The 72,089-nt window shown below is 34.0% G+C and overlaps 1 protein-coding gene and 1 pseudogene across 4 annotated transcripts; one reads left to right on the forward strand and one right to left on the reverse strand.

Moving 5' to 3' along the window:
• The first annotated feature begins 5,634 nt into the window (after positions 1 to 5,634).
• On the forward strand, positions 5,635 to 15,228 carry LOC112750874 (transcription repressor KAN1). 4 transcript variants are annotated; one of them, XM_025799779.3, is made up of 6 exons: positions 5,635 to 6,797; positions 6,891 to 6,967; positions 7,659 to 7,704; positions 8,041 to 8,224; positions 14,591 to 14,669; positions 14,772 to 15,228. In XM_025799779.3, the coding sequence occupies exons 1-6, from the start codon at positions 6,161 to 6,163 to the stop codon at positions 14,862 to 14,864; spliced, it is 1,116 nt and encodes a 371-aa protein (XP_025655564.1). In that variant the 5' UTR covers positions 5,635 to 6,160; the 3' UTR covers positions 14,865 to 15,228. The 4 variants fall into 4 exon arrangements, with proteins under 4 accessions (XP_025655564.1, XP_025655566.1, XP_025655565.1 ...); XM_025799781.3 differs by having other exon boundaries at positions 5,720 to 6,797; positions 8,041 to 8,208; XM_025799780.3 differs by having other exon boundaries at positions 5,768 to 6,797; positions 8,047 to 8,224.
• Positions 15,229 to 61,896: 46,668 nt separating this feature from the next.
• LOC112749032 (disease resistance protein Roq1-like) lies at positions 61,897 to 63,590 on the reverse strand (annotated as a pseudogene).
• Positions 63,591 to 72,089: the final 8,499 nt, after the last annotated feature.

The raw sequence follows: 72,089 nt of genomic DNA on the forward strand, positions 1-72,089 counted from the left end.
ATTTTTATTGTACACATTGTACACCAAATTTATTGACTCTTCGTACTTTTTTTTGTTGAATTGCAACAAAATTGAAGAAATTAAGAGCTAGGTAATCTTATATGCTAAAAATTATATTGCTAAATATTAATTACCATGATTACAAGCTGTAAAAAACATGTATGAATTTTATTTTAATGGGTTGATATGTACATATATTTTTGATATATTATATAAATTCATTGCCTTCTGTTTTACAATAAAATATATATAAAATTAGAATTATGTTACGTGTATTTTTCAATAGTTGTTTGGTACTATTAAGTGTTTCCGATATTTATTTAAGAGAAAAAGAAACTTCAAAAGATGGTGCGCAAAGATTTCTTGTGGATGTTGTTTATGTAGACTTGGAGAATTTTTTAGAAACTGGATTACGAATTTGTCTTCTTATTAGCATGTACCCCTATTAGCTAGACACCAACATGTTTGCAAACAAGTTTGACTAATAAGGCGTAAACAAATTAATTACTATGTATTGAGAATGACTGAATGACAGCTTCAATATTACAAATGAGACTGGTCCAATATATGAATGATTAAAGAAAAAATATAGGTAATCAATAATATTGTTGAAGAATGTGAATAATAAAATTAAAAAAATAAATTAATTTTAAATTTAATTAGTGATATAATTAATTAATAACTAATAATTTTTAAATTTTAAATTTAAAAAAATCAGAATTTTTACATTGGTGAATTGAGGCTTTATAACTAGCTTCTCATCTTATCTTTTTTTCGCTGAACTCTTTTCTTTTTTTTACTTTTAATTTAGCACTCTTTGAGACCAAACCCAGCCCCAACCCTTCATTCGATACCACCACCATTACTACTGGCGACTACCGTTGTCTATCTCCTCTCTTTTTTCTCTCTTTAGGATTGATAAAAATTGACATGATTAAAATTAGAATTTAGGGACAAAATTAAGGTGTAGTGTCTTTAATGGATCACTTTTAAAATTTGTTATTCATATTGGTCATATAAATCATTGGTTACTTAGCGTTGTCTATAATTAAAAGGCTAGGTATGGAAATTAATAACTGGTGTGTACTAAATTATGAGGGTATGAAAATATTAATTAGTATAATTGAAGATGTTATGCACTTAATTTAATCAGGGAAAGTATAATTGAAATTTCTGTCTTAAATTAGGAGAGAATAATTGAAGATGCGTGTACATATTAATTAGTATAGGTTTGTTTCAACAACTCATTAACAATGTTCTGTTAAAAGGATTCTATTAAAATATTATCAACAGAAACTTTTGATGGAATATATAACTTAATTTTTTGCAAATGTAATTAAAAATAAAATATTTTTATTATTAATTTTTAGTGACTTCAGATCAAATACATAAATAATTTGTCAAATTTAATTTATACATCATTTGCTACTTATAAAAAAAATTATATTTTTTGTTATTTTTATCTCTTTAAAAATATTTGAAGTGTATTTTTATTATTAATAATTAGTATTTGTAGAAAGATAATAATCTTAACCTTTATAATTTTAATATTTATAATTATACACTTATCACATGTTTGGGCTATTTTGAAAACGCAGGAGGGAAAAGAAGAAAATAAGTTCATCAAATTACCAAGAAAAGAACGCCAAAATAATTTGTTCTGTGTCAGAGGTGTATTTTCTATAGTGTCTGTAAATAGTTTTACAGTTTACATGTTTACAATCATTCAAATTTTTCTGTATGCAGAAACATTATGACACACTTTAATGTAATTGTATCAAAAATTGGTGTGGACCAAAATTAGCTTGCCCTACAATTTCTGTACAATAGTGCCAAAAATTATTGTTTCCTTAATTCTTAAATTGCAAACGGAATGATTGATCATCTTATATATGGAAAACACAAGCCCTTGTCTTAACTAAAACGTACTATTAAAACCGTCACCAAAGATAAAGAGAAAGAAAAAAAAAAGTAATACTGTTGAGCAGTTTAGATCTCGAGATTTAGATGATTAATATTTAAATTAAATATTCTTTTGAAGTTTTGACTATTTATTCGAAGCATAAAGTGTCTTATAATAACTCAAAAAATTTTAATTAGTATTTAATCATTAAAATAATTATTTTAAACAATTTTTATAAAGAGTAAAATACTAAATTTGTCCCTTATATTTGGGTCTAATCCTATTTTGATCTCTAAAGTTTAAAGTGTCTTATTTAAATTCAAAAAATTTTACAATTATATTACACATACAAGCCTTTTTGTCTTACAAGTGATACAAATTGGGTAAAGCCCAACAAAAAGCACACTCATCTATAAGAGCGTGTTAACACACGCGCTACTCAACAAATTTCATAGCGCGCTTCGCATTTTTCTTCTTCCTCCTTTTCTTCCTTCTTCTTCTCCTTCTTCTTTGTGTTTCTCCTCTGTTTTCTTCACGTGTTTCATCTTCATCGTCGTTTTTATATTACTGATGTTGTTGCTGTATTTTTTTTCCTCATCCTCTTTCTATTGATTTTGCAACATTATGTATTTTTGTTCTTTTTTGTTTGATTTTTTCTCCCAAGAAGAATTATAAGAAAACGAAATAAGAAGATAATGAAGAAGAAGAAGTAGTAGAAGATGAGGAGGAGGAAGAGGAAGGGTTTTGAATTATGCAGAACTTATCAGAATAAAAATATACCCAAAATTCTTAAAAATACACTCAAATATCTTCGTGTTACACCCAAATTTGTTACAAATACAGAAAAATATTTTCTCTAATGCTACATTTTTTTTCTTCTTTTTTTCCCTATTTCTTTCTTTCTTTTAGTTAAATGAATGTAAGTTCATCCTCTTCCAAGTAATTTTACAGCATTATATATTTCTTCTTTTTCTTTGTTTGATTTTTTTTATTTTTATTCTTGTTAAGAGAGTAAAACAAGAAGAAACTTGAGAAAGTAAAACCAGAAGGAAAAGATGAATAAAAGAAAAATCTTTTAGTTAAATGAATATAAGTTCATCTTCTTCCAAGTAATTTTACAGCATTATGTGTTTCTTCTTCTTCTTTGTTTGATTTTTTTATTTTTATTCTTGTTAAAAGAGTAAAACAAGAAGAAATTTGAGAAGGTAAAACAAAAAAAAAAGATGAATAAAAGTAAAAAGAAGAAGATGATGATGAAAAAAAAAGAAGAAGCAGCAGAAGATGAGGAGGAGAAAGAGGAAGAGTTTTGAATTATGCAAAATTTATCAGAATAAAAATACACCCAAATATCTTCGTGATACACCCAAATATCTTCGTGTTACACCCAAATTTGATGCAAATACAGAAAAATATTTCCTCTAATGCTGCATTTTTTTCTTCTTCTTTTTTTCCTTATTTCTTTCTTTCTTTTAGTTAAATAAATGAAGTTCATCATCTTCCAAGTAATTTTGCAGTATTATGTATTTTTTTCTTTTTCTTTGTTTGATTTTTTTTATTTTTATTCTTTTTAAGAGAGTAAACAAGAAAAAACTTGAGAAGGTAAAACAAAAAGAAAAAGATGAATAAAAGAAAAAAGAAGAAGAAGATGGTGATGATGATGAAAAAAAAAGAAGCAGCAGAAGATAAGGAGGAGGAAGAGGAAAAGTTTTGAATTATGCAGAACTTATCAGAATAAAAAAACACCCAAAATTCTTTAAAATACACCCAAATATTTTCGTTTTACATCCAAATTTACTGCAAATATAGAAAAATGTTTCCTCTAATGCTACATTTTTTTTTCTTCTGAATTGAATCACACCTCAGCCACTTGATTGGATTCAAAACAATAAAAAAAAGAGAAGACTTGTATGAGAAAAATGCTTGTATGTGGAGAACAAACTGCTCATCAACACCATAGAGGGGCTGCAAAATACACCTAAAATACACCATATTAAAACAAGCATAAACTATAGAATGCAAATACAACTATAAAACCATCATAAAAAATAACAAAAATCAGATTCATGAATCATCGTTAAGTAGAAAATAAAACAATTTAACTAAAAGAATAAGACAATTCACTCTTAGCGAGATGAAAAGTCATAAACTGTAAATACACCCAAACTTTCCTAAAATATACCCAAATATTCCTGATTTATACCCAAACATCTGATATAAAATGCAGAAAATTTATCAGAACTAGTACATTAGATTCAATTCAAACAAGGAATAATGAACAGCAAATTTCACAGGCAAGATTCACGCATTATTCAGCTACACAATCATAAACTACTAAATGGATTCAAATTCAGATTCAATTATTAACTGGAATTAAACCACACCTCAGGAACTTCATTGGATTTAAATTCAAAATTCACATTGCTCTAGTTCAATTGACAATCTGAATTTGAATAATCCATTATCTTCAAAACGGTTTCAGAGCTTGATTTCAGAAATAATGAAAAACGAGAAAAACGAAGAAAGAGAACAGAGAGAGAAACTTACATAAACGGTGAAGGAGAAGGCAGAGAGAAACGCACGAAAGAAATCGAAGAGAGAAGGCAAAGAAAACGTAGAAGAAATTCGAAAAAGGAAACGAAATCCTTTCGAAGAAGGAAGTTATATATTCGCGCATTGATTGATTGAAAAATCTGTTAAGGAGACGTGTGAAACATAAGTGCCATAAGAGGCGCGTTTTAGGGATAAGGGATATTGAAAACTTGTAAGATTTGTATAGTGAAAAGGCTTGTATGTGGAGATTAGTTGAAAGTTTTATTTAGTTTCAATGTAGTTTTGCTGTGAAGTCAATATTAAATAATTAATGAAATTCAGTTTTTAGATATAGAAAACTTATATAACCAAACTCTTTGGTTGCTAAGGGGAGTTCCTCGCGGTAGAGGTAACGATGGCTTTGTCCTCGTTATCACTGGCGAACTTTCTTGCGAAAAGTAAGTTCTGTTCTCCATGTGCTTGAACCAAGGCTAGTAGCTCGCGATGATGCATCCGCTGCTGATTTTGTGCCTCTCGAGTTTGTACATCTTCTTTAGGGAAGGACATAAGGTTTGGTGGAATGGTGACGTTAATTATTTAACATTGACTTTATGACAGAATTACATTGAAGTTAAATGAAACTCTTTTGATTCAAATAGGACACTTTAAACATTAAAAACAAAAACAGAATTAGACTCAAACATTAGAAACTAATTTAATATTTTACCCTTTTATAATGACTTGATAATATATTAAGAGTCATTTAGACTAATGACAGAGATCATTTAAACCAATTGCTTAAAGATAATTAGAGATTAATTAAAAATTTTTAAATTGTAAACATATTTTATTCTTTGGATAAATAGTTAGATATCGATAACGATATTTACTTTATTATTTACTTATTGTCAAACTTTTGATAAATAAATAAATAATAAATTTAGATATAGCAAAATTCAACCCGTCCTGTACGGGGCAAAGAAGTAAGGAAATGAGAGAAAAAATTGTACAAAACTTTGTAGGCAGCACCACGCCGTTGCATCAGTTGCAGTGTTTTGCGTGTATTGTATTGACTATGCAGATAAAAAAAAATGTGTTAAGTTACTAGTTACTAGTTAGAAAAGGAAAGAAAAGAATTGTTGGAGTGTCACTTTCCTACATATACTCTCTACTTAGTTACCACCACTCTCTCTCTCCTCCCATTCAATTATTTATTTTTAATTTTTTGTTTATTTATATTAATTAATATATATTATTATGAACCACCACCACACATCTTTCTTCTCTCTCTTCATTCCCCTTATTATTAGTCCTTATTGGAAGGATGTCTGTTTTGTGAACCTCATCATAAAAAAAAAGGGCCTTAGCTTAGCTTGTTGTTTCTTTTTATTCCATTAATAATACTTAGCCTTTAAATTTGTTTTCTAATACTTAGATATATGTATTTTGTTGATATCCCCCACTTATAATAATTAATATTCCATTATTATTCTCTATATATGTAGCTTTTGTGTTTGTTCGTTCTTTCTTTCTTTCTCTTATATATATACCCTCCTCAATAATCACAGTAACAGTAGAGAGAATAATATATAAACACCATCCACTAGCAGCACCAGCACCAGCAGCAGCAGATCGAAAGAATTGAATTGAATTGTTGTTTATTGTCCCTTAAATAAATTGATATATAGATATAAAAGCAGTATAGTGAGTGAGGAAAAGAAAGAAAGAATGGGTGAGAATGTGATTCCTGATCTATCACTGCAGATAAGCCTGCCAAAGAGTGCTCCACCATCAATATGCAATAATGAAGAAGAAGGAGATTGTGGAGGGTTTGATATATGGAGAAGTAGCACTACTACTAGTGATGGTGCTGAAAAATCACACAGTGATGGTTCCATTTCAATCCCTACTTTTCTTCATCATCATAAGAACATGGAGACACAACTCTCTTTAGCAGCACCTACAACCCCAACCCCTTCTGAAGCTGAAAGCCCTTGGAACAAATCATCATCATCAGAGCAAGTAGTAATTAGGCCTATCAATGGAATCCCTCTTTACAACAACAACAACAACAACACCAACACTCCTTCTTCGCCACTTTCAAGGTTTAATAATGCTATAACTATGGAGAGTCTAAGAACCCTTAATCACCATCACTTATTTGGGGTTATTGGGGGTGCTAACAACAACACTGACTTCACAAACGGGTTTGTGATGAGGTCTAGAATGTTCCCATCATCAACAACAACAACAAGGATGATGATTCATAGCAGCAAGAGGAACATGAGGGCTCCAAGAATGCGCTGGACTACCTCCCTCCATGCCCGATTTGTTCATGCTGTTCAACTCCTTGGCGGCCATGAAAGTATGTTACTCTCAAACCCCTCTTTAATTTCTCCTTCCATCAAACCCTTACTTACTTGATTAATAATTACTTACCTTCTCGATTCAATAATAGGAGCTACTCCAAAGTCAGTTCTGGAACTCATGGATGTCAAAGATCTAACACTCGCTCATGTCAAGAGTCACTTACAGGTACATACATCTTTATTAATATTAATTATTCTTTTTTCTCTACTTTTTCTCATACTAACACTTATCAAAAGAAGGTGTCTAATGTGTGGTGGCAGTGGAAACAGCTAATTTGATTGGTCTAGTAGCTAGTTCGCAAATTTATTTAAATAAGTGTCGAATTCTATTTTATACATGTAATAATTCATTAATCAATATGAAATTTAAAAAAAAAAAACTTCAAACCATAACATATTAGTCTTTAACCTATTAATTTGGGAATACCGGAAAAAGGGGCAGAGACTTCTAAGTATGCGGCACAAGAGCCGAGACATGCAGCAAATGAATGAAAGGGATGAACAGTTGAATCTCTTGTTTGAATTAGGGAACAGGACAAGTTCTACTTTTTTATCAAAGAGAAAAAAAAGAAACATAAAAAGTAGCCATCATTTCTCAATAATACAACCCAATTATATTACTTACCTGCTATGCACTATGCTTGCTTTCTTGTTACTTGTTAGTTGTTACTACTACTACTATTATTATTATTAAAAGATAAAATCAAACAAATTCCCAGAAAAATAAATAAATAATCCCAGAAACGAACTTATTTATTTACTTTTAATCTTTTTTAAATACTCATTGATATTATTGTTTATTGTTTCATTCCCCCCTATGTGTACTAATCTTTTTTGTCTTATTTTGGCTTCTGCAGATGTATAGAACTGTTAAGAATACTGACAAGCCAGCAGCTTCCTCAGGTAAAAAAAAAAAATTTAAAAAGTTTCATAATTTTATTATCATCATAACCTAATAAGCTAATAACACAACAATATATAATTAATTGAGTCCTTGATCTCCGGTCCAAATTTGAGTTTCTTCATTGCACTTTATTTAATTCATCTGAAGAAGATTCCCTAGCTCACTACTTTATGACTCGGACCCTATTCATTCATATTCATTTCAACCATTAAATAAAATAAATAATAATGTTCTGTCTTTAAAAGTTTATGCTAACAATGCAAGTATAGTAGTATTCCTCAATGTTTGTTTCAATGATTTCTGTAGTAATACTAAATATGGTGTTATATATGAAGCATCAGATGGAGATGAAGATTTCATGTCCCTAGCATCACCCATTAGTCAAAATAAGAACTTTTTACCAAATCAAAGAGGGCCCCCAAATAATAATAATGCATCTCTAGATCAAGATTTGGGATACAACACCACTACTGCTACTACTTGCAGCAATAAAAATCTATGGGGTAATTCTTCTTCCAGGTAATTAATTAATTAATTGATGTGATTCATTTCTTTCAATATTATTGTTGCATTGGTGTCAGTGTCGGTTATTATATCTTACAATATCTGCATGCTACATGGTATTGGATCCACTAGCTATATATGCCCCATATATGTATAATAATGCTATATTATAATAATTGATGCATGCATGGTGGAATTTAATAATTAAGTAGGGGAAAATCAGAACCCCAATTTCACCCTTTTTCTGAAGGAAAAAAAATTAAAAAAAAAAAAGTACTAGTTTTTCTCTGACAACTTTTGCTTTTCCTTTCTTTTCTCCACTTCTTCGCTGCTTTATTTCTGATGATAAAAATGGCCATGCATCATTTCGGATGATACTTCTTTTTGGTACACATTTTCAGCTTCTTTAAATGTGGTAGAAAGTGAAGGTTTTCTGAAACTAGATATATTTTTTATTCTTGTGATATAGTTGCAATTAAATATACAACTTTTGACAATCTATGTATATATATATTAGTACTTTCTTCAGATTAACATTCTACTTTTAGATGAATAATGTTCCATTTTCATGTTGATTTCTTTGTTTTTAACCTTTTTTGGCCACTTATAATTGTAAGTCTTAAATGGACTGGCTTGCCTTGAGTTTTGTTCAATAACTAACATTCTTAAAAGTATTCAATTTAAGGGCTTTCAAATCCATTTTTGATGTAATGTCACACTTTCGGTATTCTAGCTTTATCATGGGATTAATGCTCTTGGTACAAGTTTCTAACTCAAAGATTTATGTGGGTCAACTAATAGGACAAAATGGGGTACACACACCTTGGGTTGCAAAATCCAACTATGATTAACAATAACCATAAGAACAACATTTCTACATAGGAAAGGAAAAGCCAGCAAAGACAATTTCTAGTGGAAATTGAAGTTGCAAATAATGCACAGTGCTGCAAAAATTAGATGACCATTATATTATGAAAAAGTTTAGAGACTAACTACAGTATAAATTAATTAAATCAATTTTTTTAAATTTAAAAAATTAAAATAATAAAAGATTTTTTTTTATAATAAACTTATTTTTAACTAGTTAATTGAAGTTGGCTTCCTCTTGGACCTTAGTTTTCTAACATAGGGTAATATATATGTGACAAAATAATAATGTCCACTAAAACATGCATATGTACCTTGTCAGATTATGTTACAAGCTATCCCATTTTTGGAAATAATAATTTGACAACCAAACTAATTAACCTTATTAATATATATACTCATTGATATGTATTATGTATGTTAATTAGATAACTTGTTTTTATATTTGATTGGTAATTTGCACAAATAGTATATAATAATTTTAGTTTAAAATGCTGATAATTTTTTAAAATAAATTATATCTTTTATTTAAATAGAAAAATCAAGAATAAAAGATAAAGTTAGAAAAGAAAATAACTTGCATCATAGTAATTGTCTAAAAAACGTTGTTCATACTTAATATAAATAATGTTATGCCATTTTGCTTATTGAAGACATAAAACTGTATACATGGGTGACTGTGAAATCATATAATATTTGATAAAACAAGATATGATGACAATATAATTACTACACTTTTTAGGTTGCTCTATCTTGTAAATCCTAGCCTAGCTACAACTAACATACTAGTAATAATGCTAGTCCATAATAATTGAGTTGGATGGACTCAGATCAGCTTTGACTAAGTGGGGAAATTTCTTCGGTTCTCTAAATTTGTACTGCCTAAAACGTTCTTTCAAAGTCAGAAGACAGGTAGTAACCTTGAATGTAGTGTTTTTGTTTGGTACACAATTTATTTATTCAAACAAGACTATCACTTACTACAGATTTAAATTCACTTACCTCAATGGGGAGAGGCCTTTTTTATTATATATAATACTTTTTTTTATAGAAATATAGAAATTACCAAGACCCAACAATACAAATGCAAGATATATATTGTGGAAAAATATAGATGTTTTAAAATGTAGCACCATAATTAATTAGACTGTTGGTTTTTTTACAATGTAACTCAATATATAGTATATTTTTTGACCTTGACAAATAAAAAAAAATGGTTGTATTTTTAATTTATAGATAACAGAATTAAAGGTCCGTAATTCGTTACGTTTTTTTCTTAAATTAAAAACTTTAATTGACTCTCTCTCATGTATTCTTTGTAGTTAAAATGATATTATTATTATTATTATCTATTCAATTATTTTGGTTTTGTTTACAAGAGACAGGTGAATAAGAAAAAAAAAATGTACGCGCATATATATATATATATATATATATATATATATATAGTAATTACAATAATTATAATATTTTAAAAAGTGTTGTTAAAATTAAAATAATATTTTTTAATATATCTATATTATAATAGTTAAAAATATTTATATAATTACCATAGTCATAATAAATATAGTCATATTATAATTTAATATATATATATATATATAACTTATTTAATATATATATTAAAAAATTTTAAAATTATTTACCTTAATTTCCTGAATAGATATGTTATAAACAATGACAGATCTAAAAAAAAATTAACAGTAAAGACAAATTATATTTAATATGACAAGAAAATAATTTTTATAATAATTTAATCTAATGAAATCAAATTTACTAATATAATTATTATATACTATTGAAAGGAATTTTAAATTCTAGTGAAAATACTTGCTCCCATATATGAATTCGTCTGCGCTTATAAGTACTTAGTAAAAAAAATCCACAAGTAAATAAATAAATAAAATATATACAAAAACCTTAATAATAATAAAAATGTTAGCTAGAATAACAAGAAAACAAAGGACATAATTATTTTGTTAACAATGCATTCATTTTAGCCGCATTACAACTCTTCTGATTAAGCCAAAAATTCAAAAGATTATGAAATGAAATTTCCTAAAATTTTTAGACAACCTAAGTTGATTATTTATATGTAATATATATGTATATTGAAAGAAAAGCATGGTATATATGGTAGGTAGAAATGGTAGCTCCTCACAGTTTCTTCTCTTCATGAGACAAGCATATAGCTAAAGCTAAAGTGAGATCATCTTTTGTTTCACTTATATTCCAAAGGTTCTTTATTTTGTTTTTCTTTGAAGTTTGTTGTTTTAAACCATTAAGATAGCTTTAATTAATAGGACAATATAAGAATGAAAAGTAATAGGACAATATAAGAATGAAAATCTTTGAACATCTAATCGGAATTGATCATGATTCATGAGTCTCTTAAATTACATAAGAAGTTACTGATTCTACTTTTAGCATAGGTCAAGTGGTTGAGATATAGATAGGTTGATTAAAAAATAAAGGGTTCCAAATCATGGTAACAACTCTGATATAGAAGAAAAAAAACCACAAAAAAAAAGAAGAAAAAGAAAGAGTTTACTTCTCATCGATCTATCTTTGTACTAATTAACCTTGGTCTTGGATCCATCTTACTCTAATAAGTAGTGTTTGAAGCTGTTTTATAGAAAACAAAATACAGAAATAATGAATATATAACTTTATTTAAATACAGAACATTAAGACAAAAAACTTCACAATTTTATCTTTGTTCTTGCTGTTTGATCATTGTTTTTCTATTGTTATGATAGAGAATTTTGAATTTTCAAATATCATCATGAAATTGAGTTTTATGTACTTACTTTTTTCTTTATACATGAAATTAATAGGCAACTTATTCAGTACAATATAAATTGCACATCTAAGCAAATAATAGAATAACGATGTTAAGTGTATACTATAAAATAGTTATTATATCAATTATTTAAATAAAATATATTAAAATATAAAATATATATTAAAAATAAATTAAATAATATATTTATACATAAATATATAGTGATTATTTGTTCTGTGGACATAATTTTTTTTATAATCAGATGATTTATATGATTTTTTTTACTCCTCCTTATAAGAAAATGCTATTTTAATAACTCTATCTAACAACTATTTAAACAACTTTTTAAAATATGCTTCTTTCCTCATGTTTGTTTAAGTAGTTGTCAGAGTTTTTTATGAAGCATTTCCCTTCTTATAAGGAGAGTCAGAATCATGATCAAGCCAATTGAGCATTATGTCTGCCGGATTCTTGGTTTTCCACCCTACTCTATATATAGTGATTTATTTATATGTTACTCCCTAGGGTGCATTTCCAAATTATAAAAAAAAAAAAAAACCCCTTAATATCCTTATTATGCTTCCCTAATTACATAAAGATTAGGTAGCTAGCTTCGAATATATACACACACATAAGCAAAAGCTTTTCAAGAAAAATTAGTGAAGGAATAATAGGCAAATGAAATGAAACCAGTCATTATTGTGAAATGTGATCAGAAGAGTGATTCTTGATGCTTCAATTTCAGATAATGAAAATTTTAAACTTATTTAAAAGTTAATTGTACATATGTGAAAATGATTCATAATATTATTGTAACCCGGAAAAAAATATCGTATAAATTCAGAGAAACTATATATTACGATATTATATTTTTCAAAGGTTTAAATTTATAAAAAATATATATATAAATAATTATATCATTAACATTATACTTCTTTAAGTAGGAATTTTTTTTAAATTTGTTTAAATTTTTTATATTAACTTTTTTTCTTTTAATTTATTTTATACTAATTTTTTTTCTTTTACAATAAACACTAAACTTTTCGGTCATAAAAATTTTAATACAATGTCATGAAATTATTTTGATATATCTTTAGCCAGTAATTTGTCCACAATAAATATATATAACAAAGATTACATGGTTCATAATAATCACTACTGTTCTGCATGTAGAAGAACAATAATTTATAATTGAAGATATTGCAAGTGAAAAACAACTAATAACATTAATTAGCAGGTACACATAGTGGAAATTAAAAATTTTATTAAGTTAAATTCAAATATATATAATAAATATAAATAATATATCATAACTACTCTCTTAATAAATAATAAATATAAATAATATATTTATCTAATTAATATTGACCAATTGTTAATGTTCTATATGTATATAGGTGTGGACAGATAGTTGATCCACTCAGGGGGTGCCAGGATTTTGGCCTGAAACTATGTTCCCTGTAATTTATTACAAAACTAACATATTAATGATATATAAACTTCAATATGAAAACTCAGATGTAGTTAAATTCATGTGAAGTTGATAGATAAGAGTTGTTAAATGAGTTGATGAATTTGACTAAATTATCATCTAACGACTTTCAGTTATCAACTTTACATAAAATTGACTACACTTAAATTTTCACCAAACTTTAAACCTAAACATTATAGTACTGTAAGTAGTAGTTGGCATTGGGATAGGAACCCTTGATTGTTTATTCAGAATTGTGCACTGGATGGATTGATTTTTGTCTAACATGTATTTTTTTTTTAATTAAAATAAAACGAAATTAAGAGTTAAGAATCGATAAATGCTTTCCTGTACCAAAAAAAAGTCAAATAAAATAAAGACTTTTTATTAACGGGATTTAGTTAATTCCTTGCTGTTGTATTCCTTTATATGACACCCTCCTTATTGGAAAAACCCCATGATTAGTTACCAATCATGTTAAACAAACAAGCTAAGGTACTTAACGTAAAGTATTTGATAAAAAAGAATGTGTTCATGAAGTATAAAAAGGACGACTAAGGAATACAAGGTAAAGTTTTTTAACGAATATATATGTCCTTACATATTCCAAAAGAATTATATATATATATTCCAACGTAGAACTTTTAAGCATTTAATTAGACAAAGGCTAGGGGTTTATTAACAGCTAATTAAATGAAATTAAAAGATAATGAAGAAGGTATATATATATGATGAATGAAACAGAAGAGAAAAAAGTACAATTAAGTCTCTACCACAACCTGGGAATTGCATTGTGTGTATCATGTTATATATATATATATATACTTAATGACTTGATAATTCACCTGTTTTAGCACTTCCTTTCCAGTGTTTAACTTTGAACAACTAGACACTGGCCTAATATAGAGGAAATTACATTGAATATTCTGATGTTATATATTTGGGGATATTATTATACGTCATATCTTGTTATTTATGAAGATATATACATTTTTTTATGTTTGTGATAATTAATACTCAAGATTCCTATAATTTAAAAATATAATGTGACATTATATTTTTTTAAAGGGGTCAATATAATTAAGCCTGACAAATACACAAAAAATTATATAATATCGACTAATAATTTGCTGTTCAATTATTTGTATATATGATTAGTTACTGATCTAATTGATATATATGAATAGCAAAATTAAATGATTTATTTAACTACTTCATTCATTTACATGTTTTTGTCCCTTTAAATCATGAATGGCAGTAGAGAAGCATGGATACAAGCCAACGAGCTTAGTCCAGAAACCCTATCATCTCAACACATTATTGGGAAGCTCTCCGAGGTGGGTTGTCACCTAATTTGTTGAAAAAATTAATGGAAATTAAACCATGTTCTAAATTTGATTATGACATTGATAATTGCATATTACTTTAAATTTGTGCAGGGAAGCAACCATATACAATCAAGAAGCTTCAAGGATCAAAATAATTTAGATTGTCAGAATAATCCAAGCTTGGAATTCACCTTAGGGAGATGATCATATTCACAATGCAACAGAACGAAGAACATGTCTAGTTAATTTTAGTTTGGTATACATCATGATTCATGGATTGCTTCTAAAGAATATATACAGATTAATGCACAGCTATATATATATATAAAATTAGGTACTATATATATATAATTAATTAATATAAAAATAGTTAGTATGCTTTTCTCAAGGCGAATATGTCAGTTTCCACAAATCTAAAGCAACTATATGTATATTCTTTTTGAGCTAAAAAGCTTATTTAGGTGGTGTTAGTCATTACATATAAATCTTATAGACTTAAAAAGTAAAAGCTAATGAATTGAAGAAAAGAAAGGAAGAAGAATCAGATGTATTATAAGGCTTTTTTTAATGTCTTTTTTCTTTCCCTCTCCTTTTTTCTAGGTTCCTAAGGATATTTTTGTCCATATATTACTTTATTTTGTGGCTCATGCTGTGATTAGTGTGTGAAAGCTTTGATAGTAGTTGTTATCTGTCTATCACTAATATGCATCAAAAGTTAATTAAAAAGCAGTGATGGGTGTGAAAGATTTGGAGAATATATTATTAAGATTTCATTCATATGAAAAAAATCCAACTTTTTTGTAAAATTATTCATGCAAAAAGCTTTGATTGATGTTGTGATTGTGGGTTGCATTATTATGCCCCACTTATTGGAACTAACCCTACTTTTGGTTGATATGATGCCTAATCCGATGACTTGAATGTAATAATGATATTCTTGATGGGCCAAAAAGAAAATAAATAAATAAACAAATCATCTCTTTGTAACAGCTGTAACCTTAAGTGAAGCATATTCAACTGCTATTTATGCATGGAAACCATACATTGGAAAAAGGTTTCTGTTATAGACTTAGGCCCGTTTGGAAACTCTAGAAGTAGTTTTTTTTAACTTTTGACTTATGAAAAGTAGTAGTATTAATATTTGGTGTAATTTTTAAAACCAAATTACAACTTTTTAAGAAGTTATTTTGGAGCTTATAGAGAAGTTAAAAAAAAATGACTTCTCTCATAATACTTCTACTTTTCATTACATTTTTATAAAATAAGCACTTTTAGAGTTAAAAATCCAAACACAAAATAACTTATTTATAAGTTACTTTTAACAGAGTCATTTATTGTTTAAGTTATTTTATTAAAAGGAGTTTAATTAAGTTAGTTACCCAAACTGAGCTACAGGGATAGATAGTAATGAGAATATAGAAGATTGGAAATGGAGACTCTACAATCCATTCTCATTTCTTATAATAATAGAAAGATGAAAAAATCTTTTGAGTGAATATTATATAGTCAATTTTACGGCTAACATTCAACGTAAATTTAGCAAAAGTTTATTTTTAGAAATAAAAACACCCGAAATTCAATTAAAAATATATTCAAAATTTAAATTTAGCGAAAGTTTATTTTTATTGAACTATATATTGAATTTATTTAGTAATTTATTATATATAGTATTGACTGAAATTTGGGGGTTATAATTGTTCTCTTATATTACTGTAAAAAATATTTGTTTTCATCTCCATTTTTCATCAGAAAATATTTTCTTTTTACTAATTAATTAGTAAGTATATATATTGATTAAATTAAACAATATATATTTTCATGGCAAGAATTTTCATTGAGTCGGGACTATATTCTTCATCTCCATTTTTAAATTCCTCACATAGAGATCTTTAAAATCTCTATTAATTCCCATCCCATATAATGATTTGTGTCTCATTTCCATCCATATCTTCAGGTATTTCTACAGATACTTATGCTTACATATCTGTATTATTATTCCTAAACGTAAATATGGTCTAATTAATTAATTAGCATATCCATTTATTTCATCCACCCAAATGACAAAAAAAAAAAAAAAAAAAAGAGGGCCTTTCTGATGATTATTACATTATTACATTATGACAAAAAAAAAAAGATTATTACATTATTCTTACATTGTTTAATGATGATAGTCGATGATACAAAGGCCTAATAATTGCCGATAAAACTGATGAATAAATAAGACAATGGCGATGATAGTTAGTTGTCCATGAAAGAAATGGGCATTTAAGAGAAAGCGTAAGAGGCTAAGAGCCAACTATGACATAAGCTAATTTGATTAATTTTTTTTAATCTTAATTTTAAAATATAAAAAATTAAAAAAATTATTTTTGTGCCTGTTCTATATTCGAGTTTGTACAATTCTAAGCTACAAACTATTTTTACACGCATTTTCATGTTCTCTTTTGCTCTTCCTCCTCCCGTCCGCAATACCTTTGACGTCGTATGCCTCCTCCTGCACCGTCGAGCCGCCGTTGTATCTCCGTTATGTCACCCTCGTCGCACGAATTGTCTCCCGCTCCGACCATTGCGGCTCCCTCTTTCGCGTCGGGCAGCCCAAACAACCACCGTAGTTTTCTCCTTGCATCGTGCAGCCCCGCTCTCTATCGCAGGGATGGTTCAAGTATATATACTTTTGTAAGGGTAAATATCCCATTATAATTTAAAATCTTTTTGAGTAGTACATGATAATAATATTTATTTGTCTCTATTAAATTATTAAATTTGACTCCACAATAATTTGTTATTCAACTTTTGCTACTTAATAGTCAATTTAAAAGTTTTATATTAGATATTCGTCGTAACGATCAATTCTCAAATTTAAATGAGATTATTGTTATTTCTTAAAAATTAACTCGAAAGAGTACTATTTATCTTTTTTTTAAAATTAACTTTAATTTTTTCATAGCAACTACATTAATTGAAAAGACTTTTCTAATTATGAATATCAATAAGAGTCAACTACTTCTAATTATATTAGGAAGTAAATTTCAAATAATTATTTGATGATATATATAGAAAGAGAAAAAGTTTGATTATACTATTAAAAAAAAGATTACTTAATTTTTTTAAATATAAAATCTAAAGAAATAAAATTTTAAATTATTATTTTAGTACGTATTTTAATTTGTAAATTAGATATTTTAAAGACTAATGGTATTTTACAATAACAAAATATAATCATAACAACAATCATGTTACATGCACATATTAAAAAATAACTATCCATACAAAATACATATTAAAATATAAAATACACATTAAAAATGAGTTAAACAATGCATATATTTATATACAAATACATAATGATTAATAGATTATTTGACAGCTAATTTTTTATATACACAAAATATTTTTATTATAAAATTTATTGTCATATTATATAAACTTTGTCTCTACTATCAGAATTTTCTAAATCCGTCACTAATCCATCGCAACGTGCAGAGCACTCCCTCTTTCGCTGCTCCGTCGCGACATGTAGAGCCCTTCGATCCCTCCTTCGCTTCTTCTTTTGTTTGAATGTTTTTTCTCATAAGTTTTGGATGTCTTTTTTTATATTTTGAATATTTTTATTTTAAATTTTGGATGCTTTTTTAATAACTTTAGATGTTACTTAGTTTTCGGATGTTTCTTTTTCAATTTTTTAGATGTTTTATTTTATTATATTTTAAAATTTTTAAAATAATTTTGAATATATTGTTTTTGTTACGTTTTGAATGTTTTTTTTTTTTTACTTTTTAGATGTTTAATTTTGTTAAAAAATTTTAAAATCTTTTAGAATTTTTAAAATAAATTTTAGAATTTTTAAAATGGTTTTATAATAAATTTGGATGTTTGTTATTATTTAGTTTTAGAATTTTTTTATTGAATTTTGAATGTTTCTCATGATAATTTGAATTAATGCTCTCTAATTTTTTTTTAAAAGGTTTTAGATATCTCATTTCTTAATTTGTTAGGTCTTATTATGTTTCAGATATTTCTTTTTCTTCTCTTTGAATTTAGATGAATTTTTATTGGTTTTGCATGCTTCTTTTTCTTAAATTTTGGATGTTTTTTTCTTATATTTTAGATATTTCTTTAATTTGGGTTTTGAATGTTTCTTAGTTTTTAGAATATTAGTTTTTAGAATATTTGAAATGATTTTGAATATCTCTTTTTTATTAGGTTTTGGATGTTTCTTTTTGTTATGTTTTGGATTTTTTTATTAGAAATTTTGAAAATAATTTTAACATTTTAAAAATAAATTTTAAAATTTTTAAGATGATTTTGAATTTTTTAAATTATTTTTAAATTTTTAAGATAATTTTAGAAATAATTATGGAATTTTTAAATGAATTTTAGAATTTCTAAAATAATTTTGAATGTTTAAAATAAATTTTAAAAATTTGAAATGATTTTACAATCATTTTAGGTGTTTGTTATTATTGGGTTAAATTTTTTTTTTAGATTTTAATTTTTCATTAAATTTTGGATATTTTTTACGATAATTTAAATTCATATTTACTCTAAAGAAAATGAATTAATTATAGTTAGTTACACTCTTTGTTAGTTTCTTAGCAGGATTTGGGCATTTAATTCAGTTGTACATAGTATCACTAGTTACTATCAAGAATTAGAATAATTTTTTATAATAATGTTAGACAAAAAAAAAATTACAATTTATTTTATTTAATATTCATTAAATATTATAATAATTAATAAATATTAAATAAAATAAATTTAAACTTTTTTTTTATTAATTCATTTTGTTACTAAATATTTTCGAATTTTTTAAATATTAAATTTATTAGTACATTTTTGGATTTCAAAAATACTGTCAGCTAGTATGCTAGAAATTCGAAATACAATATTGTTATTAATAAATTATGTATTTAGATTTTTTAATTCACAAAATAGAAAGAGAACACGTGTTACATGTTATTAGATCTGGATTAAATAATGAATTAGGTGAATTATGATGAAGAATAGCAACTTAATTTTGAATGATACAAATCGTTGATGTATGATTAAATGTATTTGATTTTAGCGATACGACACAAATAAAATACCAGGCAAAAATAAAATAAAATAAAAATATTTGTATTCCTCCTGCGTCAAATGTAAAGTATAAAATATATATTCTAAGTAATCAGTACCCCGCTATAAATTCTCATGTATTATTTCTTGACCCAAGTACATTTATCATTTATATAATTTTTTTTAATGTTATAGGACTATCATTTTTGGTAAAAAAATAAAAAAATAACTAATATTAATTCAAATACAAAATAAATACATAAAAAATGTTAGTTTTTAATTTAACATTTCTACAATTTTTTCAGCTTTATATTTAAGTTGTATCTCTAAATTGATTTTGATGCTTTGTTCATGTTGATTACATACACTAATTTTGGTAGAATTCTTCCTTCTTTAGTTTGATAGCTATGTGCAGCAGCTTTCCAAATATATATGATGACCTGATTCTTATTGGAGTATATCGCTCAATTACTTGCTGATTTGCTTGAATCATGGATTGCTATGATAGAAAATAAGTTATAATAAAATATTATTAGTTATGTTTATCATTATAAAGTTAATATACAATTCTTGACTCAATAATCTATCCCTCGATGATAAACATGATTAAACTAAATTTAAAGAGAGAATAATGAGTAAATTCCTTGAATTTCCAATAAGCTCTCCCTATATATGAGGATGCATCCAATGAAGAGCAAAAGTGCAAGCTGTGGTACCAGAACATATACTAACAGCATGCATGTAACAAAGATATGTTAGACAAGTCAGAGTGCATATGAGAGATACCAAAAGCTAAAACTAAGTTTATGCATAATATAAGTCGATAAAGCATAAATCCATAAAATTTTAATCTCTTTAATTTCATCTGTTTTTGTCATCAAGGAGGAAAATCAAAAGTACTTACAACAAGATATAAGTTCTAGCAATTCATAATAAAAGATAGTTTTTTTTTTTTTTTTAAAGATAATAGGTTATTTTATTTCAAATGAAAGAAAATATTTTGTCCAAAATTTAGGACTACACAAAAGAAAGTGAGGTTCTCTTATCTTTCGCTTAAACATTAACGAGGCACAGTAAAAAGAATGAAACTAAGAAAAAAGCAAAGTTAGAATTAAGTTGAGACTTCAGTGGGTAAGTTTACAAGTTCCTGATTTTGTTTTGTTTGGTAGCAATTGCCAGAAGTTCTTCAAAATTCATATTTTGGTATTCGAACATCCTCCTACACCTTTCTTTCCATATATGCCAGGCAATAATCAAAGCAAAACGAGCCGAGTTCTTACTCATAGATCTGTAATCTAGGGCAACAATTTGGAGTTTCCATCAATCGAAAAAGGAGATGCAGTTCGGATTTGGGGTCAGGTGCACTATTCGACTCTTGCTCCAAGTTTCTGAAGCATCTAGACAGTTGAAGATGCAATGTAACAAGGATTCTGGTTCAACATTGTAAATGGGACAAGTTGGTGAAGTACTTGGGAATCGCTGATTTATGAGCTGCATGACGGGGAGTTTTCCATGGAGGGACTTCCACCCGAATACTTGAATCTTGTGTGGGGCTGTCAGACTCCAAAGAAAATTCTAGATTTTTGGTTGTTACATGATATTTGGACAAAATTCTAGAGAAACATGGTGGAAAAGGTAAGCAACTCTATATCATGAAACTATATCATATATCTTGGATCTGTTGAGTGTCCATTGAATTTCGTCCTCCCCTTCTCCTGATATTGTAGATAGAATTCTCTGGGCAATATCTTGAGAGAATATTGAATTAATTAGGGACTGATTTCATTGTTTATGTGTAGAAAACAGATCACGAACTAAGAATATTGAATGTCCAGCTTGAGACTGACTTGTGAGAGCTGGTACTGAGAATGGATACGGAGGTGGGAGCCATGGATCTCTAAAGATTCGGATTGCTGATCCAGAACCAACTCTCTAATTTAACCCCTTTTCAACGACGCTTCTACCTGCAAGGATACTCCTCCATCCCCAAAAAGGTAAGGACCCCAACTCTGTATCAATAATAGAATTATATCTGAAATATTTTTCTTTTAAGATTCTAGATAATAAAGCATCAGAATTAGTGGCAATTCTTCAATATTGTTTACCTAGGAGAGCCAAATTTTGTGCACGTAGGTCTTTAAAGCCAAGTCCTCCTTCTTTCTTAGCCCTTATCATTGTATCCCAACTAATCCAAACGACACGATGTTCAACAACTTGTTGACCCCACCAGAATTGATTAAGAATGCCATAAATTTTCTTGATTAGATTATCTGGAAGTTTGAAACAAGACAGGGTATATATCGGGATTGCTTTTCCTACCGCCCTTAGTAATACTTGTCTTCCTCTATTAGATAAAAGACATCATTTTCAGTCTTGGACTTTTTTATAACCCTTTCTTTGACAGCAGAAAAGGTGGCCTTTTTCTATTTATTTACTAAAGAAGGCAGTCCCAAATACTTGTCTTGAGCTCCAATGTGTGAAATATTCATGGTAATAGCAAGTGATGTGCGTATATAATGAGGAGTGTTATTGCTGAAGAAGATTGCAGATTTATTAAGGTTAACTTTTTGGCCACTGAAGCTTTCAAAGTTCCCTAATAAATCTAAGATCCTCCCACAATTATCTTCTGATGCCTTACAGAATAATATAGAATCATCTGCGAAAAGTAAATGATTAACCTTAGGACATCTTCTTGTAATCTAGATCCCTTGAATGTGCCGGTTTTTCTCTGCTTTGTGTAGCAAGAAGGAGAGATCTTCTGCACAAAATAGAAAAAGAAAAGGAGATAGAGGGTCACCCTGCTGACGGATGCCTTTATTTGGTTTAAAAAAATCGTATGGTTGGCCTTCCACAACCACAGAGTAAGAACCCGTCGTTATCAATTTATGAATCTAACCTATCCACATAGAATCGAATCTCATCTTCTTCATGATAAACCACAAAAACTACCACTCAACCCTGTCATATACTTTACTCATGTCAAGTTTAAGGGTGATCTCAAGCTCTAAACCTCTCTTTTTCTGCTTGAGGTAGTGCATACACTCATGTGCTATCAAGATATTATCTAAAATAAGTCTTCCCTTTAGGAATGCGCTCTAATTAGGGCTAATAAGTTTATTCATACACCCTTGTAATCTATGAACCAGTATCTTAGAGATGATTTTGTATAATACAGAGGATAAACTAATGGGTCGTACCTGGGACATGTCACAAGCATCAGGAATCTTAGGAATGAGGCAGATGTTAGTGTGGTTGAAACTCCTTAAAATGCACCCTCCTTGAAAGAAACTTCTAACTGCCTTGAATACATCATTGTCCACAGTATCCCAGTAAAATTGAAAGAATTTAGCTGTTATCCTATCTTCCCCTGGAGCACTCTGTGGGTGTACACTAAAGGTAGCTTTCTTTACTTCCTCAAAAGAGACCGGACGTTGTAGCTTACGGTTCATGCTAGCTGTAACCTTAGGCTCAAAGTCTAAGAAAAAAGGCCCAGGATCTGCCTGATTGGTGAAAGTAAAGATTCCCTTGAAATACTCCTCTGCCACCCCTGCGATGGCTGCATTAAAAGTAGCCCACTCTCCATTCTCAGCCTTGAGTCTCCAAATCTTGTTCCTCCTAGATCTAGCCTTAAATTTTTTATGGAAGAAGCTAGTATTTTTGTCTCCTTCTTTTAGCCATTTAATTCTAGATTTATCCTTCCAATAGAGCTCTTCATTCAAGTAGGTCCTTTCTAATTTTTGCTCAACTTCCATGATTTCAAGACCTCCCATTAAACCTGATGCCCTCATTTCTTCTAGTTGCCCTATAATTTCATCAATCTATTTTTTAAAGTTTGAAAGACTACTCCTTTGCCATATGACCAGCCGATGTTGAACGAGTTTAAGCTTTTGAGCTAGTCGAAACATGGGGGAGCCTTCAATTTCTGTGTTCCAAACCTCACTAATTAAAATTTGGACTGAATCTTCCTCACACCATTAGGTATGAAATTTAAATCTTTTTTTGAACATTCAGTTTGTGGATTAGTGTCAAAAAGGAGAAGGGCATAGTCTGAACCCATCTCGGACAATCTAAGAACTGCTGGATTAGGGAACAATTGCAGCCATGTTTCTCCCACTAAGATTCTATCCAATCGTTCTTGAATCAATTCCCCTGCTCTCCGCCCATTACTCCGAGTGAAAGGTCTACCAATCATTCCCAAGTCAAGTAAAGTATTATCACCAATAAAATAATTAAAATCTGCTATAGAATACTGGACTACCTCCACTTTTTTTACTTTGATCAACAATAGCATTAAAGTCTCCCAAAATACATGAGTTACCTTGTTGCTGCTATAAGATTGCTGACACCTCTTGAAATTGTGTTAAACAGATCTATTCATGGCTGCTGAAATGAATACCAATGAGATTCCATTCCACATTAATGGATGTGTCTTTCACCAAAGCCAAGATGAAAAAATTTGAACTATCAATTATTTGCACTACCACATTGTCCCTCCAAGCTAGTGCCAAGCCTCCGGCGCTACCCACTAGATCAATAGTCTTCCAATTTGTAAAATCACATGACCTCAACTTCATTTCTACTTTTCGAGATTGGTTTTTAGTTTTGCATAGAAAAACCATCTCGGGGAAGTGAGATTGTGACATCCTTTTGAGATTGTGGATTGTCAGGGGTCTCTCCAAACCCTGACAATTCCACGTAATGAGCTTCATATCTCTTCGGGTGCCATTGAATGGCTGGCACCCTCCACCCTCATTTCAGCAATCATATCATCAACCATATAGATCTTCTTAGTCTCATTTTCATTTTCCTTCCCTTGATTTCTTCTTTTTATTCCTCCGAACAGCTTACTTGAATCAGTCCCTTGTCTAGCAAGTTGTTTCCACTTAGAACCCCTGCTGGTAATTCCTTCATTAGGTAAGTTCTGTGGGGCAGATCCATCAGTATTCATAGTACTAGTAATGTCTTGTAGAACTAATGCCTCACTAGTCTTCTCAACTGACTGCCAAACCACTTCCGAAAAATTATCATTCTCCTTATTACCTCCAGATGTCTCTATAGAGTTATTTTTTGTCCCTTTGATACTCAAGCTGGCAAAATTATCTATCAACCAGTTTGGGGTTGACTTTTTTCTCGGTTGAGGAGTGCTTGAGTTTGAGTTATTGAAGCTGAAGTTATAACCAGTTCCTCCACAATACGATCCTGTTTAATAGTGCCCGCTGATAAATCCTTCATAAATTTAGAATAGTGTTTGGAATCATGTCCTAAATGAGCATAGTAGTTACAGAAAATTCCAATCTTCTCGTATCGCAATCCAATTTCCAGCACCTTACCATTCAGTTCAGCCATACGACTACTGTCTTTCACCCTTTTATCACCATCCAGCCAGACTTTGGTCTTGAGAATTCGAGATTCTCGACCACAAACAGAGAAAAAATTGTTCCGAGGGTTACCTAAAACTGTAGGTCGATCTCGGATGAGATCTTCTGTACTGGTCGGAGATGACGTGTCCGGCTGGTGGGTGGCGACCGGAGCTATCGTGTCCGACTTGTGGGACTGGCCGCACTGCTGATCCTTCGTCACCGGAGGGTGGGGGGTACCTGCAAGAGACTCCGATGCTTAAGTTAGCATGGGTATTAAACATGTTTTTAGTAGAATCAGAGTATGAGTTATACCTGGGTGCTCCAGTGTATTTATAATGGTTGTAGATCGACCTTTTTAGATAAGATAAGTTAGTTATCTTATCTTATCTTATCTTTGAGTTGAGGTCAGCTTATCTTTTAAGGGAACCGCCCTTATCTCTATAGGCTTGGACTGCCTTTGGATTTAGGTCGTGTTCCTCTATTTGGGCCCCTTATGGGGCTTTCCTGTCGATTCGACCGACCTCTTTGAGAAGAGGTCGGATAGCCTGACCTAAAGAGGTTGGTCGCTTTATTACTGAACATCCCGGATCGGATAGCTCGACCCAGGGTATGAACAGTGCCCCTGCTTGAGCTCGGTCTTCTGCTTTGAGGTCGAATCTTTGACTTTGATCTTTCTCTAGTGAAGCCGAACTCGAGCATTTTGTCGATTCCTTTCTTTGTAGAGCCTTTTTTGAATGTGGAACATTTTCCTCTAAAAGCGCGCGCTTTTTATATCAGCGCTTTGTTCTTGGGAACGTGTGAGGGTTTAATACCTTCATTAATTGGTATTAATTGCCCCGTTTCCCTTGGCTTTTATTTTGAATTTCGCAATCAAAAATGGTTTCTCTCCTTCATTTTTCTTTGTAACTTCTCCCTTCGTTCTCTCGCTTTCTGTTTTTCGCCTATAGCTTGCCTTTTCTTGCGTTGCAGCGTCATTCAGCGATCCGGCGATTCCGTCTTTCCATCTTCAACTCTTCTGAAGCTTTCCGCTTTTTTCCAGGTTGGTTCTATTTACAGTTTCTTCACTTTTTTCGTTGCTTTGTATTTGGTTTTCTTTGATATTTGACTGCATGTCGAAAAAAGCTTGAACCTTTCTATGATCTTGTGTTTGCTTGTCGATGTAATGTGTTTTTTCTTTTTCATTTTTATGCATACTCCTGGTATTTCTGTTTGAGGCTTTCTAGGGCTTTGCATTTTCTACTGTCGCTTCTGGCTGTTTTTTTTGAAAAAACTGTATCTTGCTCACAATTTCAAAAGATTGCCCCTTGACTTCTGCTCTGTTTTGGTGGCTTTCCTTGTTGTTGTACCTTTGTAGGAGATACCGATACCCATAATTTAATTTTTGCCTTTTGTTTGGAGTGCGTTTTCTTGACTTCCTCTTGATGCTTTTGTTGCTTGTTAGTTCTGTCTGAGACTGTGAATTTTGGGAGGTAATTATTTTGATGATTTTTGATTTGTAACTCGTGGCTTTTCTTCTCGGAGTGTTATCTTCCTGTCAGGACGTGTAGAGATGTAAACTTGTAGGTTTCCTTGAGTCCTCGCTCCCTAACTTTCCCCCAAAAGGATGCCCCTGGATCTTTAGTGTGGGTCCCAGGGGTTTCCTTTTGTTTGTATTGCTCCGTGTCGCGCTTGTTCGAGCTGTTCTGAGATGTTTTATTTTTTATCCGAGATGTTTTTGGGTTAGTAATATGTTTTCTTCTCTTCTTGTTGTAGGACTAGTTGACCTCATGTCTTCTCGCAAGAACATTGTTGAGACATCTTCCCAGGTCCCTGAGGGCATGGCTGATTGGGTGGATTCAATGGTTCTTTTGTGTGTTTCTTTGGTTGATTCTGAATTTTGTCAACAGCTTAGGCAATTTCATAGGGTTTGTAGTAGCGTTGGTGAGGAAAAGAATTACGAACTTGTACCTCCCATTTCTGAAGAGAGAGTTTGTTTCTCTACTCGGGTTGCTGGAGATCGCCCTTTTTTCTATGCTTACGATTTCTTTTTTGGCCAGATGAGTATCACCCTTCCTTTTACTGATTTTGAGACCAACCTGTTGTGGTCCTGTAATATTGCTCCTTCCCAACTTCACCCCAATTCTTGGGGTTTCATAAAAATCTTTCAATTGTTTTGTCATGGATTCGGTATTCCTGCCTCGCAATCTCTTTTCTTCTATCTCTTTGTTTTGACGAAGCCTGGGGTAGTAAAGAAGAAAGTTGCTTGGGTTTCTTTCCGAGCTTCCCAGGGAAAGAAGGTCTTCTCCATGTTTGATGAATCTTTTCGTGATTTTAAAAATTACTTTTTAAAGTCCGAGCTGTTGAAGGAGCTCGGCCGTTTTTTCTGGATGAAAATGACGAGCCTGCCTTTCCCTTGGAATGGCAAAAGGACGTGAGGGTATCTAGATATTCATGGGAAATGTTGGATGAGGCTGAGCAAGCTTTCGTGATTGTTCTGGAAGAGACCTGGGGTCAGCCTCCCCATCTCGACACAAAGAAATTTTTAACCGATCCCTCTCTCCTCCGAACTGAGCTGGGTAGTTAATTTTTTTATTTTCCTCTTTTGTCTGCTCCTATATTGTTTGCAAGCTCTTTTCTAATTTGTTAATTGATTCCTTACTGTTGTGCTTTGCTTGCAGAGATGATTAAGGATAATGAATCTATGAAGGCCTTCAAAAGGGCGAGGAAAGCTACCGCAGCCAAAAACGTCTCGGCCAAGGCGGCCGGGGAGGGATCATCCCAGGCTCAGTCGAAGCCGGCCGTGCCAAGCTCACCTGGGGCGAGGAAGGTAATCCCGACTCCCCAGGTTCGTTTGATTGATCCTCTCCAAGCCTCTGTTGCTACTTCTGGTGCTCCTCCCAACAAAAAGCAAAAAACCATTGAGCCTTTCAACCTTGATGCCCCTGATTTTAACGCGGTCGAGTTCGTAGATCAGCAGATCGGTCCTTACGGTGTCCTCCCTATGAATGATGTATCACTCCTTCGCCATTTGGACTTTATAACTCAGAGTAGTGTTAAGATGGCGCACATAGGGCTGCCTTGTACCGAACTGCCCAAAATCTTCCTCTTCATGCCACCAAAGCCTTCATGGAGGAGGCTAAATAGGAGTTTGATCGGATGAAGGGCTTGAAGGAGGGGCTCGAAGTGAAAGTGACAAAACTGGAGAAGGAGCTGGAGAGTGAGAAGGCTAGCTCCCTTGCCTTGGCGGCTTCTGTGAGGTTGGCCAAGGACACGGCATTGAGGCATAAAGACAGCTATGTTACATCCTATCGGGAGGTAATGCATCTGAGGGAGGAGTTGGAGTCTGCCCGAGCTGATTACTCTGAGCTCCAAGGTCACCTTGTTGGCAGCGTGAATGCTGCTTATGAGAACCTGAAGGAGCAAGTTCGGATTCTAGCTCCCGAGGTCGACCTCTCTCTCTTTAGCCTGGACAATGTTGTGAGGGATGGTAAGATTGTCCCTGATGACCCAGATGATGATGATGTCGAACCTCCCCCTGCGCCTGCTGTCAAAGTGTCAACTTCTACAGTTCCTTCAGTTGAGGTCCGTCATCCCGTATCCGATCCGGACTGTCAAATCCTGAATCGGGATGATGGGACTGTGGATGCTGTGCCCATTCAGACTCGCCCTCCTTCTCCCTGTGCTGATGCTACCGGGAAGACTTTTGATGTTTAACTGAACTTTTTTATCTTGATTGTGTAGATAGCCCGGCTTGTGGGCTTTTAAATTCTTTATTTTGTAAATTTCATTTTGCTGACTGTTGACACTTGTTTAGTTTCTTGTTTAGCAACTTTAGGCTAAAGAACAAAAAATAGCTTCCATGTTCTTGGGGCTGATTTGGGTAGCCCCTTTGAATTTGTTTTTATCACAACTTCGCGCCTTTAGTATCATATCGATCTTTATCTCGTCTAGGCACTTTTTCTAGGCTTTTGGTAGTGCTTGGGGGCTTGTCGCTTGATCTCTTTGAGTGGCTTTTGTGCTTTTGGCTTTGATTCCTTTTGAGGCAAAAATCCTGTTATTTTGGACCTCTTGTGAGGTCTCTTGCAAGTATTACTTTTTGTAGCCTTTGCACTTTATGTGGATCGACTTCGTCATGTCGGGATAAGTTATTTTGTAATCCTCTTTCTTGGACTTTGTTCAAGTCTCTTTCAGGGATTACTTCTATAACTTTATGTTTTGGACCGACTTCGTCATGTCGGATCGAGTTATTTTGTAATCTTCTTTTTTGGACTTTGTTCAAGTCTCTTTCAGGGATTACTTCTATGACTTTGTGTTTTGGACCGACTTCGTCATGTCGGATCGAGTTATTTTGTAATCCTCTTTCCTGGACTTTGTTCAAGTCTCTTTCAGGGATTACTTCTATAACTTTGTGTTTTGGGCCGACTTTGTCATGTCGGGCCCTTTCAAGTTACTTTTGTAATCCTCTTTCTTGGACCTTCTTCAGGTCTCTTTCAGGGATTACTTCTATAACTTTGTGTTTTGGGCCGACTTCGTCATGTCGGGCCCTCTCAAGTTACTTTTGTAATCCTCTTTCTTGGACATTGTTCAGGTCTCTTTCAGGGATTACTTCTATAACTTTGTGTTTTGGGCCGACTTCGTCATGTCGAGCCCTTCTAAGTTAAAGTAATTCTCTTTTATAGGGTTGGCCGGACCTCTTTCCAGGGTTTACTTATAACTTGGTTTGACTTGGTCCGACTTCTTAACGCCGGCCAGTCTTTTAAGTTATTATTTAGCAATCCATCAGGACCTCGTCAGGTCCTTTCTCCGGATCACTTTCGATAACTTCTTGCATTATTCTGTTTTCATCTTTGCCGATTTGTAGAAAGTGGATTAAATCCTCGTTTAGTCGACCTTTAGATGAATTTGGTTTTCATCTTTGTTGGTCTTTATCGTGATCGTGCAGTGAATTTGTTTTTCACTTTCTGCCAATCTGTCGCTTTATAATCGGACGATGAATGTTTCAGATTAATGCGTCTTGAAAACTTTGTAGAACGTCTAAGATATTTTATTTAAAAGAAAATGAAAATATGTACATATAGAGTTTTCTGGATCTCAACTTGGTGCCTCATTAAAAAACCTTTTCAGGAAAAAGAGTGCATCCTATGTTGAGATCTTTTACCTTCTCTAGCTATAGTACCTTCTTAGGTTGCAGGCGTGCCACGACCTAGGAAGTTCTCGCCCGTCGAGTTTGGATAGTCTGTAGTAGCCCTTCCCAAGTACTTCTATGACTTGGTAGGGTCCTTTCCAGTTTGCTGCCAGCTTTCCTTCTTCGGGTCGAGTTGTTCCAATATCATTTCGGATTAGGATGAGATCATTCTCAGCGAAACCTCTTGGCACTACCTTTTGATTATATCTGGAAGCCATTCGACGTTTTAGTGCTTCTTCCCTGATCCGAGCCCTTTCTTGGATTTCAGGAAATAGGTCGAGCTCTTCCCTTTGAAGTTGGGAGTTGGCTTCTTCATTGTAATGGACCACTCTAGGCGACCCTTCCTCGATCTCTACCGGGATCATTGCCTCTGTTCTGTATGCTAATCAGAATGGTGATTCCTTTGTGGTGGAATGTGGTGTTGTTCGATATGCCCATAGGACTTGTGGAAGTTCTTCGGCCCAAGCTCCCTTTGCCTCTTGTAATCTCCGTTTTAGCCCGGCCAGTATGACTTTGTTAGCAGCTTCAGCTTGTCCATTGGCTTGGGGATGTTCGACGGAGGTGAACTGGTGCTTTATGTTCAAGTCGGCTACTAATTTTTTGAAGCCTGCATCTGTGAATTGGGTGCCATTGTCTGTGGTGATGGAGTATGGAACCCCGAACCTTGTGACAATGTTCCTATATAGGAATTTTTGACTTCTTTGAGCAGTGGCGTTAGCTAGGGGTTCTGACTCGATCCACTTTGTGAAATAGTCTACCCCTACTATGAGGAATTTAACTTGTCCCGATCCTTGGAGAAAGGGTCCGAGAAGGTCGAGTCCCCATTTCGCGAATGGCCAAGGTGAGGTTACGCTGATGAGCTCTTCTGGCGGGGCGATATGGAAGTTGGCATGTTTTTGACATGGTGGACATTTCTTTACAAACTCTGTAGCCTCCTTTTGTAGAGTTGGCCAATAAAATCCTGCTCGAAGTACTTTTTTGGTGAGTGCTTGTGCTCCGAGATGATTGCCACAGATGCCACTGTGTATTTCTTCTAGAACTTCCTTCGTGTTGGAAGTCGGTACACATTTTAGCAATGGTATTGAAATTTCTCTTTTGTATAGAGTATTGTTTATGATAGTGTAGTATTGTGCCTCCCATTTTAACCTCTTTGCCTCCTTTTCATCTGTAGGGAGTGTTTCTATTTTGAGGTAGTTAATTATGGGGGTCATCCATCCTTGATCCTGACCTGTTATGGCTAGGAATTTTTTCTCTTCTAAGATTGACGGGTTCTGTAGCATTTCATGGATGAGGCTTCTATTGTTGCCCCCTGGTTTGGTGCTGGCTAGTTTTGAGAGTGCATCAGCTCGGGCATTTTGTTCGCGGGGTATGTGGCGGATCTCATATTCCCCAAGTTGTCCGAACTGTTCCCTGGTTTTATCCAAATATTTTTTCATGGTGGGATCTTTGGCTTGGTAGCTCCCTGTTATTTGTGAGGTGACTACTTGTGAGTCGCTGAAGATGATGAGTTTTTTAGCTCCCATCTCCTTAGCCAGCTTCAAACCAGCTAGTAGTGCTTCATATTCCGCCTGGTTGTTTGAGGCAGGGAACCCGAATTTGAAGGAAAGCTCAATTTGGGTTCCTTGGTTGCTTTCAATTATCACACATGCACCGCTTCCAGTCTTATTCGAGGAACCGTCCACGTAAATATTCCATTCTATGGGGGTTTCCGGGGTGTCTGTAAATTCTGCAATGAAGTCGGCTAAGTATTGTGATTTAATGGTTGTCCGAGTTTCGTATTGAAGGTCAAATTCGGACAACTCGACTGCCCATTGTAGGATTCTGCCTGCTAGATCTGTTTTCTGCAATATCCCTTTTATGGGCTGGTTGGTCCAAACCTTAATGGTGTGAGCTTGGAAGTTCGGGTGGAGACGTCGAGATGTTAATATGAGCGCATAGGCTAATTTTTCTATTTTTTGGTAGTTCAGCTCGGATCCCTGTAGCGCTTTACTAATGAAGTATACAGGTTGTTGCCCTTTGTCGTCCTCTCGAACCAGTGATGAGGCTACTGCCTGACTTCCTACTGCGAGGTATAATATGAGTGGTTCTCCTTCTCGTGGCTGAGATAGGATAGGTGGCCGTCCCAGAAATATTTTGAAATCTTGGAAGGCTTGTTCGTATTCCTTTGTCCATTCGAACTTCTTTTCTTTCCTTAGAGTAGCATAGAAGGGAAGAGATCTTATCGCTGACCCCGCTAGGAATCTGGATAAGGCTGCCAGTCTCCCGTTGAGTTGTTGTACCCCTTTGACACAAGTTGGGCTCTTCATGTTGAGTATTGCCTGGCATTTATCCGGATTTGCCTCAATTCCTCTTTGTGTGAGCATAAAACCTAAGAAATTGCCTGCTTCTACTGCAAAGGTGAATTTTGTAGGAATGAGTCGCATGCCATGCTTCCTTATAGTGTCGAGCACTTGGACCAGGTCGAACAATAATGTCTCTTCATTTTGTGTTTTTATTAACATGTCGTCCACGTAGACTTCCATGACTTTTCCGATATGATCTGAAAAGACTTTATTCATTAGCCTTTGATAAGTAGCTCCCGCGTTCTTGAGACCAAAAGGCATCACAATGTAGCAGTAATTTGCTTTTGGTGTTAAAAACGAGGTTTTTTCTTGATCGGGTGGATACATGGGGATTTGATTGTATCCGGAATATGCATCCATAAACGATAGGTATTTATATCCGGAGGAGGCATTTACCAGAGCGTCGATACTTGGGAGTGGATAAGGGTCTTTTGGGCAGGCTTTGTTGAGATCTGTATAGTCGGTGCACATTCGCCACTTTCCGTTTGATTTTTTCACCAAGACGACATTAGCTAACCATAGTGGGTACTTGACTTCTCTTATGAGTCCTACCTCCAGTAGAGCTTGTACCTGCTCTTCCACAGTTTGGGATTTTTCGGGTCCGAGCTTTCTACGCCTCTGTTGTACTGGCCGAGATCCAGGGTAGACTGCTAGCTTATGACACATTAACTCGGGGTCTATGCCTGGCATGTCTACAGCCTTCCACGCAAAGAGGTCGACATTGTCTCGTAAGAACTGTACAAGTAATTCTTTTATTTCTCTTTTTAAAGTCGTGCCAATATTGGTTGTTTTGTCCGGGATGTCTTCGATCTGGACTTTCTCTATTTCGCCTTCAAGTTGTGGACGGAGTTCTTCTCGCCTCTGCACTCCACCGAGTTCGATTGTGTGGAATTCTTCTCCTCTGCCTCTGAGGTTTAGACTTTCGTTATAACAGCGACGCGCCATCTTCTGATCTGCTTTTATCGTAGCTATCCCTTCTGCAATTGGGAATTTCATGCATAGATGTGGAGTTGAGACTATGGCACTGAGTTGATTTAATGTTGTTCGACCTATTAGGGCGTTGTAGGCTGAACTCACGTCGACCACGATGTAGTCTATTTTGAGTGTTCTGGATTGGTTTCCTTTTCCGAAGGTTGTGTGTAGCGGGATGTATCCCAGTGGTTACACTTAAGTGTCTCCCAATCCGAACAGGCTGTTTGGATATGCTTTGAGTTCTTTATCTTCCAGGCCGAGCTTGTCGAAGGCAGTTTTGAATAAGATATTGGCAGAGCTCCCTTGGTCTATCAGTGTGCGATGGAGATTTGCATTAGCCAGTATAATGGTGATGACCATGGGATCGTCGTGTCCTGAGATGATGCTGATGAGAGGAACTTTTGCGTGGTCTAGAAGTTTGCGGATAAATCCTCGTTGCAAGTATAGTTTCTAAACCTTCAAAAGTCCTTTCATACAAACATTTTGGTTGTCACAAGTAACAAACCCCTAAATAAATTGATAACTAAGTATTTAAACCTCGGGTCGTCTTCTCAAGGAATTGCAGGGAGGTGTTCTTATTATTGGTTATGAGTTTGCAAATTGGGGTTTTGGAAGTAAGGAGGGAATATGTTGAATGACAAGTAAAATAAAATAATAATAATAAAATCTCTTGGTAAGGTATAAGAATTGGAATTCCTATCCTAGTTATCCTTATCAGGTGTGAAGAGAATTGGGTTTTAATCCCACTTGGTCAGCCTTTACTAAACAAAGGAGGGTTAAGTGGACTGATTAGCTTGATTCTCAAGTCCTAGTCAACTTCTGTGAAGAGACTAGCTTTTAGAGCAATCCTAGCCCAATCAGAATCTGCCAATTTCAATCACTTACTGAGTTTGATGACTCAAGTACTAACAATCACTTGACCAAAGCCAAAAGGGAGAAAAATATCTAAATTAAATTAAAAGCATCAATATAAATAAAACAAAGCAAAATTTAATCTGAAAATACCTCGAATTGCATTAACAAAAGAAATTAAATCTGACATAGACATTCATAAATTAAATTGAGAAAATAAATAAAAAGAACATTGAACCTGGGATTGATAGTCACTTCTAAAACTAAGAGAATCCTAAATCCTAATCCTAAGAGAGAGGAGAGAACCTCTCTCTCTAAAACTACATCTAAATTCTCAAATTGTGAATATGAAAGCCTCCTTATGAATGGATGCATTCCCCCACTTTATAGCCTCTAATCTGTGTTTTTTAGGCCGCAAACTGGGTCAAAAACAGTCCAGAAATCGCCCCCAGCGTATTCTGGTACGTTCAGGTCGCGGGCAAGTGACGCGGAGGCGTCGCCCACGCGGCCGCGCGGATTGAAGTTCGCAGATGCAACGCGTCCGCGTGGATCTCGCGTTCGTGTCGCCTAGCGTCAGAGCAACTATGATATATTATATATCAAATCGAAGCCCCGGACGTTAGCTTTCCAAAGCAACTAAAACCGCGTCATTTGGATCCTTGTAGCTAAAGTTATAGCCATTTGAGTGCGAAGAGGTCAGGCTGGACAGCTTAGCAATTTTTCCAACTTATTATATTCCTTCCACTTTTGCATGCTTCTTTTCCATCCTCTGAGCCATTCCTGCCCTGTAATCTCTGAAATCACTTAACACACATATCAAGGCATCTAATGGTAATAAGAGAGGATTAATATTAGCAATTATAAGTCCAAAGAAACATGTTTTCAATCAAAGCACATAATTAGGAAGGCAAATGTAAAACCATGCAAATAGTATGAATAAGTGGGTAAAGAGTAGATAAAAACCACTCAATTGAGCACAAGATAAACCATAAAATAGTGATTTATCAACCTCCCCACACTTAAACATTAGCATGTCCTCATGCTAAGCTCAAGAGAAGCTATAAGAGTGAATGGAAAAAGTAAGAAAGTATGAAATGCAACCTATCTATATGAATGCAACTACATACAAAATGTTTCTACCTACTTGGTTAAAAGTAAATAAATCTTTTAAGAACAAATATGAACTGGATTTCACTAATTCAAATCATGAAAATGAAGTTCAAATAGACTTGCAAGAAGAAAATAGCTCATGAAAGCAGGGAACAAGGAATTGAGCATCGAACCTTTACTGGTAGTGTATACACTCTAATCACTCAGGTGTTTAAGGTTCGATCTCTCAATTCTCTACTAACCTTGCTTTCTAAGGCTTGCTCTTCATCTAACAATCAACACAAATTTAATGCACAGATACACATATCAAGAGGTCTTTTAAGGGTTGTAATGGGGTTAGGGTCAAGGTAGGATTGTATTTAGCCAAGTGGACTAAAATCTGAATCCTTAATTAACTTAAACTTTCCACTAACTTAAACAATCCATGTAATCATAATACAAAACCTAACTGTCCATTAACCATGTTTTCCATGCATTCAAATTTCAAGTACAATACATATGCATTGCTTTCAACACTTAACTTTGGGGCATTTTGTCCCCTTTTATTTATTTGCTCTTCTTTCTTTTTTTTATATTATATATATTTTATTATTTTTTTCAATACATGTGATTAAATTATTGAATGCATGAACATGTCCTAAACATTTCTTTTCACATTTTCAGAAAATTCTAACATACTCAATTCTCAAACCAAATGTTTTCAATCCCAATTTCCCCACACTTAAATCATAAGCATCTCACTAGTCTAAGCTAACCAAGGATTCAAATTAAGGACATTATTGTTTTCCGCTTAGAGTTAATGATGTGCTAAAGTAAAGAACAAAGGGGTAAAATAGGCTCAAAATTAGTTTGCAAGGGATAATGAAAGGTAAGGCCATATGGGTATGTAAGCTCAGTGAAACAAAGGCCTCAATCATGTAAGTGTATGCATACATCAAATAATGGAAATATAGAATTAAGCAAGACAAAGATCACAATTTTAGAGAGAAAATACACACTAAAAGAGAAATTTGGTTGATAAAATGCAACCAATTCAAATAGGCTCAAAAGTCTCACAGGTTTTGTGTGTTCGAGTTCTAAACCATATTCCAGTATAATATCTCTTCAAACAAGTGTAATATTAAATTTTATTCAAATTAGTGAAATTCTCTAAAAAATTTCTTGAAAAAGAAAATATTACTTCAACCAAGTGGTAAAATATGCAAAAAAAAAAAATCAAACAAATATGCAATCAAACAGGCAAATACAACAATGAACAAATAAATAAAATAAAAAATTTGGTGCTGAGTCAAGAAATAACTAACCCATGGAGATCGGTATCGACCTCCCCACACTTAAAGATTGCACCGTCCTCGGTGCATGCTGAGATGTGCAAGTGGACGGGTTGCTTCAACTGACACTTTTCTCATCAAGGAATGTGCGTAGGAACTTGTGTGTCTCTCCCATGCAAACGTCTTCCGGTTCTCTTCCTGGTGGCCATCCTGAAAGAAAAAGGGAAGGAAAGTAACCCAAAGCAAAGATAGAAAATAAATAAAACATGGGTTGGTTAATGCCAAAAATGAGGGTCTCAATTACATGGTAGCTACAACATGCAAGTGAGAAAATAATAGAAGCACATGGCATACTAGTGGTGCAAAATCTTGCAACAATGAGGGAGAGTGTGGGTAAGGAGAGGTAATGTAAATTCATGTCAATGCAAAATTAATACAGGTATAAAAGATTGGCATAATATTACCTAACCAGAATAAAACAAGTCACCTAAAATAATTCAAGAGAAGATGCAACAGTGAAATAAGAAAATTCAACACCAAAGGAAAAATAATGAATTTAGAAAAGAAAATAAAAATATGCACTAAATTAAAATGTAAGGAATGAAAGTATGCAGATAAATTAAATAAAATAGAATGGAGGTGAAAAAAGATGAGAAGTCAAAGAAAATAAGAAAGGAAGGAGAAAGAAATAAGAAAAATAAGGATTTGGAGAAGAAAAGATAAGATATTTGGCAAATTAGGAAAAGTTGTGAGGCGCAAGCGACGCGGTCGCATGGGGCACGCGGTCGCGCGACTTGCGCTTAAACTGATTGACGCGGTCGCGTCGGTCACGCGGTCGCGTGACCCGTTTTAGGCTAATGGCGCGAGGGTAGCCTCGCACTCGCACAACTCTCTGTTCAAAATCATATTAATGCCAAATTTTGGGTGACGCGATCGCATGGGGCATGCGATCACGCGAGTGGTCACTTAGTAGGATGTGACACGGCCGCGTGGGGCAGGCGGTCGCGTGAGATGGACTGCGCGTCCAGCGCCAGTCCAGCACTACTCTAGCACAACTTTCGGCTGTGCACCTTTATTACGTTGAAATCCTGGTCACGCGGCCGCGTGGGGCACGCGGTCGCGTGGGAGGCCATTATCCCCATATGATGCGGTCGCGTCAGCGACGCGGTCACGTGGGACGATTTGTGCCATTGGCATGCCTCTAGCCACGCTCTCGCGTGACTCTCTGTTCATTTTATTATTCTCTCCCACACCTGCGACGCGGACGTGTCAATGAGGCGGTCGCGTTGCATGAAATTTTTTTTAATCTGAAAAGAAAATGCAGAATGCAGTGTTAATATGAATGTGATGCAAAACTCCAGGTTCAATAAAATAAAATAAAACTCGAAAACAAATAAAACTAAATAAAAATGAAAAAAGAACGATCATACCACGGTGGGTTGTCTCCCACCTAGCACTTTTAGTTAGAGTCCTTAAGTTGGACATTTGGTGAGCTCCCTGTTATGGTGGCTTATGCTTGTATTCATCCAGGAATCTCCACCAATGTTTGTAATTCCAATGGCCTCCGGGATCCCAAACTAGGCGCAGAAAGCCTTCGAGTAAGTTAAAGCAAGTGACAAGGCCCCAAGAGTGTTGATTTCTAGACTGGATTCTGGGGTCCCAAATCTTGCTTTTGCACCCGTCTTCTTGTTGATCATCATGATTCCATCCGGGTAGCAAGCAATCTGAATTCTCACTAAAGCGGCCAAACAACTTCCTAGACCCATTCAGTTGAGCTTTACACCAACTTTTGCGTTTAAACTTAAAGCTTCCAACCATAATGAACCTTGCAGGACAATTCTTACCACTGGCCATCTTCCTCTTACTCTTAATGCCACAAAGAGCTCTAAGTTGACCATCTGTCTCCAGTAGCCCATATTCATGTGGGATTAGAAAGCTAAGGGATATGAATTTTACCCACTTGAATGTTGTGAAGGATGATGGTAACTTAGGGGGAGGTATTGTTAACGAATTTGCAAGCTCCATTCCCTTGTGCTCTTCTCTGACAACTTCCACCTCTTTGCCAGTTTCTTTAATTTCGACCTCTTCCTCTTGGTAGCTTTCTTCCAATTCAATCTCTTCTTCATTACTTACCAAGGGCATGGGAGATAGTGCTTTTTCTTCTTTAATTTCCATCTCTTGGCCAACCTCTTCCAAGTCTTCAACCATGATATGCCTTGGAGGTTGTATACCCTCCAAAGCATCAATTTCAATTGCCTTGGAAGGAGGTTCCATAACCTGACTTTCCCATGGAGGGTCAGCATCTCCTAAGTCTGCAACCACTTCTTCCTCTTCAATAATTACAGCTTCCTCCACTTGTTCCAGTACAAAGTCATGCTCCGTACTGTCCACTGGAGTTTCTAATATCTCCTTCATGCTACGTTCTTCATTAGATTGCCCACATGAAGCCATGGGAGCACTTTGAATGTCCGAGCGTCGGGAACCTAATTGACTTATCGCTTGATTTAGTTGATATAGAGTTGCATGAAATCGATCCGCTGCTTCCTTGAGATGATCCCTTGATTTTTCCTTCACTAATTTTTCAACCACTCCTTCGACTTCAAGGGTTTTTACTACCTTTACCCTTAGGGCCTCCTCTAGCTCCTTATGAAGTATGGATTCGCGAAGATGATCCATTCTCTCTTGTTCCATGTCAATAGCATCATTGGGATCATGTTGTTCCTGGATTGATGGATGTGGGTGCTCTTCCATGGATGGTGGTGATGGGATGGAGAGATCATTCTGTGGTTGAAAAGGAAGTGCACTAGAGCTTGAGGGTTGATTGTTGAAGGTATTTGGTGGTCTGATTTGGGCGACGAGAGCTTGTATAGTAGAGTTTAGATCAGTAAGTGCTTTCTCCATGGAGGTTTGGGGTGGATAGGAGGGTTCATTTGGCTCATAAGGTGGTTGGTATGGTGGATACGGGTTAGGGTCATATGGAGGTGAATGGTTGTAGTTGGCTTGTGAGTGTGGTGGTTCAAAGTCATGTTGAGGAAAGGGTTTATAGGCATATGGTGGTGGTTGTTGATAATCCATTGGAGGTGGTTGTTGCCAAGAGGGTTGATCAAATCCTTGTGGCTCCTCCCATCTTTGATTGTTCCAACCTTGATGCCTGTTCTCATTGTAATTTCTTCTTCTTGCAACATAATTGTAACCAGACTCATGGCGATGGGGTGAGAACTCATGATAGTAAATAAAAATTAAAAACGAAAATAAAATCAAATTTTAAATTAAAAGGTTATTTAAATTTTGAAATTGAAAATTAAATTTTTGAAATTTGAATTTTGAAATTTTGAAATTTGAATTCTGAAATTTAAATTTAAAATTTTTTTTTGAAATTTGAAATTTGAAATTTGAAAAATTTTTAAATTGAATTTTGAAAATTTTTAAATTTAAATTTTGAAATTTGATTTTTTGGAAATAAGATAAGATAACTAAATTTTTGAAAAAATTTTTTGAAATTTTTTTTAATAACTAAATAAAATCGAATAACCTCTTAATTTATGAAAAAAAAAAGCAAAAATAAAAACAAATAAACAAGTAAAAAGTAAATATTTACAATAACCAATAATAAGGCACACGTTTGCAATTCTCCGGCAACGGCGCCATTTTGATGAGAGAAACTTTTCCGTGGTCTAGAAGTTTGCGGATAAATCCTCGTTGCAAGTATAGTTTCTAAACCTTCAAAAGTCCTTTCATACAAATATTTTGGTTGTCACAAGTAACAAACCCCTAAATAAATTGATAACCGAGTATTTAAACCTCGGGTCGTCTTCTCAAGGAATTACAGGGAGGTGTTCTTATTATTGGTTATGAGTTTGCAAATTGGAGTTTTAGAAGTAAGGAGGGAATATGTTGAATGACAAGTAAAATAAAATAATAATAATAAAATCTCTTGGCAAGGAATAAGAATTGGAATTCCTATCCTAGTTATCCTTATCAGGTGTGAAGAGAATTGGGTTTTAATCCCACTTGGTCAGTCTTTACTAAACAAAGGAGGGTTAAGTGGACTGATTAGCTTGATTCTCAAGTCCTAGTCAACTCATGTGGAGAGACTAGCTTTTAGAGCAATCCTAGCCCAATCAGAATCTGCCAATTTCAATCACTTACTGAGTTTGATGACTCAAGTACTACCAATCACTTGACCAAAGCCAAAAGGGAGAAAAATATCTAAAATAAATTAAAAGCATCAATATAAATAAAGCAAAGCAAAATTTAATCTGAAAATACCTCGAATTGCATTAACAAAAGAAATTAAATCTGACATAGACATTCATAAATTAAATTGAGAAAATAAATAAAAAGAACATTGAACCTGGGATTGAGAGTCACTCCTAAAACTAAGAGAATCCTAAATCCTAATCCTAAGAGAGAGGAGAGAACCTCTCTCTCTAAAAACTACATCTGAATCCTCAAATTGTGAATATGAAAGCCTCCTTATGAATGGATGCATTCCCCCACTTTATAGCCTCTAATCTGTATTTTCTGGGCCGCAAAATGGGTCAAAAATAGCCCAGAAATCGTCTCCAGCGTATTTTGGTACGTTTAGGTTGCGGGCAAGTGACGCGGAGGCGTCACCCACGCGGCTGCATGGATTGAAGTTTGCAGATGCGACGCGTCCGCGTGGATCACGCGTTCGGGTCGCCTAGAGTTAGAGAAACTATGACATATTATATATCAAATCGAAGCCCCGAATGTTAGCTTTCCAAAGCAACTAGAACCGCGTCATTTGGACCTCTGTAGCTAAAGTTATAGCTGTTTGAGTGCGAAGAGGTCAGGATGGACAGCTTAGCAATTTCTCCAACTTATTGTATTCCTTCCACTTTTGCATGCTTCCTTTCCATCCTCTGAGCCATTCCTGCCCTGTAATCTCTGAAATCACTTAACACACATATCAAGGCATCTAATGGTAATAAGAGAGGATTAATATTAGCAATTATAAGTCCAAAGAAACATATTTTCAATCAAAGCACATAATTAGGAAGGCAAATGTAAAACCATGCAAATAGTATGAATAAGTGGGTAAAGAGTAGATAAAAACCACTCAATTGAGCACAAGATAAACCATAAAATAGTGGTTTATCAGATGCCGAATGCGTCTTCCTTGGTAAACATAATTGCGGGGATATCGGGTGCTTTCTCCTTTCCTTCGACATGATATACTTCTTTGAGATATCTTTTGCGAGATGATTTGGAGATTCCTCCTCCTGCGAATCCTCCGTGTATCATATGGACATGTATTTCTGGTGTTCGAGGTGATCGCTCGGTTCTTCCCACCTCCTCGTCTCTTCTCCTTTTTCTTTGCTCATCGTCTCGGGTGGCCAGAAACTGATCTAGTTTTCCTTCTCTCACTAATTTTTCTATGACATTTTTTAAGTCAAAGCATTCGTTGGTGGAGTGCCATGGACTCGATGGTATTCACAATATTCATTCCGGTTTCCTCCTCCTCTTTTGCCTTTGAGTGGTCGAGCTGGGGGTATTTTTTCTGTGTGGCAGACTTCTTTGTAAACATCCACCAGGGACACCCTAAGAGGGGTGTAATTATGGTATTTTTTAATTTTTTCCCTTGTCGATCTTCCTTCTTTTTGGACTCTTTGTCTTTGTCTCAGTAGGTGAATCCAGATTTTGAGGTTTCTCCTAGTTGAGAATTTTCTTCCATATTGATGTATTTCTCTGCTCGTTCCTGTACTTCGTCCAGAGATGTGGGGTACTTCTTTGATATGGATTGGCTAAAAGGTCCTTCTTGTAGGCCATTGATGAGGCCCATGATGGCGGCCTCTGTTGGTAAGCTTTGTATGTCTAGACATGTTTTGTTGAATCTTTCCATGTAGTTGCGAAGACTTTCCCGATCTCCTTGCTTGATTCCTAGTAGGCTGGGGGCGTACTTAGCCTTGTCTTTTTGGATGGAGAATCTGGCCAGAAACTTTTTGGCTAAGTCATCAAAGCTTGAGATGGACTTCGGAGGTAGGTTGTTGAACCATCTGATTGCTGTCTTTGTGAGAGTTGTTGGAAAAGCTTTGCAACAAACTGCATCTGAGGCGTCGGTAAGGTACATTCTACTTCTGAAATTGCTGAGGTGATGGTTGGGATCCGTAGTGCCATCGTACAAAGTCATATCCGGAAGTTTGAAGTCCTTAGGGATTTTGGTCTTCATAATTTCCCTAGTGAATGGATCTTGATCTTTGCGTGAGTTGTCCTCAGGGGTGGTCCGAGTAGCTCTTGCTTTGAGATCAGCTTCGAGTTTTAGAAGTTTATCTTCTAATTCTTGACGTCGTCTTACCTCTCTTTGTAGATCTTTCCCGACTTCTCGTTGATGATGGGTTTCTTTTTCAAGTTGTTTTAATCGATCTTGAAGCACTTCTATCACTCCCGGATTTGATGAATTTTTGTCCCCGTTGGATTTCGGAGTGTCTTTTAGCGTAGTATCCGCGTTTTTGTGCGCTGTTCTATCTTCTAGATCTAAATCGTGGTCATTGTCATGATTGCCCGCCATGGTGGTGGGATGACTTCCAGGTTCCCCGGCAACGGCGCCAATGTTATGAGGGTTATCTGAAACTGTAGGTCGATCTCGGACGAGATCTTTTGTACTGGTCGGAGATGACGTGTCCGACTGGTAGGTGGCGGCCGAAGCTGTCATGTCCGACTTGTGGGACTGGCCGCACTGCTGATCCTTCGTCACCGGAGGGTGGGGGGTACCTGCAAGAGACTCCGATGCTTAAGTTAGCATGGGTATTAAACAGGTTTTTAGTAGAATCAGAGTATGAGTTATACCTGGGTGCTCCAGTGTATTTATAATGGTTGTAGAGTGACCTTTTTAGATAAGATAAGTTAGTTATCTTATCTTATCTTTGAGTTGAGGTCAGCTTATCTTTTAAGGGAACCGCCCTTATCTCTATAGGCTTGGACTGCCTTTGGATTTGGGTCGTGTTCCTCTATTTGGGCCCCTTACTGGGCTTTTCTGTCGATTCGACCGACCTCTTTGAGAAGAGGTCGGATAGCCTGACCTGAAGAGGTCGGTCACTTTATTACTGAACATCCCGGATCGGATAGCTCGACCCAGGGTATGAACAAAACCAATGTCTATCACCTCTCCAATTTTCTCTCCAAGTCTTTTTCCAACTTGAATAGTTTTGAACTGCTCAGACAGACCCCAGAATTGGATCTAGATTGGAAAACAAGTAATGCTTTTCTGGTCCTATTCATCCGATTCAACCCATCTTCTCACATGCAAGATATAATCCTTAAAGAGCCAAGGAGATCCTTTTTCAATTTTGAGAACATCAAGATCATTCTCAAAGAAGAATTGGAATTCATTAGGACCTCTCTTAATCAATCGGAACCCCTCCGATTTACTCCATATCACCCTTAGGGCATTGTCAATTGTGCCAATCGAAAACACCTTATCTGCAAAGAGTCTCCCCGAGAGACTCTTAATACAAGCCTCCAACCCCTGAGAATAATCTTCCGTCTCCAATACCACAATATCCTCCTCACTACTTGGATCAATTTTAGAGTTCCTCCCTTCACCAAAATTCATATTGGATTGAGAGTGCTAATTGAGGAGAAGTTGATTATAAGGTAACGAGAACTAGGAGTACAAATTGTTGTGATCGAAGAAGAAGATAGAAATAGAAAAGTAGAAAAGAGGTGGAAAGATCAAAGCTCTAAACAGAGCACTGATAAAACCCTAACAAAGCACTGGTAAAACCCTAACAGAGCACTGATAAAATTACACTTTAATATATTATTTAGTATAAAAGACAGTTAAGAGTTATTACAGTTATCCATAAAATAGTACAGAAAAACAAGAGATAAAATTCAAAAAATTCTCACAAGTAGCAGTAGCAACATAGAGCTGTTATTTAAGAATTAGAGTAAGATCCTTTTGCTAAACCTTTTTCCTCTTCTTCCTTAGAGAAGTAGTACTTGTCATTGAGCTTATTGAAGTATTTCTTAACTATTCCCATCCTTTGCTTGAATTTTCTGATTTAATTTCTAACTCAAGGTCACCTTCATCTCTCATTTGCTTTTTGTTACTCATAATCATCAAATTAGCAAGATTGGATACTTCATGGACCTCGTCTTTGTCAATGCCTAAAAGAATATTAATCTTGGAACCTTTGATTTGCTTCTTCAGATAAGAGAAAGAGTCCGACATTTTGAAATATTTAGGAAGTTCAATGGTAGTATATTGTCTATAGTCTTTGTCACTACACCAACCCCTCAAAAAAATTAGTTATGCTCCTCGACAATTTCAACAGATAAATCAACATTATAATATGCAAACAATTTTATAAGGAATAGAGTATAAGGTAAGGTAGTATTTTTCTCACTCTTCACACATTCATACATATGCCTCATCATCAATTATGCAAAAGAGATATGAATCCCTTGAATAAGAGTATACAACACTAGTGTATTACAAAAAATAATTCGTTGAAAGGAACCACTTTTATGTAGGATAAAGTGAGTGATGATGCAATGTAGTTGAGTATTGTTGGGGTCAAGGGATTTGAGTGGTGTGAGGCCAGAACAAAGAGAAAATTGATTGCAGATAGTCATGAGGACAATGTTTAGGCTAACATGAAGGTCAAGGACCCACTTTTCAGAAATAAAAACATTGATTCTAATATCTTGATATCCTAATGCTTCACCAATTCGGTCCTCATCAAGGACATTGATTTTTCTTTTCATATAGGAAACCAGCCTGACATTTTGATAGGTCATATGAGTAAAATTGCCTAATCAAATCAGGATACATTTTGCCACAAATAGCAAACAAAGGCAACCATCATTGTCGGCTAAAAGTTTGAGTAAAGTGCAAACCTTTCTCAGCCAGGGTTTCGAGTGAAACCATTTTGGAGCAACAATAGGTCTATCAATGATATCATTTTGAAAGAAATACCAATTGCTCAAGTTTAAAAACTTTTAGAATCAAAATTTTCTTTTAGAAGCTTAGCATATTCAAATTTATAAGATATTGGGTCATGTAATCTTGGCTCAACAATAGGATGAAGAGAGAAACGAGAGTCTATACTACGGTTCTAGGAGGACGAGGTGGACAAGCTTCACGAGTGTCGTCTTCTTCAGTGACTGGCCTCTTTCCTCACGAAGAGCTTGGTTTAAAGGGCTCAGCTTAGTTCTCGTCATTGATTCAACAGTGGTTGGAGGTTGAGAGGTGTGGTGTAATGGTGATTGAGGAGTGGTGTCAATGAAGATGGTAGTAATTGAGGGGTGGTGTCAATGAAGATGGTAGTAATTGAGGGTTGAGAGTTTCGAGTGTGAGGGTATGGGTGATCTCCTGCCATTTTAGTAATTCTCTTCCTTCTTATCATCATAATCCCAACATTAGCGTAGTTATATAGAACGTGTGTGTGAGAGATACAGAGTGAGGAGTAGCAGTGATCAATACTGAGTAAAGAGCATTTATGAAAATGTTTATAGAATGGCAAAGATTTCATAACTGATGCAAAATAAAATCTTTTAAAATAGAAAAGATTTTGAAAGTGATTTGAAAAATAATTTTGAGAAAAATTTTCAAAATAAATAAAATGATTAATGCAAAAAAAAATTAATAAAATCTATTTTAATGTAGTAAGAAAATAAATTTAAATTTAATGTAGAGATCACATAATAATTTAAGAAAGATGTAGAGGTGGCAGCTTGAAAATTTGAATCTGCTTATCATCTGCATTGTGTAGAATATCTCCTCATATTTTGAGAGACAAAAACTCAAAACTTTTCACCAGTTTAGTTAAATCAGATGAACAACACTTTAAATTTCCAAGGCATGTTTTAATTTACAAAATCTTTCCTCAGCTAAGGGTTTAGTGAAAATATCAGCTAATTGATTATCCGATTTAACAAACTAAATATCAATATTTTTTTTGTACATGTTCATGTATTGAGTCATATTTTTCTAGTAATTTTACTATAGTGCCAACGCACATCTTCATTTGATTGTGTATTTGGGGTATTTATCAAAATTCTGGAAAGAAAGGAAATTTCTCGCTTTTATCCCAGTTGAGTTTCATTTGATAAACCTTACTTAATTTATTTTGATTTGACCCTGATTTAGCATACTACATGGTTTATGCCATTGTTGTTCTTTTGAAAATGTTGGACTCATAGCTTTCTTCTTATGAACAGACTCGTTCCTTCTTAAGCTTTTCACCTCTATGAATGTCATACGTGACCCCGTTTTTAACTAATCTTTTACATCTTGTGAACATTACCACTGATCTTGGGTTGTCCTCTCTTGTGAATCTCATCCTTATGTGGGTCAATTTAATTCGTTTCAAAATAGTGCATCGTTTATCCTCTCATTATCTCTACCAGAGTTTTTAGTCAAAGATGTATTCTTGAAAAAACTACTAATGATTGAGTTGCCTTTTCCTATAACTTTTGTATTCTTTTGGATCAATTGAAAGCTTGTTTGATTTCTCATACCTATTGGATCTTGCTTGAACTACATTGATTTAAGATTCTTTCTTGCATGGCTTGACTCCTTTTATGTATAATGCTAATTTTCTTGAATATTCTTCTGAGATGGTGATTTCAAGAACACTTTTGGAGTCTTGTTTTGAATCTTTTAAAGAAGTTTTGAATTCTCTTTGAAGAAATATTAAACGGAATTTACTTTCTGTTGCTTGATTGAGATTGGAACCATTGTTCAATTTTGATGAAGTTAATTTAAAAACCGGCATGCGCTATTTTAAATGAAGTTTTGAAAAGCTTCCTTGTTTAGTGGAAACCGGTTTGTTTGTAACGCACCACTTATTTCCTTACCAGATTGTAAGTAAATTTTTACCTCGGAATTTCTTTTCTAAAAAGAGTTTAACTTCCTCTTTCGTCCTTGCTATAAATGTTATACACGCTTGTTTGAATATGGACTTTGAGAATTTTTGAACAAGCATTTGATTTTCTTCCGAGTCTTCTGAACTACTTTTGGTTAAGATTGTGCACCTAACTATCTTTCTAAAATAGTTGAGGAAATATTTTTGCTCTTAGCCAAACCTGTGTGCATTTTGTTCTTAAAACTCTACATGATCTACTTCAACATGAAAACGTATTAAAAGCAAAACCACGTTTATGCTTTTATTTTGCTCTTGAAGGAGGCTTGTTGCTTAACTTTTCTTTTAAACTGCGAAGTGATTTTCCTGCAAGTTTTCGATTCTTTTAAGAACAATGTATTCAGAAGTACTTTTAATTATGCTCTTGAGTTTTGTGAGCTTTGCCTTGGGTTTGAGATATTCTCTTTTGTGAACCTCATACTTCTTCGACTCAGCTTGAATTTGTTCAAACTGATGCAATGATTTTCTTCTTATTGATCCTATTGAACTTCGATCCAAGGGTCATCTTTGAAGTTGCCAATTGAGTTGAGTCTAGCAAACTTCATTGCTTGAGAGTCCTTGTTTATCTGGACCTAGATACATTCTCCCAAATCTTTGAGTATTATCCTTGACATTTGACTCTCCTTTCTAAAGTCTTGTATCTTTCTGAGTAGACTCGAGAACTATTTTGATATCACGTGCGACTTGTAGACGTAGTAACGCGATGCGTTAGTTCTTTAAGGCGTGATATGTGAATACGGAAGTTGAAGCGGTAGGTGTGCAACGTTATGAGTTGTGGATGTTTTGTTCCTTGTGAACGGGTTTGCGGAGGTTAGGCCTATGATTGGCTATGAGGTTATAAATGATTGGTGGAGTTGGGAAATTGAAGTTCTGAAGTGGGAACGAGAATTGTCAGCGAACGTTATGCCGCTGTTTAAATACCAACATGCCTTGCAGCCTCTTACCACATTAATTACCACTTTGCTTTGTGAACGCCTATTTGGATTTGCACCCTATTTTGGCACCTCAAGTTTTGTAAAGCTTTGAGATCATATGACCTTGTGCATTGAGCCTACCTTGTAACGTTTGCTTTGCAATCACACTCCTACCTTCACATCCTTATGCTTATGACAATCAAAGTATTTGAAAATCGTATATATGATTATATTTTGAGATATTTTTGCTTCTTCCTTAAATGTGTTTAAGGATGAACTGTTATGAGATTTCTTTCGTTTTGTATCAATTTTCGAGGGCGAAAATTTTTATAAGGTGGGTAGGATGTAAGACCAGAACTTTTGAAAAGTCTTATTATGATCAAGTCTCAAATCCTACAGTAATTTATAGCCTTAATTTCAGAGATTATTTTATTAAAGATAATTAAGGCAAGTTTTGATTTATTGGATTTGAGATGAGTTATAATTATTATCCAATTTTATAATTATTGGATTATTTTCTATATTTAAAGTATAAGATTGATAGTTATGAAATAATAAGGATTTTATAAGATTTGGATTAGATAAGTAATATTTTAAATATTATTACTGCTATTTTGGAAAAATGAAGAAATTAAGTATATTATTTCTAATTTTTGGATTTGGGCATTTTATTGAAAATAAAGTGTGAAATTGATGAGCAAATAGTATTTTATGCACTATTATTGTTGAATTAGAATTTATTTCTAATTACTACATTATACCTATTTTTAAGTGAAATTACCGAATTACCCCTAACCCTAATTTTTGAAAATGAAACACGCTAACCCTGAAAACCCTAACCAGAACCCGTTTCCCCCACTGAGCCCATCAGCAGCAATACCCATGCTTTCCCTTTCCCAAATTAGTATGCAGTAGCCATGGAGAAAAGGAGGAAAGGGTTAGAAGGAAACGGGTAGAAACGGAAGAAGGGGAGGAGAGGAAGGACTTGACGCCGGCCAGGGGGAGGAAAGTGCTGCCGCAACTACGTCACGCCTTGCCGCCGTGCCTCACGCCGCGCCGCTGTCGTCCAGGGAGCCACCACCTCGGTTCGTCGCCGCCATTCGTCCTCAGTCTCATCGTGTTCTTGTTCGGCCGCCACTGCCTCCATGTCTTCCAACGGCGCCACCATCGCCGCCGTGGATCGCGACCAGAGGGGAGCACGAGATCGAGAGAGAGAGAGAGAGAGTGAGGCGTGGAGATGGCGTCGCGCGAAAAAGGAGCCGCCGCGGGGTTGCCGTCGCCGCCGCGAGGCTGGGCTCGCCGCTGTGGAGGGTCGCCGCCTTCCTCCACCATCACCGAATGTCCATCACCGGAGCTGCTGGGCTCGCCGTATGCCACTGTTGTGTCGCCGGAACTGTCCTGGGGTTTTGCCACTCATTCAGATTCTGCTCTGTTTTGGGTTAGTGATGTTGCTGTTGTTTTGGCCGCTGGAAACCTCGATGCCGCCACCTCTGCTGCCGGAAACAGCCACTGAGTCTTCTATGATGGTAAGCTTTAACCCTGCTTCAGCTTCTTTACCTGTTAATTTCTCCATGGGCCATGAGAGTTGTTGCTAAGGCTGGTTGTGTCAGGAGTTTACCGCGAGCTGCCGTCGTTATGGTCACCGGTTGTGGAGTTGGTGTTGCCGGAATCCACCACTGGTGCAGCCGCTACTTGGTTCCCTCGAGTTCGGTAAGCGTTCTGTTTGGAAGAGTCCTTTAATCGCTGTTTTATTATCATACACTAACGTTTTGTAGCGTTAATTGCTATACGATTGAGTTTCGGTTATTATATGCTGCGAATAGTGTTGCGATGGTTATTGCGAAAGTGACTGGGAGCTGAGGTTTTGGTTGCCGTCAGTTCGGGTTGAGGCGGAAAGGACTCTATGAGACGTTTGGATTATGGAATTGCGTTTTGAGGTAGGGGCGCTTTCCAAAAACTATAGTTTATTATTGGAATTATTACATATGGGTACTGATGTGAGATATTGTGTACTTGGTGATTGTATCTGCCTTATGTATCAATTGATTGACTCGAATGACTATGGATGTTGGTTTGGCTGAATTGTTGTGTGGCTTGTGAAATGTAATGTTTGAAGTTGATTCTTTAAATATTTGAAATGAGTTTAATCCGTTGAGGATTGGTTTGAATTGAGTCAATTATTTTGATGATGTGAAAGATAGAATGCTCTTGAAATTCAGCCTAGGTTGCTTTAATTGCTCTGGCTTTGATAAATGATTTATTGCTGAACCGATTCTTTAAAGCTTTATAAATGAGTTAAATCGGTTGATATTGAGTTGATTTTTGAAATGGCTTCCTTGAGATATGCCACTGAGGCGACTGTTGGATTTAGCTTGCTTTTGAATTGATTTCTGGTTTTGAGCTGTTGAAAAGGAATGAGAAACGGTTTAGTTGGGACCCGAACCGGGTGGCAAAAGTCCAAGTTTTAGGGGAGGTGCTGCCGAAATTTCTATAGAATCCGAGTCCTTATTTGAAATGTTAATTGGGGAATTTTAAGTTTAATGCCTTTCCTATCTATTTTGAGGATTGTGAAATTATGGCTTCTTTTATTACCTTTACTTAGAACAATTAAGAAAGCAATGAAGTTATGCGTTGAAAGAATTATTGAAAAGAGAATCATGATTTCTCCCTATTTTCCAAGAAGAACAGTATGTCTTTGGGTACAAGTCATTCGAAAGAGAATTTTGCTTTGAGGCTGTTTTAAAAGGTAAAACGGGTTTATGTTTTTTCTCTATTAAACACAAAGATTGTCCCTTGGGAGAGTTTTCGTGATTTTAAAAGGAATTGGATTTCGAGTGATGAGCCTCATTATTTTGACGTTTTAAATAAGATTCAAAGTATCTTTTGAACTCTAGTTTAACACAACAAAAAGGATTCTCTTATCAGTTTGAAACGCTTCAGATTTAATTATGGAATTGAAGCCGGTTTTGTTTAAGTAAAGGAAATGGTTTTGAAAGAAGTAAAGATTACGTGACTCGGTTTGGCTTAGATCCTATTTTCTTACTCAAATCAGAAAGCCAATGTTTTAATGATTTTAAATGAATTTGGCGAAATGAGATATGTTATTCTCCCCTAAAGACTTGGGACTCTGCCGAGAAACTTTGTTATAAAATCCCATTGTTGAATGGATGATTTTGAATGTTTCAAAATAAATCTTTAACTTGCCATGGTTATGGAAGTTTGGAAAGAGGATGCCGAGAGTGGCATTGTTTTCAAAGGGGAATTTACCTTGAGTAAAAGTGGCTTATGAGCCTGAGATGATTTGAGAAATGAGATCTTTAAAGCCAAGGCTGAAAAGAGTTGAAACTCGATTTCAAAGTGAAATGAATTGAGAAAATGATTTATGGCTTAAATGCCGACTTTATGAATTTAATGATGTTGAATGGTGGAAGTGCTGTTTTGTTGTGAGCCGGAATGGCTGTGTATGATTATACATATTGGTTGGTTCTGGATTGAACCGTGAGCCGGAATGGCTGTGTATGATATGAATATTGGCTGGTTCTGGACTGAACCATGAGCCGGATGGCTGAGATGGATGTTGATCCATGGATGAGATTGAATGCATGTTTATGCTGAATCATTGATAAATGTGAATGTTGCACTTCCACTATCTGAGATACGAGTTTCCCTGGGTAGTAGCAGTGGCTAGCCACCACGTGCTCCGGGTCGAGACTTGATACTCTGTTGACCCTATGTCGTAAGTGTGGCCGGGCACTGTGAAAGACCCGGATGAGCTCGCCCCCATAAATATTCACCAGTGATGGTGATGGATAAATATTCACCAGTGAGGGTGATGGATATGGATCATGATTATGATCAAGTTTATGATGAGTATAACTCGAGTTGGGGATGCACGACAGAGGGACAGTTCAATGGTTAGCTACCAGGACTTGTCGGGTTGGCTCTATAACCGACAGATGATATCATCAGCCACTAGGGACAGGCATGCATCATATGCATTTGTGTGACATTGGTTGGGTGTGCATATTATACTTGGTTTGCCTATGTGATTAATTGCTAACTGTTCTACTTGTAATAACTGTTTGTTTGTGCTTGAACTTCCTATCTGTGTTTGCATCTGGGACTCTGTTGGATTTGTGGTGACTGGTTGTTGGTTGGATTGTTTGGGCCTAGGGCCGTGGTTGGAAAGAGATGAACTGATGGTTGATTTCGGTTTTGTGTTTCTGGTTTGGAATAAAATTATGAAAGGCTATTTTGGTTCCGCATAGATAAACCGTTTTGAAAGGCTTTTGAGTTTTGAGAATTGAATGGTTCCTCTTTCGGTAAAGATTTTTGACTTTACTTTTATTGAAAACCGTGTTTTTGAAAAGAGGCATAAGAAGGTTATTAATCACTGGTACGGTTTATCTTCATGTATCCTATTACAGTAATTCCCAAAAACCCTCTACTGAGAACCCTTTCGAGGATGATGTTCTCACCCCCTACATTTTTCCCCTTTCAGGATATGGGCGCAGAAGTTACGAAGAGCTTATTTAATTGTTGTTATGATGCTCTATATTGTTTTAGTTATGGTTTATTGTACCCTCGCCTTTATCTCGATATAATCTGTAAGAGGGATAGGAATTGTATTGTATTATGTTTGTAATATTATTTATATATATTTATGTATATATATATATGGATGTACTCTTTATGAGTTGTTGTAAGTTGAATGGTATTTATGGATGTACGTTATCGAATGAAAGTATCTTTGGGAGCGGTATTGCGGTTTAAAATTTTAAACAGGCTCATATTTTAGTATTAAATAATATAAGTGTCGTCGTAATGTCCGAGCTATCAGAGTCGCACAGCCGGAAGTGCGAGCTTTGGTAGTTAGGGTGTTACAAAATATGTACTCAAAGACTCGTTAGTTGAACCACAAATAATATCATCAACATATACTTGAAAAATATAAATTGATCATTAGAATACTTAATAAATAGAGTTGTGTCTGTAATTTTTCTTTGAAAATTATTTTTCAAAAGAAAAGAACTAAGTCTTTCATACTAAACTCTAAGACTTGGAGCTTGTCTCAATCCATAAACGGCTTTAGTAAGTTTAAAAACAAAGTTGGAAAACTCTTTGTTTTCAAAATCAGGAGGTTGAGCTACATACATTTTTTTGTCTATTATACCATTAAGAAAATCACATTTTACATCCATTTAGTATAGCTTCAATCCTTGAAATGCAGCATATGCAAGCAATAGTCTTATTGCCTACATTTCAAGGAACTAGAGCAAATGATTCATCGAAGTCCATTTCTTCCTCTTGATCATTTCCTTGTGCTACAAGTCTTACTTTTTTTTCCTCACAATCTTGTCATCTTCTCAAACTTATTTCTAAATATCTATTTTGTACCAATGACCTTTTTTTATTTGAATCAAGAACCAAAGTTTAGACCTTGTTCTTTTTTAATTTCTTTAGCTCGTCTTTCGTAGCTTTACCTAAGATGGATCCTTAGGAGCCTCTTTAATATTTTGAGGTTCAATTTTTTAAGTGAATGCAAAATTGTTTGATTATAGCCTTCTCGCATAGGATCTGGTTGTACTGTCTTGTGAGGGGTCACCAATAATGACTTGATTAGGATAATTCTGCATGAATCTCCATTCTCTGGGTTTGGAAGCACTTGGAGCAAGTTTAGGTCCTGGCTTTACAATTTTTGGATTCTCTTTAGTTGCAGTGTCTCTTGCAGAATCATAAGATAATTATGTTTTGTCTCTTGAATTTTTGTTATTAGTAGCATCTGCAGAATCTGATTGCACTTCAGGAACAGTGCCTCGCTCAGAACTATTTCCAACCTCTATATCATTTGTAACATCATCTATAGGAACAATAGAAACATCATTAGTATTATAAAACGTGACATGTATGATTTTCTCAACAGTTTTAGAGTCTTTAAGATAAACTCTATAGGCTTTGCTAGTTATGAAATCATTAAATATCCCTTTGTAGCTTTTTGGATCAAACTTTTCAAGATTTTTGTGTGTGTACAGAATAAAGTATTTACATCCAAAGATATGAAAGCATTTCAGATTATGAGGGGTTCTTTTCCATAGCTCATAGGGAATTTTCTTTAAAAACTTATAAATGATGGTTCAGTTTAAAACATAGCATGCAGTGTTCACTGCCTCTGCCCAAAGAAAATTTGGAATGTCACTTTCACATAATATAGCTCTAGGTATCTCTTGAAGACTTATATTCTTTTTTTTCACTATTTTGTTAAGGTGTTTTTGGACAAGAGAAATTACGTATAATGTCATTCGCATCATAAAGATATTCAAAAATATAGTTTTCAAACTCTTTTCCATGATTATTTCTTATAGAAATAATTTTCAAATTTTTTCATTTTGAATTTTCTTGCTGTATTTTTTGAAAAGCTAAAAAAATATTATTTTTATGAGCAAGAAAAATTACCCAACCATATCTAGAATAGTCATCCACTATAACTATGCCATAAATTTTACCTCCAAGACTTTGAGTTCTAGTTGACCTAAATAGATCAATATGTAAAAGCTCTAAAGGGCATTTAGTAGAGACATCTTCCTTAGATTTAAAGAAGTTTTAGTTTGTTTGCCCATTTGACAAGCATCACAAGTAATATTTTTGTCAAACTTGATATTAGGAAGACCTCTCACTAAATTCTTTTTAATTAGCTTAGAGATTTAGAACATGCTTCTATGTCCACCCCTCTTATGCCAAATCTATTTTTCAGAATCAATTAAAAAAAAACATTTCACATTTTAACTCTTTAGTTTATCTAGACTTAAATTACAAATATTGTCACAGCATTTGACTATGAATAAAATAGAATTACAAATTTCATTGGTCACCTTGCATTCAGTTTTTCTAAAGATTACCATATAACCATTGTCACATAATTGACTTATGCTAATAAAGTTATGTATTAATCCTTTAATAAGGAATAACTTGCATGCCAATGCAAGTTGAAAAGTCCTTATCCACTTTCAATGGCTATAATCTTTCATTTATCATCATCTCCGAAAGTCACAAATCTACTATCATATTCATTTAGTTTGATAAAGAATATAGACTTTCCACCACATGTGCTTGCTCTGCTTTGATGTAAGATAACATAACAACAAAAATTATTTTTAGTGGCAATAACATAAGGTAATAACATAATGACCATTATATCTGTTATTTAACTTATGTTTTTGTGACAATTATATACTTGTCGTTATTACTATATGTTGAATAGTAATTATATATTTTTTGCGGCCATTAGAAAGGTCTCTACTGGCAATTATATAATTGCCGCTAAAACTCTTAGCGACAAATTATAAGACGGCTAATGTCTAATTATCATGTAAATATATTAATGGTTATTTTTATTTCTGCTATATACAAAATAAATTACCTCTAAAAGTAAATTTTTTAGTATTGTATACCTACAAAACTTTCAAGGAATTTTAGGTATTCGAACTAACTTGGATCCTTTGATGTTAGTTCTTCTTGGTTGCTCAAGAATATTATAATCACAAACATATTATAATTACCAACTTTCTTTTTCTAAATAAAGTATTGAGGAGAAGAATGTTCAGCTCTATCTCAATTTGTACAAATGTTACTTCCTGTTGGAATTTTAGAATTGTAAAGAGGATTTTTATTTTTGAAAGAAGTGGCCTTTTGATTTTTCTTGAGAACAGTTTCGATCTTTTTGGTTTTGGAAGAGGGGTATTTAAACTCATTTTTTAAAACTAGTTTTCTTTTCTCCATAAAACAATACCATATTTTTTGAAAAGGGGCCTTTGATTAGCAAGCACTTTGCCTAAGTTTTTAGAACCTTGAGCAAATTTTGCTAATTCAATGTTTAGGTTCTTAATCCTCTCTTGAAATTTTTCATTTCTAGTAAGAACATCACATGACCCAGCAGTCAAGTGCCTCAATTTTAAATTCTCTATTTCAGTTTTCAAAAGCTCATTTTCTTATTTCAATATATTAGGGAAGTTGGCCGTACTTAATTGTTTTTTGAGTTTGACATTTTCCAATTTCAAAGCTTCATTTTCCTTTTTACATTTACTATATTTTTCAAAAAGTTTTTGTATAATTTTCAATTAAATCATCAATAATAATATGTAATTGTTCAACAAGAAGTTTAGTAAAATCTACCTCATTATATTCGGTTTGGTCAGCCGTGAGACAAATCTAAGCTTCATGATCAGAATCTTCATCATTAGGTCATTCTCAAAATCCTCCCTTGATGCCATAAAAACCTTCTTCTTTTTCTTCTTCTCTCTTTTGTAGTTGTCCTCCTTCTTCTTTTGTCGACACTCTGACCTATAATGGCTAAGTTCTCTACAAGTATGACAGATAACCTTGTTTTATACTACAAAAAAAATGCTGAGTACCGTCGGATTTACTGGCAAAATAGCAAAAACATTATCTGCTGGTAATATGTTTACCATTGAATTTTTTGTTGGAATCAATCCAACAAGGCATAACTTTCACTGGTAACAAATTACCGTTGAATATTTTAATCTGCCGGTAGGTACCGTTGGATTCTGTGACAGATTATTTATTTAATCCGCCAGTAACTACCGTCAAAAAAATTTTGCCAGTAACTTTGGTGCTCCACAATTTTCTTTCCCGCCTATTTACTGTCGAATATTGCCCTAGATAAATCCGACGGTAAATCCAATTTTTTTTACACAATAGGTGGTCAATTTTTTTTATTTAAATTTGTTTTTTGACATAATTAGTAGTCAACTTCTAAATAATAAAAACCAAATACGGTAAATTAAATATCAAGTGTAGAAAACAATAAACAATAAAAAAAGTAAAATATATAATGAAACAGTCTACAACAAAACTCTAATATCTAAAGATCCTGATAGTCATCGTCGTTGTCATCATCATCCCCTTGGTCATGTTGAGGCGGTGTACTATGCGGTGATGTCAGTGCCCCTGTAACAATGCCGCTGCCGCCAGCAGTGCCGTTGCCACTGGTCCGCATCTGCTATTGGTACACTGTCATCTGTTGCTCTATCTGCTAAAACTGCTCCAGCTTCTGCCTCCACTCTAACCTGAGAGAATATGTGTCTAATACGCATCTGAAGATCTACTAATACTTATCCTCATACTTCTGCAGCTGCTCAACCTGCTGGTGAATGCTCTGGGTGAGCTCCAACAACTGTTCCTCAAATCGACACCGTCATCGGGATCGATGGGCTGAACTACAAGAAAAATACTGAGTATCGTTGGATTTACCAAAAAAAAAACAAAATTAATCCACCGGTAATAAATTTACCATCAGGTTTTTTGTCGGTTCCAATCCAACGATATAAACCTCGTCGACAAATGGTTACTGTCAGATTTTGTTGTTTGCCGGTAACTTGCGGCGGATTTAGCGACTGATTTAGTTTTCCAAGCTACTAATATCTGGTTTTAGTTACCGGCGAATTTTTTTTACGGTAACCTCGGCGCCAAACTATTTTTTTCCTGTATTTTCACTGTCAGATATTTTTGCCGGAGAATCCGATGGTAAGTTCAATTTTTTTAAATAATTTTTTGATGAAATGACGTTCTAAAATTTTTATTTAGATTGATTTTTTGCACAATTAGTTGTCAAATTATAAATAATAGAAGTCAAATATATTAACTTATCGAGGGTATGAAAAAAATGAAAAGTCAAATAACAGAGTATGTGATATAATCAAACAGTATATAAAAAAACCATAGTCACTGAAATTCATCGTCATCGTCATCGTCCCGCTAGTCTCGCCGCTAAGACAGTGGCTTAGGCGGTGATGTCTGTGCCCCTCCATCAATTCCACTGCCGCCAGCAGCGCCGCTATCACCAACGTGCATCTGATCTTCGTACGGCACCATGTGTCACTCCATCTGCTGAATCTGCTCCAGTTCCCCACTCCAGCCTTAGGTCATCTGTGTCTGTCATGCGTGAGAGGATCGCCAGATACCTCTCCTCAGACTCCCAGAGCTGCTGAGCTTGTTAGTGTAGGCTCCAGGTGAGGAGTAGCACCTTCTCCTTCAAATCCACGCCCTCCTCGGGATCGACGAGCCGACTGGTGGAAGAAGCGGATGAATGCCTCAATGTGGATATGCGGAGGTTGTCGGCGAAGAACGATCTAAGCCCGTACACACGATTCTTGTACAAATCAGATGCGGCCTCATGCTAAACCTGATCAAGATCGACGACAGATGCAGCGGAGTTGTTGCCGTCGTCTCCAGTATGCTGAGATCAGAGGCGGAGCCTCATACAAGCCAAGGGCGGCAATGGCCTCCCCCAACTATTAGGTTTTCTTTACAAATTATGTATAAATTTTAGTTTAGCCCCTCCCTAAAATTTTTATTTTATTCTTTGTTAATTATAAAATATTTTTTGGCCCCTCCTTGAAAGTTAATCTAGCTCCTCCCTTGGCTGAGATTATTGGGTTACGACTTCCAATCTCTGCATGTAGGACTCCTTTGTAACACATTTTATTATTAGGGTTGTAGTTAATTTAAAAATAGTATATCACATGAGATTTAGTCATGTAGTGATCCGTGGCACGCTGATCGGCAAATATCTCCTTGTTCTCCTTTAACATATGAGTATACATGAAGGTCTCCGCCATCGTTGACTCATGATCCAATGATTTAGACTATATATTTTGAAACTACATGTTAAGTCAAGTAATAATGACATTATATTAAGACTAAACAAACTTAATAACAAAATGAAATAAGTTACTTATCAGCCTGACCTTAGTCTTCATGAAAGTCGCTAACCACTGTATACTTCGATGACATGGTTGATGCCTTGTTAGCTCTGTTGGCGAGACGATGACACTTGAAACCCTCATCAGTCTTCCAATGGATGTACAGTAACTTCTTATGTCCAGGCGGAGCCAAATGGTGAGGTGGTCGTGGTGCTCACATACGATCTCCAACATCTGCTGAAGTCGCCTAGCCACCCGATGGTCAAAGTTCTTTCTGATCATGAGATCATGAGTCTTGTCCCAAATAAATTTTTCTTGCAGAAAGAACATTTAGCACGAGTTAATTAAAATTAAATACATAATTAAACAAAATAGAAGATATAAACTAACACTAAGGCTTGAATATGTTGAGTTCTTACCGCCCACTTCTGAAACCATTGCTTTCTGGTCTCAGCTGGGATCTTCTTTTAGCTCGACCATGGGTGGTCGTATATCAGCTTGATGACAGTAGTATACTTCTGTGTACATGCATTGTTATTTGGCGCAAACCTATCAATGGAAAACTTAGGATTAGTAGTTTTCTAAAAAGTTATTCGATGTTTTCTATAAACTTCAATTATATTTAGATTTTCTTAGAAATTTCGGCAGAGTTTTAACTATAACTAGAATGTGCCAAAAACTACATCCATACTCAAAAACAAGAAAACAAAAGTTCTGAGTATTTTCAGTGAGGCCAAATTAATAATAGCTGGAAAGCTTTTGAGCTTGAGACAATATTCAGCATTCAATATTTTAAGTTTAGGTAAAAAATCAATTGAACTGTGAGCTGAGACTAAATTATTATATCTTTTAAAAGAAAATTCTTCTAAAGTTTGAAGATTAGACACATCAGGTATCTCTTTCAAAGATTTATTGTAATTAAAATTGAAAACTTTCAAGGTGATCAACATCTCGAGAAAAAACAAACAAACAAACCAAATTAATGAACAAATTAAAATAAAACCAAATAAACCAGATAATGTGAGTTTACAAACATACAAAATCATAAAAACGAATTTAGTATACTTACCTTGGATAAGCTAACCAACTTGGGTAACATGTAGAGATAATCAGGCAACTTGAGTATGGAAAGCTTTTCTGGATCAAAATTAGAGAAAAAATATCTCGATATATATCTCCTCCATTCCAATACTCTTAAACTATTTGGAAGATATTTGGGATATCTGAAAAAACGACTATTTTTTATGATAAATGTTTTGAGATTTTTCATCTCTTTGAAATTTGTTTCATCCCATTTTACTTCTACATCATCATTTTTCGATGGGTTTTCACCTCCTTCCTTTCTAAATAAAGAAAATTCCAAATGTATAATTTCAATGGCCCTAGTTCCCTTTCATCACACAAAAGTAATAACATGAATTGATTAAAATACATGTGTTTAAAAATGTCTTTAATAAACATAAGTAAAGAAAAAACTATTAGTTATTTGATTATCTTCTAAAACTTTAAATATATCCTTGTAGAAATATAATCTACTATATTTTCCAGCCACTTTTGACGATTTTTCTCGATATATATCTTTGTCCATGTTCTCTATTAGATTATGTAATGTTATTCTTAATTGATCAATCTTTGTGAGAGATTTTTCAACCAACATTCCAATATGATATTTCTGACCCCTGTCATAATGAGCTTGAAGTATAGCAGTAACTTTAACTGAATTATATCTTTTAAACCAAGCAGCAATATCAAGAAAAATACTCTACACAACTTCTTCCAAAGCATCAAAACTAACCTGAACTAAACTTATGTATTTTATTATCAAGAAATTTTTCATATTGATCCATTACAGATTCCCACTGTTCTAAATCTTTTCCAAACAAGTTAGAACCTATAACTTCCAAAGCCAATGGAAGTCTAGAAAGGGTTAAAACATTATCATACCTTGGGTTGACAATATCATTTTTAAAAGCTTTCTATTGAAGCAAATCTAAGGACTCTTCATTCAAACCTTGTACCTCATGTTCTTTAAATGTCATGAAGTGTCAACAAATATTTGTCCCTTATTGTAATAATGATTTTGCTTCCAGGATGAAATCAATCTGGTTTTTCCACAATTGCTGTCAACTGTTCATGCTCATCAATATCATCCAGAACCAAAAGATATTTTATTTGGCTAAGTTTATCTTGTATATGTGAAATTCTTTCATTAACACCTATTATCTGAACTCCCTCCTTTCCTAATATCTTACAAAGAAGATTATTTTAAAGATGCACCAACCTATATTTTTGTGCGTTTTCTCTCATGTTTTCAAGAAAACACTCACCTTTAAAATTGTTAGCAATAAAGTTATAAAGAGCAAAAGCAAGTGTTGTTTTTCCTATACCACCAAGTGTTATTTTTTTGTGATATTAAGTTAAGAAGAAACGAGGGAGGGTATCACGAGAACAGGAAGAGGGGCTTTGTGGAATACTCATTCACTCCCTCTCTTTTCACATATGAGACGTCTTTTTCTCACAATTTGTCAGATAACTTTTTTTTCACTAGCTGTTGCATGGTTTTCACGTCAGAAAATTATGCAACAGCTAGTGAAAAAAGTCATCTGACAATTCGCTGTTTGTGAGAAAAAGACTTATCATATGTGAAGAGGGGAAGGAGTGAGTGAGTATTCCATGAAGCCTCTCTTCCTGCTCTCCTGATACCCTCCCCTTATTTTCTCCTAATTTAATATCACAAAAAGACACGCATGGCATCATGCCAATTACACTTGGTATTCTATACATTTCATTCTTCTTCAAAAATAAATACCATAATCTAAAATGGTTACAAAAAGAAAATGGCAAATCTTTTATGACAGTGCCAATCAAAATAAGCTTTTCTCGATTTTTCATCTCTTCTGAAATTTTTGGAAATTTCTTAAGGCTTGAGCATCCAGATAAACTGAGTATTTTCAGTGAGGCTAAATTAATAACAGGCGGAAAGCTTTTGAGCTTGGGACAATATTCAGCATTCAATATTTTAAGTTTAGATAAAAAACCAGTTGAATTGTGAGCTGAGACTAAATTATTATATCTTTTAAAAGAAAATTCTTCTAAAGTTTGAAGATTAGACACATCAGGTATCTCTTTCAAAGATTTATTGTAATTAAAATTTAAAACTTTCAAGGTGATCAACATCTCGAGAAAAAACAAACAAACAAACCAAATTAATGAACAAATTAAAATAAAACCAAATAAACCAGATAATGTAGGTTTACAAACATACAAAATCATAAAAACGAATTTAGTATACTTACCTTGGATAAGCTATCCAACTTGGGTAACATGTGGAGATAATCAGGCAACTTGAGCATGGAAAGCTTTTCTGGATCAAAATTAGAGAAAAAATATCTCGATAGATACCTCCTCCATTCCAATACTCTTAAACTATTTAGAAGATATTTGGGATATCTGAAAAATGACTATTTTTTATGATAAATGTTTTGAAATTTTTCATCTCTTTGAAATTTGTTTCATCCCATTTTACTTCTACATCATCATTTTTCGATGGGTTTTCACCTCCTTCCTTTCTAAATAAAGAAAATTTTCAATGTATAATTTCAATGGCCCTAGTTCCCTTTCATCACACAAAAGTAAGAACATGAATTGATTAAAATACATGTGTTAAAAAATGTCTTTAATAAACTTAAGTAAAGAAAAAACTATTACTTATTTGATTATCTTCTAAAACTTTAAATATGTCTTTGTAGAAATATAATCTACTATATTTTCTAGCCACTTTTGACGATTTTTCTCGACATATATCTTTGTCCATGTTCTCTATTAGATCGTGTAATGTTATTCTTAATTGATCAATCTTTGTGAGAGATTTTTCAACCAACATTCCAATATGATATTTTATACCCCTGTCATAATGAGCTTGAAGTACAGCAGTAACTTTCATTGAATTATGTCTTTTAAAATAACAAGAAATATCAAGAAAAACACTCTGCTCAACTTCTTCCAAAGCATCAAAACTAACCTGAACTAATCTTACGTATTTTATTATCAATAACTTTTTCATATTGATCCATTACAGATTCCCACTGTTCTAAATCTTTTCCCAACAAGTTAGAACCTATAACTTCCAAAGCCAATGGAAGTCTAGAAGCATAAGTTACTGCAAGGGTTAAAACATTCTCATACCTTGGGTTGACAATATCGATTTAAAAAGCTTTCTATTGAAGCAAATCTAAGGACTCTTCATTCAAACCTTGTTCCTCATGTTCTTTAAATGTCATGAAGTGTCAGCAAATGTTTGTCCCTTGTTGTAATAATGATTTTGCTTCCAAGATGAAACCAATATGATTTTTTCACAATTGTTGTCAACTGTTCATGCTCATCAACATCATCCAGAACCAAAAGATATTTTATTTGGCTAACTCTATCTTGTATATGTGAAATTCTTTCATCAACACCTATTATGTGGACTCCCTCCTTTCCTAATATCTTACAAAGAAGATTGTTTTGAAAATGCACTAACCTATATTTTTGTGAGTTTTCTCTCATATTTTCAAGAAAACACTCACCTTTAAAATTGTTAGCAATCAAGTTATAAAGAGCAAGAGCAAATGTTGTTTTTCCTATGCCACCAAATGTTGTTTTTTGTGATATTAAGTTAAGAAGAAACGAGGGAGGGTATCACGAGAGCAGTAAGAGGGGCTTCGTGGAATACTCATTCACTTCCTCTCTTTTCACATATGAGACGTCTTTTTCTCACAATTTGTCAGATGACTTTTTTCCACTAGCTGTTGGATGGTTTTCACGTCGTGAAAACCATGCAACAGCTAGTGAAAAAAAGTCATCTGACAGTTCGCTATTTGTGAGAAAAAAACTTATCATATGTGAAGAGGGGAAGGAGTGAGTGAGTATTTCATGAAGCCTCTCTTCCCGCTCTCCTGATACCCTCCCCTTATTTCCTCCTAATTTAATATCACAAAAAGACATGCATGGCATCATGCCAATTACACTTGGTATTCTATACATTTCATTCTTCTTCAAATACAAATACCATAATCTAAAATGGTTACAAAAAGAAAAAGGCAAATCTTTTATGACAGTGCCAATCAAAATAAGCTTTTCTCGATTTTTCATCTCTTATGGAATTTCTGAAAATTTCTCAAGGCTTGAGCATCCAGATAGACTGAGTATTTTCAGTGAGGCCAAATTAATAAGAGGTGGAAAGCTTTTGTGCTTGGGATAATATTCAGCATTCAATATTTTAAGTTTAGGTAAAAAACCAATTGAATTGTGAGCTGAGACTAAATTATTATATCTTTTAAAAGAAAATTCTTCTAAAGTTTAAAGATTAGACACATCAGGTATCTCTTTCAAAAATTTACTGTAATTAAAATTTAAAACTTTCAAGGTGATCAACATCTCGAGAAAAAACAAACAAACAAACCAAATTAATGAACAAATTAAAATAAAACTAAAAAAACCAGATAATGTGAGTTTACAAACATACAAAATCATAAAAACGAATTTAGTATACTTACCTTGGATAAGCTATCCAACTTGGGTAATATGTAGAGATAATCAGGCAACTTGAGCATGAAAAGCTTTTCTGGATTAAAATTAGAGAAAAAATATCTCGATAGATACCTCCTGCATTCTAATACTCTTAGACTATTTGGAAGATATTTGGGATATCTGAAAAAACGACTATTTTTATGATAAATGTTTTGAGATTTTTCATCTCTTAGAGTATATCGCTCAATTACTTGTTGTTTTGCTTTAATCATGAATTGCTAATTGTGATTCTTAATTATCAATCCATTAATACCTATAATATTCATAAAAAAATAAATTATAATAAAAAATTATCAATTTTATTTGTCTATGATTAATATACCATTTTTGACTCAAGTCAAGATGTTTCATGACAACAAATCAGAAGAACCCTAAATCAATGGAATAAAATTTGAAAGGAAACAGAAAAAAAGTGATCAATAGTAGTGTTTTGGTTTTGATGTTATATGATGTACAAAGAGAGAGATGCATTACTTGACGACCAGCGTTGGCATAATAAATAATCCACAATGTACAAACTACAATGTGATTGATATATATCTAACACTATTGGAATGTTAAATGAATCATTGATGATAGCATACTTAAGAGACATTTTAGTAGTTTGGTTGGTCCATATCATAATTAATTGATGCAATGTTTTTGCTTCCTCTTCTCCTATTTCACCAGTATATTTTATATGACCATTAATTATTGATTCTTCTTCTCCGTAATATAATAAGTAATCTTCTCATTATTATTCTTCATATTATTACATACACTGGTTAGCTTAGCTTGATGGGAAATATTCCATCCATCAATGTTAGACAAATTAAATAGGCTATCAATAATTAAAATTTCAATTTAATTCTTAAAATATTTTAATATTATAATTTTAAATGAACGATTTAATTCTAAAATATTTTTCTAAATCACAAAATTTTATCATTTAAATTTTGTTATGTTTTTATGTTTTACAAATTTAATTTACTCTTTTAATCTTACCTAAAATTTTGACTTTTTCTATGCCTTGCCTAACAGAGTTATTAAAGCAATAATTGCTTCATTCACCAGTTTGGAGAAGCAGCCATGCTTGGTCCAAAGTTAAGGTTAAATTTTCTATTCTAACAATTCAATCATGCATTTATAATCGTAATCATACTTATGTAATTGATGCATTAATAACATATATATACATGTTCTTAAGTTTTGGATAAAGATATTGGTTTTATAACTTGTTATTTAACTATCGCTATGCAATAATTCATTAGTCAGCGACTATGAAATACAAACACTTTCTTAAATTATCATGTCTGTGTGTGTGAGACATATTTTAGATACGACACTCATTCGACATTCATCCGATACATATATTTTTCATGTTCAATCATATCTTAATAAAAAATACAAAATATTTTTCTAGACACACTTAAATATCATTACGTGTTAGTCATGTCCAACATTACTCTTAACCTATATTATTAAAATGAATTTATAAATAATATATATTATCTTTTATTAACGCAGAAAATTATTTTAAATAATTTATATAATTAATAATATATTAAAAATAGCCAAAATATATAATTTGTATTTTAATATGAATAAAGTATTAAAATATTGTTACAATTTATCTAAAAAATTAAAATTTGTGTGTTTGCATATCCCGTATCCCATATGGCCATATTAGTATCGTCCACGCTTTATAGGTCAACAATAAATTCTTAAATGAAGCTCCAATCCCTAATAAATTAATCTTTATTCAATCGGATTGGAACATGCCATAAAAAATCAATTATCTAACCACCAAAATCTTAAGTGAAAATTATATATGGACTTGTGGTCATAATTTTCTATGCATAATAAATTAATAATAGCCCATTATAAGTTAGCAGAAAGGAAAAAAAACCCACAAATATATGTAATTTTAGAATTTTAAGGTGGTAATAATTATTTTTTGTTTTAAGAGTTTTGCTAGTAAAGGTCTTAATTAGTTTAGAATACTGTAAAATTTTTTAATAAAAATATAAATTCTTTAAGTCTATTATTATTTATGATTCAATGTTTTGGTAGAGTAAAAAAAGATTTACTCTTATTTTCATAACCAATGTCTAAATCCTTAGCTTATTTTAGTCATCTATCAAAAATAGTAGTAGAGTAGAGGAATTTAATTACACAAAAATTATTATGCAACATTCGTATAAATTCTTCTTAAGATTCGAACTTCTGTAGGTAAAAACTATTTATTAGATCAACTAAATCATAGGGAAGAACATGTGACGGTGTTACATACTATTTATCTCGGGAGTTTTTGTACCTCGAGTCTTGAGAGAAGGAATTATGATGATAAGAAGATGTACAGTTAGAGGGTACAGTTCATGAAGCCAATGAAAGTAGGGTTGCATGGCAGGAAGATCATAAATAAGGATCCCACTTGAGTGAAGTTTTAGTTTGAGTCCATTTATTATCACTTCATGTCATTGTATTAATGATCATAAATATACACCAGTCAGCTTTAAATTGAAAGCAACATTACTATAAAAAGATGTGTCTTAGCTTCTTTAAGATCCGTTTGGTTTATGTCTCATAAAAATTAAGATATAGATACAAAGACATGAACATCGAAATAAATATACATGCACAAAAATACAGTTAAAAAAAATATGTTTGGTAATTATAATAAATAGAATACACATTATTTTAAAAAATTTATTTTATTCTTAACATATAAAAAAATTCGTTAATTTTATCTCTATTTCTTTATCTTCTTCCACCAATCTAATTCTTATTTTCAACAAAAAAATTACAGAATCAAAATAAATTTATAATTCCATTTTTATAATCCAATACAAATTCAAATAACAAAACAAAAATTTACACACATATATATAATACATGAAAAAAAACTAAAATTAAAAATAAAATAAAAAATGAATAAAAAAATAGATCTACACAATAGAAGAAAAAAAATAAAGAGATAAAAAAGATCTACAAATCAAATAAGAGAAGAATGAAGAGATGAAGTAGATGCCGAAACCACGAAAATCAACGGGGACAGCATATATGATCTTTGCAAGATGTAAAATCTGGTCAAAGCGTAATTAATTAAATAATAAATTAAATAGAAGCGAATATGGTTAGAAAATTTAGCAATTGGAATTTGATAATTTAAATATGATATTTGGACTCAGTAAATTTTTCTCAGTCGGAAAACATAATTTTTTGAAATAAAAAGCGCACTGAAAATTTGACCAGCAGTACTAGCTGCGATCTATCCGGTACTGTGGTTGAGAAAATTAATTAGAAATGAATAATTTTAAGAAATGAGAAATTATAATTTGGGAAACTAGAAATATTTAAAATACGATTTAAAACTCTAATCTTATAGGTTTTTGCCTAAAATTGAGCCAACGGACTAAAATAAGTGAACCGGGCCCAAGTGGGCTCAAAACCCAACATATATAAACATTATTTATGAACATTTCAGCTCATTTAACCTAGGAAATGAGAGGGGCGCAGCTATGGAGAAGAGAGGAAGAAGAGAGAAAATCATAACTCCATCAAACTTTAAATCACCATAACTTTCTCTCCAGAATTCCGATTGATGAGCCGTTTGCGGCCATGCGTCACTCTTCTCATCCTCTTCAATTTTATCTAGTTATTTTGGTGAGTATTTGGTGCACAGAATTGTGATCACACTTTTTACAACTCCGGTACAACTAACCAGCAAGTGCATTGGATTGTCCAAGTAATAAAACCTTACGCGAGTAAGGGTCGATCCCACGGAGATTATCGGCTTGAAGAAAGCTATGGTTATCCTGTAAATCTTAGTCAGGCGGATTCAATTGGTTATGAGTTTTGATAATTGAAAGATAAATAAAACATAAAATAAAATAAGATACGTATGTAATTCATTGGTGGGAATTTCAGATAAGCGTTTGGAGATGCTTTGTTGCTTCTGAACCTCTGCTTTCCTATTGTCTTCATCCAATCATGCGTGCTCCCTTCCATGGCAAGCTGTATGTTGGTGGATCACCGTTGTCAATGGCTACCATCCGTCCTCTCAGTGAAAATGGTCCAGGTACGGTTTCTGTACGGCTAATCAACTGTCGGATCTCTCGTCTCTGATGAAAAATACCAGGCACAGCTACCGCACGGCTAATCATCTGTCGGTTCTCACTTGTGTTGGAATAGGATCTCTCTATTCTTTTGCACACTGTCACTGCGCCCAATATTTGTGAGTTTGAAGCTCGTCACAGTCATCCCGTCCCAGATCCTACTCGGAATACCACAGACAAGGTTTAGACTTTTCGGATCTCAGGAATGCTGCCAATTAGTTCTAGCCTCTACCACGAAGGTCCTAATCTCACGGATTCAAATGCTCTGTTGTCAGGAGAGGCAAGTCAAATCCGTGGATTAGAGACCCAAGAGACTATACTCCGGCTGTCGTCCAATGACTATGTTGAACATCATGTAGACAGTTTATGGTTGTCAGGCACGCGGATCTTGGCTAAGCAAGTAACGAAGATAGTGGGTGATTGTCACGGGTCAGCCCTTCATTTTGACTTAACTAAATTAAGTACGAGAGTATATCTTGGAGAAGAAGTAAGCGTGAATTGAAAGATAAACAATAGTACTTGCATTAATTCATGAAGAATAGCAGAGCTCCGCACCTTAATCTATGAGGTGTAGAAACTCCACCGTTGAAAAATACATAAGAGAAAAAGGTCTAAGCATGGCCGAATGGCCAGCCTCCCAAATGTGAAAAATGTCATAAGCCTAAAAGTCCAAAGATGCAAATACAATAGGAAAGACTAGTATTTATACTAAACTAGTTACTAAGGATTACAGAAATTAAGTAACTAAGTGCAGAGAGTGCAGAAATTCATTTCTGGGACCCACTTGGTATGTGCTTGGGCTGAGCATTGAGCTTTACATGTGCATAGGCCTTTTCTGGAGTTAAACGCCAGCTTGGATGCCAGTTTGGGCATTTTATGCCAGAAAAGGGTCTTCGGTTGGCGTTGAACGCCAGTTTGGGCTATCAAATCTCGGACAAAGTATGGACTATTATATATTTCTGGAAAGCCCAAGATGTTTACTTTCCAACGCAATTAAGAGCGTGCCAATTGGGCTTCTGTAGCTCCATAAAATCCACTTTGAGTGTAGGAGGGTCAGAATCCAACAGCATCTACAGTCCTTTCTCAGCCTCTGAATCAGATTTTTGCTCAAGTCCCTCAATTTCAGCCAGAAAATATCTGAAATTATAGAAAAATACACAAACTCATAGTAAAGTCCAGAAATGTGATTTTTGCATAAAAACTAATAAAAATATAATAAAAAGTAACTAAAACATACTAAAAACTACCTAAAAATAATGCCAAAAAGCGTATAAATTATCTGCTCATCAGTATTCCATTCATCTCTGTCCAGTTTTTAAAATTCTCCACTGTTATGCATTTTTGGGTAATTAGTGTTAAAATCTTGTGATTTTGGTTGTTTAGGGATACTCTAACATGGATTCTAAGTGGGTTCTATCCCTATTTCATATGGGCTGAGGTAAGAAGTACTCAAACCCTTGTGATTTATCAATTTCATGAACCTTAGGTTGATTATAAGTGTAAAAATTGATTATGTTAGAGTATTGGGTGGTTTTGGTGTACAATTGGAAAATTGATATTGTTTGAGGAGCTTTGGTGAGGCTTAGAGTTAAGGGTTGGTGGAGACTCTCAAGAAGAAGCTCAATTATTTTGGATACAAGAAGTACGGTTTAAGTTTTATTTAAGTACCGTGTGGTGTGATGAGAATTCCTAGGCTAGATGCCCCTAGGATAAGTTTGGATTGTGTAAATGGTTAGTACTAATATGCATAGTTGATATGTAATGTGAATTAATGATTGGGTTGAGAATTGTGTGAATTTGCATATTTGTTGTGTTGAGGATTTGATGAATTGGATAATGAATATCGGTTTGTGGAATATGTATTTAAATTATGAATTTGGGTCGGAGGCCGTGAATCTTGGGTCGGAGGCCGAAAAGAGGTAAGGAATGTAAGTTGATGTGTGTATTGTGTGATGATATAATAGATTGGATGGATTTTAGATATTGAATGTGTGAATAATTAGTTTGGTTATTGAATAATAAGGTTTGAGGAATTGAGGTGTGGAATTTGATAGTTTTGGGTGAAATTATATAGATGAGGTAGGTTTGGCTTTGGTTGAGTGAATTTATGTGAATATGGTTGAGTTGTGGTCTTTTGGATGAGTGGAAATGAATTTGGCTTGTGAACATTGGAAAAATTAGCGATTTCTATTTTTGGGTAAAAACTAATTTTTGACCAACTTTGACGGTCCGTAACTCAGTCCACGGAGTTTAGAATTCTTCAAAATTGGATTTTTATGAAAGTTTATTCAACGATCTTTCCAACGATTTAGAAATGGTTGAAAAAAGAATTTTGTAGAAGAAGTTATGTGTGTAGGAAGTTTGGGGTTTAAAAATGTAATTCTGTAGCTTTTTAACTTAGTAAAAATTTTGGTAAAACGTACCCCGACGCGCACGCATGGCCGACGCGCACGCGTCACTCACAATTTTTACTCTCTCACGCGTGCGTCTGGCCGACGCGTACGCATCACTGCACTAATGCGAATGCCCCGTAGAAAATTCAGAGAGTTGCGCGGATACTATGTTGGTTTTGTGCGAGGAGCACAAAACGCACCCACGCGTACGCGTAGCTGACGCGCACGCGTCACTCTGCTTTTCTGACTCCCACGCGTGTGCATGGTCGACGCTCACGTGTCACTCTACTTTTCCACCTTCCACGCGTACGCGTGGGCGACGCGCATGCGTGACCCTGTTTTCAGCAAAAGTTGATTTTTGAGTTTTTAAAGCTGAATTTTAGACTTCTAAGCCTCCATTTTCATCCTCTAAGTCCTAAATCTTTATAGTATTCCTAGTAATGCAAAGAATCTAGGACATGTGGTAACTTTTGGATGAAGTAAAGTGAGAATCAATGATAAATGACGAGTAATGATGATTGTATGAGTTACTGAGGGTGATGATGGAAGTGCGGTGTATGCCGTGAGCCAAAGGGCTGTATTTAATAATGATTATTGGCTGGTTATGGGTTATGTTATGAGCCAGATGGCTATGATAAATATCAATTTATGGCTGGAAATGAAAATATGGCTTTGAATGATTGTTTTATCTTGAGCTTTCTTTCTCGAAAGTGCGACC

Source organism: Arachis hypogaea, chromosome 15, assembly GCF_003086295.3.
Source record: "Arachis hypogaea cultivar Tifrunner chromosome 15, arahy.Tifrunner.gnm2.J5K5, whole genome shotgun sequence".
Taxonomy (NCBI): Eukaryota; Viridiplantae; Streptophyta; class Magnoliopsida; order Fabales; family Fabaceae; genus Arachis; species Arachis hypogaea.

Excerpts from the sequence above, each read along its gene's own strand:
- LOC112750874 (XM_025799779.3), top strand. The coding sequence starts at position 6,161 with ATGGGTGAGAATGTGATTCCTGATCTATCACTGCAGATAAGCCTGCCA. Across the intron at positions 6,968-7,658 it reads ATGTCAAGAGTCACTTACAG|ATGTATAGAACTGTTAAGAA; the intron begins GTACATACATCT and ends TGGCTTCTGCAG. Across the intron at positions 14,670-14,771 it reads TTATTGGGAAGCTCTCCGAG|GGAAGCAACCATATACAATC; the intron begins GTGGGTTGTCAC and ends AAATTTGTGCAG.